Raw genomic sequence first — 72,089 nt, 5'->3', positions numbered from 1 at the left:
TCAGTTGGAGTATAGTAATCTGATTTGTGAGGAAGATACGCGAGCGATTAAACTTACAAAAAAAAAAAAAAAAAAAGAGAGAGAGAGAGATAAACAGATTGGGTTAATGTGTTTCACAGTAGTTGTTGTCTAAATGTATGGTTTTAGTTATTGTGTTTGATTTTAGTAGTTGTTTGTATGAATGGACTTAACTTGTTTGTAATGTATATCAACGACATGGTTCGAGAATTTTGTAGCTTGGTTGACATAATTTGAGCAATGGTTGGAATGTGACAATGCCTGTTAAACTATCGTGCAATTTAGGACAATTTATGGCATAGTTGAGCTAGTTCTTTTATTGTAATACTACATAGTCCTCTTTTTTCCCCCTTTTCTACATATCCGCTAGTTAAACCGACGGCTTCATAGGTTATACAAGAGAAACTAAAACTGTTGGTTCTGCCAAGGTTAAAGGGGGTAAAGTCATTCGTTCAAGTAACGACTATAATTAAAACTACGGAAAAAAAATAGAATTTGATGACGTGAACCCATTAACCCTACTAAACACAATAATAACTCTCGTGTAAGACGGTTTTACACTAAATTAGTGTAAAACCACGTTACATTTTACCTAAACACCTTCCGTGCCTTCCACAAGTCTTATCAACTACCCATGTGGGAGGTATATTTAGGGGTCGTTTGGTTCAAAAAAACAAAATGAAATGGAAATTAGTTTGATATAGTATGAGGGCATGTACTTCTAAATCCATACTTTAATGTTGTTTGGTTCATAGTAAGTTTGTAGAAGGGTGAATTGAGTTTGAATCCAAGGTATGAGGGTGGCTATGAGATTTTAAGAGGTTGGTGTGGAGTTAGAATTCATTAGGTATCTAACTCAATTCCAAGCATCAGGTAGATAAAATTAATAACTGAAACTTGAAAAAGGTATATGAAAACTGAAAAACTAACTGAAACCTAATAAGGTAGCTGATAAAGTAACTGAAAATTAGGAGTTGATAATGAGATTGATTATATATAAAAAAAAGTTTGTCAAATTAAATGTAATTGTAGCTTATTATAGATTGAAGGGTAAAAAAGGAGCATAAACTAGATTCAGGTAGCTGAAATCTCAAATGCAATGTTACTCTAGGCGACTTTTTATTTCAGACAACGTATTTGGGCAAATAAGCTACCTGTCAAACACTTCTAAAAAAATAAAATACCTAAATTTGTCAAAAAAAGCTAATTCAGTAAGATAAGGTACGTAAAAGAAATTGCCAAACGTAGGCCAAATCACCCCGGCCAGAAACCCAAATCACTTCCATTTACTCCATTTGATTTCAATTGAACTAGCTGAAACACATAGTGTAAAACGTCTTACACAAAAGTCAGAGCCAACTCAAAAATCCTAAAATCCCCTATATACTAAATGAATAGGAAAAACTCAAAGTTTTTCCACCTAAAGTATTTCCCTTATTTTGATATAATCTCTTCTTTTCTTTCCTATTTCAATATAGTTCCCTATTTAAGATTTGCTTCTAGGTTTTTTTATGATAAAAATTCATTCTCGGTAAGATAAGTCGTAGCTAAAAGATATGCTATTAAAACGGTTATAAAACAATATCATTAAATCTGTGTAAAAACTTTTTTTCGTTAAAATACACATTTCATGTTATGAGTATTACTTAAACTAGTTTGAATGCTCGTGCGTTGCAGCGGGGTAATTAACTTATTTATAAGTCTAATGTTTACATTCTATGTCTAATGATTTGTTTCCATATTATTAAAATATCTCTTTCAAAAAAAAAAAGATTAATTTATACGTGCGTTAACTCTTATTTATAATCATATAATCATCCCACCTTATACTAATCTTTCGATGTAGGACAATTCTACTATTTATAAGTAATATATTCACCAAACTTAGATTATTTTTCTGATGTGGAACAATTCTACTATTTATACGTAGTATATATTTCATCAAACCTGCATTGTTTTTCAATGTAGGACAAATAACATACTCAGAATTACACCTTCTTTTTTGCACTTAGTTCGACATCCAACTAGATCCCGAATACCGAATACGGAAAAATACTACTCATTATATCTAATAGTTATATTTAAATTAAATAATATGGTCAAGTATTCTCCATTAATATTTGTACGTTGTTTTTCTTCAATTTTTCTTTTTATCATAATTGAGATACGAAAATTTCTCGTGGTACCCCCTTAATTTTGTCAGATTTTCCATGTTACCCCTACTTTTAAGAATCTGCCTATGGTACCCTTGAGGTTCCATTTTTTACCCATGGTACCCCCTAATATAAAGGCTGTTAAATGGGCGTAAGTTTGATGGTGTGGCAATAAAATAACAATTAAAAAATAATACCCCTGTTTTGGTAATTTAATACCGAATTAGGTTATGCGAGGTTAATGTGGTCTAACTCGTTGTATGTTGGTTGAATATTTATGTTAATGCTAAGTAAAGAAATAAAGTACGTAAATATAAGTTGGCACGTAAGATTTGGTGACGCGGAAAACCCAATGTGGGAAACGACCGCGGGAAGGGACGGTACTGTGGACAATGGGGCCACGGGGGCGCTTGGGAAACAAGCGTTTGCATTTGTGGAGTCGCCACCAATTTTTATGGGAAATTGGAACCGTTCGAATACCTCGTGTCATGTCAAGACACAAAGTAGAGACATGAACACCAAGAACTCGTTACCCTTAGCATTCTATGTCTAGAATGACTCTCGTGGATGCCAATGAACACGGATGTTCACAGAGATCTTGAGTAAGGGGTGAGGGTACGTATTAGGAAGCTCTTTTGATCGAACACCTAATCCCGCCCGGCTCTATAGCGGCCTCTACTAATGATTAGGGAAGTTATTCATACTCGATATATTGTCGATTATATGCATGCAATGCAACATCCAAGTTTTAATCCTAGCATGTGAAGATTAGACTAGGTCGGTGAACAAGCAATTAGCAAACAATTTAGTCAAAGTAGGAATTTATGTTCAATTTCATGTGAAAACATACAAATGATACAAAATACAATGATAAATACAATAAAGGAAAATTACAATAATAAAAATTACATCGGGTTTAGCGATTTATGTCGAAAATACCTCTAAAACGGATAATTTGAGAAAAAGAATAAGTGAAAGAATTAACGAACAAAACAGTAGGCGATAATACGGTTAATAGTTAATTATACGTAGACTAATTAAACTAGGTCAAGGCAGAACGGAAGTTCAGAGACAGAAATCAACCTGGAACAGGCGTAGCAGGACTGCGCCCTTTGGAAGAGGCGCAACAGTTGCTGCGTCTGTTCCAAGGGTGAGTTCTGGCTGTGAAGCCGGAACTGCAAATCGTTAATATTAATTGATCAATTTAATGATGAATTACGATATTTATTCGGATAGAAGTGATTTAATTCATTAATTACATATGAATGAGTCATAAAAGCAATAAAACATGGATGAGATGGAATTAAGATGAATTATTTACATGGATGAAAGATTGATTAGTGACATGGGTGAATTAAATAGGTTAAATATGACGAATTAATGACAAATTAATGACGAATATGCGATGAATATGACAATAGACAGATGAAAATGTATCAAAGATCGAATTCCAGAAACTCAATATGAACGAATTGAATTTCTACAACCCGGATTGATTTTAATGACGAAAACCCGCAAATATGAGATTATAAGGGATTTAAGTCGGATTTAATGACGAATTATATACTAATGAATGATAAATAATATACATGTGAGATGATTATGTTATTGTACCAAAGAATTAAAGAAAACAAACGAAAACGAATAAAAAGGCAATTACGAGAGGACGAAGGAAGAAGAAAGGAAGCGAGAAGCTGGCGGCCTCACGAAAGAGGCGCAGCAGATCTGCGCTCCTTCAAAGAGCGCGCAGCGATTCTTTGCGTCCTTTCTCGACGGTTATCTTCTGGTAATCCGTAAAAAGGGTTTAAAACGTAGTTTTAGAAATCGGTTTTAAGAGGTGTTTTCGACATAAATCTTACATTAGTGATACAAAAAGTAAAGAACAACAAATAAAGAAGGATTTACACCCTCAGACTTACATGTTCAAGCACGTAGACGCCAAAAAGTAAGAACGTGGTCTAGAATGCAAAGGGAGAAGAGAAGGGCGGACACTCGCGTGAGAAATATGAGGAGCGAAGGCTCCTATTTATACTAATCACGTGAAGGAATTAGGGTTTTCGGAGAGAATTTGGAAGTGAATCTCGAAAAGATATGAAAAAGATACGAAAAATACGCAGAAAAGGGCCTGGGAAGAGGCGCAGCAGTCACTGCGTCTCTTGGAAGAGGCGCAGCATCTGCTGCGTCTGTTCCCAGATGGTTTCCTCCTGCGGAAGAAAGATTTCTGCGTTTAAATTATGGAATAACGGATTAATTCTATTTTCCTTAATATTTTGTATGAACATTCTGACACGGGATTCAACGGTTATCAGAAAATGAAGACGGTTTTAGGCCCGGACTCCAAAAGTACTCTAATTACTGTCAAAACGACCGTATCGGCGCGTAGATGACAACTAAGAGGTAGACATTAGTGTTTGAGCAATCACTTGACGATAAACTTACGAACTGTCACAAATCGTTCCGCATACCAAACATGCGGCCCAATCATCACCGGGTGGTTTGCGGGAGGTGCAGAAACGAGGTATCTACAGAGCCCCCACTTTGACTGAGGCTTGGACAAGGCGAAAGTCAAAGTATAGTCATCAGGTCAATCGAAGATTACAACCTGACGACTATGGCGACGCGAGGCGGCTCAAGGGGTCTGAGCCAAGGACCTGTCGTCGGGAACATTTTAGAGTCTGTCGACTATCGGGGAGGGTAGTTTAAAGTCCATTAGACTACTTAAGGAGGCTCGCCAGCCATAAGAAGAGATCATACCTGAGACTTCTTCTCGAGATGCTTCCGGAGGTGCATAGGAGCTAAGGTTAAGCGTAGGAGCTAAGGGGTAGGACCTAAGAGATAAGTAAGGATTGGTGCTAGGGTGTGGGGCCCTAGAGGAAAGCATCAATGGGAAGGAGGCCCGAATATAAGTTCGACCTAAGGGGTAACTAAGGCTCGAGTGTAGGAACTCTACTGGTTTGGGAACTTCTGTAGAACGACACCTTTATCGCACTCCGCGGGGAAACAAGAAATGTTGCGAGTAGCAGGACACAGGCGGGAACTGCTGGGAGAAATCTGCTTGGGTCGTCTTCAAACAAACTTTGGAGGGACTTGAGAAGGACAATTGTATGTCGTGAACTCTCATGTGGGGAACCTTATCAGGAACATATCTCCATGTCTCGAGAGGGATTGTCGATCCACTTACTATCGCTGGGGACATAATCATAAACTTATCTCCATATCTCGAGAGGGATTGTCTGTCCGCTTACTCTCGCTGGGGGAATATAATGAAGGCGTGTCGAAACACCTGTGAAGGAATACCTGCTCGTTGTGACAAGCGAGGTCTTGGAAGCGATAAATAACGTATAATAGTCTGCAGTTGGCTTAGAAATGCAGATTTGAACGAAGAATTATCGTCAAACGGACCAAAAAAGATAAAATGGCATCGAGGAAGAGGCACACCAAAGATGGGCCCACAAATAACGAACTCATAACGAATTTTTGAAAACTCGTATGGAGGGAACCTCAGGAAGAGGCGCATCAAGATCTTCGTCTCTTGGAAGAGGCGCAGCGCCTGCTGCGTCTATTCCTGAAGGTGTCTTTCCTGCGTAAAAACGTGATAAACAGAGGGACTCAATTCATCTGTTCGAAATACAAATTCCTCAATTTCTCTCTCAAATCTTAACCATTTCTGCCAAAATTTGATCCAAAAGCTTGCATTCATCATGACTAATCGAGGTATGTATATCATTCTTGCATTAATCTTCAATAATGGATGAATTTGATCGACAAAATTTAGGGTTTTCAACCCTAAAATGTCGAAAATTTGGGGCTTTTTCCCCAAATGATTTTACCTTGTACAATTGATCTTGTAAATGGTTAATTGGTAGTATAAGGATCACAACCATGTATTTGTTTCGAATTTTCGTTGAGTTTTGAGCATTTGAGTGAAATTGAGACGGTTTCACAGCTAAACCGTAAATTGCTTCGAAAATGGCCTTAGGATTGCCCATTTGCGATGAAACTTGATATTTGGAATCCTTGGATGATGGGTAAACTTCCTACAATCTCGGAATTTTGGTTTGTGACGGCTTTTTCAGGGCACTTTTCTAGGGCATAATCGCCGTTATAACGAAATGCTGTCGAAATTTCGACTCGAACCCATGACTAGGCTTCAACTTAGGCTTGACTTGACCCAAATTACCACATGAGTGATCGGGTTTGTGGGAATACGGCCAAAGATGGCGAAAAAAGAGCGATTTCAGGGCTTCCGAAGGCTCGAAAATCCCCTAATCAAGGCTTGTCGTCACGTGACGCGGCCTAAAATTACTTTACCGTTGCAGGTGACAAGGCTTCTACTTCTGGGAGAGCTCCCATGGAGATATACACTGATGTTGACCCTTCTCGTGCTATCGAGGAGGCTTTCACCGCCGCGGTGGTGGCTGCTGGGGACGAGGTCCACGAGGAGGAGGCTGTTGAGGAGGAGGAGGCCCCGAGGCGGGCCAACGTTGGGCGAGGAGGTCGTCAGCTGAAGGGAGCACCTGCGTGGGCTGAGACCTGGGACAGCAGGCACTTGCTTTGGGCTGCGGAGGGCACCTGTCCTACAGGATGGTGAAGAGTTTGGTAATCTTGAATTCATTACTCATCACTCATCTTCTTTCATTTCACTTGCTCATATCCTTTCCCAATTTTCATTCAAAACTAAAGATAGCTTTTGTTTCAAATCACAATAGGAGGCCGGGAACATCAGGTCGTTCTCGGGCTACACGACGGCGATGGAGTGCTACGAGAGGCTGTCGGCGGAAGAGCGCGCCATGATCGAGCATGGAGCGTTTGGTGCCTTGGTGCAGGCTTGGAGGGACATCGCGAAGAGGAAGCTGCGGGCTAACCTTAGCCTGGTCCGCGCTTTCTTGGACCGATTCTGGGACACGACTTCCACTTTTCACATGCCTTTTGGTGAGGTGGGAGTCACGTTGGAGGACTACGGCATGATCTCTGGTCTGTCGTGTGGGAATGAGGTGGTGGAGTGGCCGGAGACTGCCATGAGGGTGGACTCGGCCGAGGCTAGGAGGTTAATCGGCTGGAACTTGTCGCCGAAGGCTGTTACAGTGCCTGGTTTGGTTCCCAGTTTCTATGTCCGAGACTACTTTGCGGGGAAGACCCCGGCGCTGGTGGTGATTGATGGGAGAGAGATGCCTCCTCCTCCTTGTACAGCTGAGCAGAGGGCCCGTTTGTGGCTTTGGTGGTTTCTGTCTTCGATCTACCTCGGAGACAAGGGAGAGAGGCTGTCGACGAAGCTTCTTCCCTTCCTTTCTGACCTGAGCTCCCTAGGGCGTTGGGACTGGGTCACTGCTGGTTTTGCGGTCCTCATCCGCTTTATGAGGGCCATGCTTCATCCGGAGTTGATGGAGAAGGGGACTTCTCCTGGTGCTTTCGGCCCTGGACTCCTGCTGGAGGTATGAACCTTCATTTAGACTAAAATCAATTATTTTCCTTGTCAAATTACGAAAGATCGTTTATTGACTATCTTGCTTTTACAGGCGTGGGTGTACTCCTACTTTCCGAGCCTCTCGCCTAAGAGGACGGAGCCGCTGGAGAAGGCCTATCCCGTCGTGAGGGATTGGATGATGTGTCGGACGAGGAGCAAGCGTTCCTCTCACGGTGTTTACCGGCGGGACGTGAACGCTCTTCAGCTGGACAGCGTGACCATCTCACTTATATTCATTTTGCTTCTTCATTACTTCTTAACCGATCATAAGAATAATTCCTTGTTTGTCTTGTCCCCAGTGGGTGCCCAGGCCTTGGGCGGAGTACGCTGGAGCGCTTCCTTTTGTGGCTGAGGTCCTTCGACCTAGGAGCTCGAGTCGGCTGTTGTTGAGGACGTCGATGGGTCCTGTGTGGTACTTGGGCGAGCGCTTGGCTTGTCAGTGCTCTCGGGATGTTTTGACGGTTCTCATCGATCCTCATAGGACGATGTTCAGGGAGCCTTCTGAGGCTGAGAGGGAGGCTGACTTGGCTGGCGTTGGTGGTGACGCCCTCCATCTTCCTGGTGAGGACTACTCGGCGTTCCTCTACGGGAGGTTGGCGTACTGGCCGGTTGTGGTGAGCATCTTACTCTCCTTTATTCTTGATTTTGAGAATACGATGAAAGATCATCGATTAACGAGAAACATTTGACTTTGCAGGAGGTTGAGGCGGCGGGCATTGAGCCCCCAGAGTACCCCGAGACCCTTGAGTACAGTGACACGACCGGGAGGACGACGATCTCCGAGCTGCGTGACTTTGACGTGGATGTGACGGATGCTGGCCTGGATGATTGGCAGCATCTGATTCGGAGGGTGAGCCTCTAAGTTGCATGATATTTGTGTAAGAACGCATTTGATTGAACTTATTCAATTATTGAGAACTTCTTTTTGAAAATGCAGGTTGCGCCGTCTCGGTTTGTGGCGTTATGGAGGGTGGCCAACCGGCTGCGAGCTACTGCCATCGAGGCGCTTGTCGGCGGTCGAGGTCGTCAGGTATGAACCTTTCGTCTATTTCATTTTCGAACTTTGATTTTCCGACTTTTCTTGTAATTGCTTGAAATGATTGACATGAGCCAATTTTGCTGTTCGCAGGGGGATCGTGAGCTGGAGCGAGAGTTGGCCCAGTCTCGGGAGGAGACGACTCGCTTGTTGAGGGAGCTCGATGTTCGCGACGCTGAGGTTGTTGCTCTCGCGGCAAGAGTTGCGGAGCTAGAGGGTGACCGGCAGTAGTTTTGTTTTGCTGTTTTTTTGCTTTGCACATTTGTACATTTTAGGACCTACATTTTGGACATTTTGGACTTTGCTTGGGGCTCGAGCCCCCAATTTGTTGTACATTTCCCTTCTTTGGTTGTATATACGATGGCCTGAGTGCCTTTGCTGCTGGGTTGCGTTGCTTGTATCTGCAGGTTAGCTTTGAACAGGTTTGGTAGATGACGGTTTATGCCGTCACGCTGCCGAAATTTACATAGAAATCACGTAGAATATACGTTTGTATATGCATATGGCCTAAATTAGCGCAAAACGAATGACTCAAAAGTGCAAAAAAATGCAAAAGAAAGCGCCAAAAAGGCAAAAAATTTGCCGAAAATGACCGGACGGTAGGGAGGGTTACCCCTAAAACAATGAAAAAAATATAAACCTATAAGTTAGAAATAAAATGATTACAAAAGAAACAAAAATAAAAGAAATATATATAAGTTTTGAAATAAATTACATTAAAATGAAAATTATTTCCTAAAATGAAAATATACAAGTGTGTTAAAATGACGAAAATGCTGATATTGTCTCGAAATGCGTGCCCGCGAGATTAGGAAACACGAAATATGGCAATTTTCACGTATTTACCAAAATAATAACCCGTAGGAATAGGAAATTATTTGCCAAGGAATTTAGGAAAGATCCAACGCGGAAAATCACAGAAACCTTGCTGAGGAAGAGGCGCAGCAGGAGCTGCGTCCCTTTGAAGAGGCGCAAAGAGGCCGCTGCCTGTTCCTGTGCGTGTCTGTTCTGGCAGATTATAGGAAACAGAGTTTAGTATAAATAGAGACGTTGATAGAGGTTTTATTCACACAATTCTTCCGTCTCTTCTTCGTCTTATTACATAAAACTCTCAATATAATCACTCATCATGAATACTTTGGAGATTCGCCTAAAAGAGTGGACCAATGAGTTTTCCAACATGGAGAAGCACTACATGGGCGCTTATAATCTTGGATCATTGTTGAGTTTGAAGCTTATCAAGGTTGTCAAACCATTCTTAGATGCATGTCTTGATTACTGGGACCCGAACTATCATGTTTTTGCGTTCCCCGGAGGTGACATTTGCCCATTTCCTGAAGAAATTGCTGCGATCGGTGGGTGGGACCCAGAACACTTGTCTGCCATTCCTTCTACTTCGCAAGGGTATAAGAGCAAATTTAGAGACTTGCTTGGATTGACTAGGATTGAGGTGGACCGTTTAGTGACCTCGAAAGGAGTGCGAATGTTGAACTTCATTGACCGATTCATTAACAGGGCCGACCCCACCGTTTCTTATGTTGCTAGGCGAAGAGCATTCGGATTTTGTTTATTGCATGTATATGTCCTTCAAGGGCATGTTGATGAAGACTTGAGAGGTGATCCCCGTCTCCTGGGCATAGTTGAGCAAATGGAGTTGCGCAGGAGCCCAGCTTGTTTATGCTTAGGAGAGATCCTATTGGGTTTGGATAATTGGAAAGCCAAACGCGACCTACCGTACTTGGGAAGTCCCGTTATCTTGTAGGTAAAAGAACATTTTTCTCTTTTTTTTTCGTTTTTTTTTTGTTTTTTTTTTCGTTTTTTTTCGCTTTTTATTTTCTTTTTTTTTCGTTTTCTTTTTTTTTTGTTTTTTTTTTCGTTCTAATACCCGCTTTTGGTAGGTTTGGCTTATGGAGCGTCTTCGATTGATCGAACCCCCAGTTCATGTTCCTTCTTATCATGCTCGTTCGATTGCAATGAGGACCAGGCTTTACATGGTGGACTTCACTCGAGTTTGCAATTATTGGGAAAACAAATTGAAGAGTGATGATGGCCCCTTGATTAGGTGGATTGTACCATGGTGGCACCTCAAATCCGTCACTGGGGTGTCTTCCTTGGATCCTACTCGTTCTGTGCGCATTCCTGGCTTGGAATTCATGGTATGCATCTTCCCGGAAAGGCTGATGAGACAGGTTGGACTAAAGCAGACAATCCCGAAGCTTGACACTGTCCCGCAGACTGTCGTGGTGCTTACTACTGAGAGCCGAAGGGAGTGGGCCATTAAATGGGCTCAAAGAAATGTATGGTTCTTGAACTCTTCTGTTAGTGCCTTATGGATGTCGGATTCCTACCTGCGATGGAGGAAAGCTATTATTTCGGAGGAGTGCGAGAGATTGAGGAAGCGCGAGCCTGTTGACTACAAGGTGCGCGAGGTGGAAAAGGAGAAAGAGAAGCATTTGACTGAGGGAGAGGAGGAAGCCGGGTTTCGAGTTGTTCATCCTTCGAAGAAACCGAAGACCTTTCTTGTCATGGACAAAGTGATTGACAAGAATGGGAAGGCTAGGCCTCGAGAAAGACCGTTGGTGATTAGGTCTGAAGTGGCGCAAGAGCGTCCGGCTCGAGGTCGTGACAAGAAGTATGACAAAAATGACAAGGTCAAAGGGAAAATGGAGGAATAGCCCAAGTCTTTATTATTATTTATTATTATTATTATTGTAAAAAGAAGGCGGGGTTTTTAGAATCCTAGCCTATTTTTATTTTTATTATCTAACGTATTATTATTATAAAATGAATGAAATAAAAAAGGTTAATTGGTTATGAAACCGTTGTGATTTTCTATTTATTATTCTTGTCGAATTCCAAATGCAATGCAAATGTCCTTCTATTTACATTTTGAAATTAGTGGGTTGTATCCTGTGAAGGATTGCCTACGTATTCATTAAGAAAATGAAATCAAACCCTTGCACGTAGTTCGAGTAAATGTAAAAGAATAATTGTTCTAAGCAAGAGCTTATAATGAACTTTAGAAAATAAGCATGAGCTTTTTGCTTACTCTGACGGTGCAGTTTAGTTTATTCGATTGTATGAGGATGACAAATTTGTCAAAATGCAAGAGCAGAGTGACATTAGCTTATTTTAGCTTGGCCAGGGGCCGTTTATTTAGTGCCACAAGAGCGACACGTGAGGTTACGCGAGGCGCATTTTTTTCCTATTCTAGGCATAATACCGCTTTAGTTGGTCAAGGTTTGTCGGGTTGGAAAATTCATTCCCATCTAAGTCTGTGATTCTAACCGCACCCCCTGGAAGTATAGACTTGACTAGAAATGGCCCGGCCCAATTAGGTTTGAATTTTCCCCGTGGATCGACAGGTAAAAGAGCTCTAACCGACTTGAGTACTAAGTCTCCTTCCTTGATGTTTCTTGGCTTAACCCTTTTGTTGAAAGCTCGTTTGATACGTGCTTGATATGTTTGGACATTATGCAAGGCGCGTAGCCTACGTTCATCCAGGAGGATGAGTTATTCATATCTATCCCTCTTCCAATCGGCTTCCGGGATTTGACTTTCGAGTAAGATACGCAATGATGGTATTTCTAACTCGTGGGTCACTGACTTCCATACCGTATGTCAAATAGAAAGGGTTGGCCCCAGTGGGCGTCCTAGCAGATGTGCGATATCCCCACAAAGCAAAGGGTATCTTGCTTGGCCAATCTCGATAGTTGTCAATCATTTTCTTGAGAATTGTGACAACGTTCTTGTTTGCTGCCTCTACCGCGCCATTAGTCTGTGGTCTATATGGCGAAGAGTGGTGATGCCTAATTTTGTACTTGGCTAGAAGTTGCTTAGTCTCAGCTTGGAAATGCGATCCATTATCACTAATGATCTCATGTGGGCAACCGTATCGACAGATGATGTTGTTTTGTATGAACTTTGCCACGTTTTTAGCCGTGAGACTAGTGTAGGAAGCCGCTTCTACCCATTTGGTGAAATAGTCGATTGCCACTAGGATGAAACAATGACCTCCTATTCCGGTTGGGGTTATCTTCCCGATTATATCAATTCCCCAGGCAGAAAATGGCCAAGGAGATGTCATTGTATAGAGCTATGAAGGAGGGACATGTTGTACATTCCCGAAGATTTGGCAGTTGTGGCAATGTCTTACATATTTGATGCAATCGGATTCCATTGTGGTCCAATAATACCCCAAACGTGTGATCTTCTTGGCCATCATGGGCCCACTCATGTGAGGACCACATTCTCCATCATAGACTTCTTCTATCACTTTCCGTGCCTGTGAATGATCAAGGCAACGTAGGATTACACCAAGAGGTGTTCTTTTGTATAACTCTCCTTGCATGAGAACGTATTGGGAAGCTAGTAGGCGTATAGCACGTTGTCCCCTTTTGTCCATATCTGGTGGATAGGTACCGTTGAGCTTGAAATTTAGGATTGCTTGGAACCAGGGTTCCTGTGTGATTTCCTCTTCATCGGCGATTTCGTGAACATAGGCTGGCTCTGACCGTCGCTCGATACATAAAGGCATTTCCACCATGTCATCTGGCATATTAATCAAAGATACGAGTTTTGCAAGAGCATCCGCAAATTGATTTTCTTCCCGAGGTAGGTGTAGATAGGTCACGTGATCAAAGAATTGGGCAACTTGGTCTATTCTGGCTTGATAGGGTGCTAGGCTTTCGCTTCGGATTTTCCAAGATCCTGTAACTTGATTGATGATCAGGGATGAATCCCCATGTACTCGGAGGTTTTTAATCCCTAAGCTCACTGCCGCTTGTAGTCCAATGAGACAAGCTTCGTATTCTGCAGCATTGTTTGTCACCTCGAAGTCGAGTTTGACAGAGATTGGTGTATGCTCCCTTTCAGGATAAATGAGCAACACTCCTATTCCAAATCCTCTTAAGTTTGATGCTCCATCAAAGTAAAGGTCCCAGGAGTCTACATCGGTTTGGAGTATATCCTCGTCTGGAAATGACCAAGTATCTATTGTTTGTGCATCATTGATGGGATTTTCTGCGAAGAATTCGGCAACGGCGCGCCCTTTTATAACTTTCAGAGGCACGTATTTGAGGTCGAACTCTGAGAGCATCAAAGTTCATCTTGCTAGGCGTCCGTTGAGAATGGGTTTTTCGAAGAGGTATTTTACTGGATCCATTTTGGAGTATACTTTGACGGAGTAGCTAAGCATGTAATGGCGTAGCTTCATCGTTGCCCACACAAGAGCGAGGCATGTCTTTTCGAGCTGTGAGTATTTGCACTCGCCAAGAACTTCTTACTAAGGTGGTAGATAGCTCTTTCTTCCTTTCCTACGGTTTGAGCTAGCATGGCACCCATGGCTGTTTCGGATACTGTGAGATATAAACCAAGAGGTTGATCTCGTTGAGGTGGCATGAGCACTGGTGGTTTAGCCAATATCTCCTTGATTCGGTCAAATGCTTTTTGACAATCATCATCCCACATGGTGTGATCCGTTTTCTTGAGCTTCTTGAAGATAGGTTCACAAATCATGGTGAGTTTCGATATGAATCGACTTATATATTGCACTTTTCCCAGGAATCCTCTGACTTCTTTTTCCGTTTGAGGTTGTGGCATTTCGATCAGAGCCTTGATTTTGGAAGGGTCTATTTCTATACCTCGTTAGCTAACGACGTATCCCAGGAGTTTGCCAGACGTTACTCCGAATGCGCACTTCTGAGGATTGAGCCTCATGTTGTACTTTCGTAGCCTTGAGAAGAATTTGCGAAGGTTCGCAATGTGCCCTTCTCTATCCTTGGACTTGACAATCATGTCGTCTACGTATACCTCAACTTCTTTGTGCATCATGTCGTGTAAGAGTGTAGTTGCGGTGCGTTGATATGTAGCTCCGACGTTGATTAACCCAAACGGCATGACCGTATAGCAATAGGTTCCCCATTGAGTGACAAAGGCGGTCTTATGCATGTCTTCTATGGCCATCTTGATTTGGTTGTAACCCGCATACCCATCCATGAAGGATAGTAACGCGTGGTCTGCGGTATTGTCCACCAATATGTCGATATGTGGTAGAGGGAAGTCATCTTTAGGACTTGCCTTGTTTAAGTCCCTAAAATCAACACAAACACGGATTCTCCCATCCTTTTTGGGTACAGGTACTATGTTGGCTACCCAGTCAGAATACTCGAAAACTTTGATGAAACCGGCTTTGAATTGCTTATCGACTTCTTCCTTAATCTTGAGAGCCCATTCTGTTCTCAGTCGACGAAGCTTCTGTTTCACAGGCTTGAAGCCTGGCTTAATTAGGATTCTATGTTCGGTGATATCCCTGTCGATCCCTGGCATGTCTTTGTAGGACCAAGCGAAAACGTCTTTGAACTCGTGTAGGAGGTCTATGAAATCGGCCCTTTCGGTAGAGCTCAAGGTAGTCCCTATCCTAAGTTCTTGGGGTTCTAATTCGGTTCCTACATTGATGGGTTCGGTGTTCTCTATTACTGGTCCCCCTTCCCCTTCCTGTAGTATTTCTTTGGCTACGTAGGGAGGTATCTCAATTGAGTCTGGGTCTTGGTCATCCTCAGTATCATCGTAAACAGAATTGCACTCAAGATAACACAAAGAGTAAGCAGAACCTGATTTATTCATTTTAAAGTTTGAGAAAAGTTGAAACAAAGAAGCCATCTGATCTGTGGTCAGTGGCGGTAAAGGGACAGTTATTGGGACATTTCACGAACTACTGTTACTATTCGAGGCTAAGCTAGGAGAAACAAAGGGAATGGGGGTGACGACAGGAGGAGACTCCTTAGTGACTTCTCTAGACTCCGACTCTGACTCGAATTCATCGTCTTATGGTTCTCCTTTGAACATCTCTCCTTCTCCAGTGGTGAGCTTGAAGAGTCTTCCTTGACTGTTGGTCCACTTGATTGACTTTCTCCATACTTTCTGCTGATTCGCGTTTGTTTATGTGATTAACGCGGTAGGGTTGAAGTGGTCGTCTTGAAGTATCATGGTAATGATCTCATCCTGCGCGGCTCTAACAAATCGATCTTCTCCAAACAATAGACTAACGGCTTGTTCGTCTAAGCAAGGTGCTTGACGAGCTTTGACGGTAGGAACCGTTTCTGGAGGAATGAAGTAGCAATCATGAAAGATCTCGATTCCGGCTAGCTTCCTTTCGATATAGTACCAAGGTTCGGGAAATCCGTGAAAGAGTTCTAGACTTCCTTCCTTAACAAAGTATCCATTTAGGGTAGGGAGATAGGGTCGCATTAGGACTCCTACGTACTTACGGTTTTGAACTTGAGCAAGCATCTCAAGAACTTCCTCTTTAGTGGGTTTGTACCCTAGTCCAAGTGGTATCCTTTTTTAGTTGCCTTCCTTGTAGGGTGCGAAGGTGTTTCTTCGGATAGGGTTCAAAGGCATTCCAGGGAAGTATCCCTGGGATTTGAGTATGTGGTTGACCACCAAGTTGGAGTAGGGATCGTAGTATAAGGGTGCCAATTCGCTTTCTATGACACTTATGCTTTGAAAGCCTCCAAGTTCATATACTGGATCTGCAAGGACTTGATTATTCGACTTCTTTTCGATTATTTCCTTGATGGGTGACGAAGTGATCGTCACCACTTTGCCATTTAGTGGGATCTTGATCTTTTGATGAAGGATGGATGTTACCGCTTTGGAAGCGTGAATCCAAGGTCTTCCTAGAAGTATATTGAAGGAAGCTTCAATGTCCACTATTTGGATGTTAACCTTTCGTTCAATTGGCCCTGTGGCTATGGTTAGGTTAACGAGTCCTACTACCTTTCGTCGTGTACCATCATATGCGCGAACACCTTGATTGGTAGGGGTCCAATCCGACTCTTTCATGCCTAATTTGTATGCCGTTTTGAGGGGTATGACGTTGACCGCGGAGCCATCATCAACCAAGGTCATTGGCACATTCTTCTTTAGACAAATGACGGTGATGTAAAGAGCCAAGTTGTGACTAGCGCCAAAGGGTGGCAAATCTTCGTCTGAGAAAGTAATAGGATTACTTAGCTTCGGTGATTCTTGGAAGACCAAGTTGACTACATCTTCGAGTGTGGAGTTATGTGCTACATTTAGTTTGGCCAAGGCTTGCACTAAAGCTTGGCGATGTGGAAATAAGCTTGCTACTAGTTGCCAGACTGAAAGATCAGCCTTTGTCTTCTGTAATTTCTTGAGTAAATGATCAGTGGAGTCATCTTCGTTATCATTTGGTGTGACAACGTTGGTTGGACCGTTTTTAGTAGTGATTTGATATGGACGCCCGAAACGAGTTAGGTGGTCCACATCTTGGTCTTCACCATATTGGACTATTTCCTTGACTAGGGAGTGTTCAATGAGATACTCGTCTTCATCGTCATCGGCCCATACTCCATTGATTGTAGCTAGTTCCCTCATTCTCATGATTTCGTCTTCTAATTGTGTGATTTGGTCGACTAGTTTATCAACCACGGCGACTATTTCTTGCATAGTGGCATTTTGAGAGAAAGTTAGTGGTGCATGTTCTTTAGGTGTCGCATTGGGGTTATGTAAAGTTGTCACCACGTTTTCGAATTCCCAAACTTGCCTATCCACACTCCTTGCCCATGCGATGAAGTCGGCGATGGTAGGGGAAATGGTAGAGTAGAACCCTTCATTCTCGATCGCGTAGATCTCATCTTCAATTGGAGAAATGAGGTGTGAACAATCTAAGGTAGATTCTTCACTTGTGATCACTAGAATCCCAAGAGGGTTTTGAGTGTTGTTGGGTTTGCCTCCCGGCGGTATTGGTAGTCGACCATCCTCAATCATGTCTTGAAGCACATTTTTTAATTTGTAGCATTTTTCTGTGTCATGCCCCTTTCCCCTATGGTATTCACAGTACGAGTTCTCATCCCAGAATTTGGATTTCTTTTCGGGTTCGGGAGTAGGTTCTATGGGTTGGAGTTTGCCTTGCTTCATTAACCTCTTTAGAGCATTGGAGTAAGTGTCCCCAAGATTTGTGAATTTCCTTGGTGGGGTACTCTTCTTGGATGGCTCGAGAAGGTTAACTTCATCGGTCTTACTAGTGGAACCGTAAGAACGACTTGTTGAGCCTTGATATCCTCGACCTACCGTTTTGGACAAGAGCCCTTTACGGATGTCATCTTCAATCCTTGTTCCTAGTACGGTTAAGTCCTTGAAAGTTTTGATGTTTTGGTACCTCAAATGATTGGCATAGATGGATTTTAGATTATCCATGAACTTCTCCACAAGGATAGCCTCATCCGGGCATTCAACTAGTTGGGTACTAGTCTTCCTCCACCTACTTAAGAAGTCGGTAAATCCTTCTTTGTCATTTTGGGTAAGAACCTCTAAAGTGCGCATGTTAACTTGGATCTCAGCATTATCCGCATATTGCTTAGAAAACTCGATTGCGGCATCTTCCCAAGTGGCGATCTTCTTGTGTTCTAAAGAGTAGAACCATTGCTTTGGGATGGTGTCAAGAGATGAAGGAAAGATCCTTAAGAACATCTCGGGTTTGATGCCTTTGATAGACATGTAATCCTTAAAGGCACGGATGTGGTTCAAAGGGTTTTCGTGCCCCTTGAATTTAGGGATATCCGTCATGTTGAAGTTGGTTGGCAATTTGGAATTTACGGCCTCATACTTGCGGTTATTCTCCCTATAAATGTCATCCCCTTTAAGATACATCAATTGCTCCTCTATGTATTGGAGTCTTTTCTCAGCTGCAGTCATTCCCATGGGAGGATTTTCGTCCCTGAAGTCATTCACGAAGTCGTCCACTACTTCACTTTCTTGAGGAGGCAACCTCCCCTCTACGGCGTAGATCCGGCCCTCGATGGTGTCAAGGCGATCATACACTTGGTCTTGGGTAACTTGGATTTGAGCTAGTGCGCCTAGGATTCGATCATTACCATCTTGAAGTTGATTGAAGTTTACGTCACTTGTTTCAAGCATCTTGAAAACTGGATAAGAGATCGACGACGAATCAAAACACGATCGACCATCCTAACACACTTACTAAGAGAAGAAATGTTTTGACTTGTGAAGTGGGTGTATGCCACTTGTGTTGAGTGAGTTTTGAAGAAATGACAAAGTTTGAAAATGTATGTCCTAGTCAACTATAGTGTAGTTGTAGGAGTGGACTCGAAGTGAGGTTTTGAAATGGGCTTGGGCCCGAAATTTGACTCGACAAACGGACAGAGTTTTGACTTGGTTTTGCGCTATTTAATGGCCTTTTTCGAAATTTTCATTAAAAAAGGATTTTGATTTTACAAAAATCGTCATGGTTTTGTTTAGAAATGGTGATCACGTAAGGTACAAACATTTATACAAGCATTATAACGGGATGCTGAGTGCATTTAAAAGGGTTTTGGTTTAAAGGGTGGGTTGCCATACCGAACAATCAAACCCGAAGTCTGTGGAGAGGCTCGTACCAAACAGGAGTAAGGCCGATTCCTAGTCCATTTCCTCAAGTAGTGAAAGTCCTTGATACAAACAAGAGTAAGTACCATGGTATGGATGACGTCAATCGCTATCCATCCTTAGGCCCAAATAAGAATTAGGACCGTTTATACGGGACGATTGGTCGAACGGGTTGGGTTGGGCCTAGGAAGGCCGAATAAAACGGTCTAGGAAGACCGAGTTATGAAAACCGACAATTGTCTTGTACAAACTATTCCCTAACCTTGTTCAAGTTTCACCCTTTTGGCTACACGTAAGTGTATTATCCCCAGTGGAGTCGCCAAAATGTGGACAATGGGGCCACGGGGGCGCTTGGGAAACAAGCGTTTGCATTTGTGGAGTCGCCACCAATTTTTATGGGAAATTGGAACCGTTCGAATACCTTGTGTCATGTCAAGACACAAAGTAGAGACATGAACACCAAGAACTCGTTACCCTTAGCATTCTATGTCTAGAATGACTCTCGTGGATGCCAATGAACACGGATGTTCACAGAGATCTTGAGTAAGGGGTGAGGGTACGTATTAGGAAGCTCTTTTGATCGAACACCTAATCCCGCCCGCCTCGATAGCGGCCTCTACTAATGATTAGGGAAGTTATTCATACTCGATATATTGTCGATTATATGCATGCAATGCAACATCCAAGTTTTAATCCTAGTATGTGAAGATTAGACTAGGTCGGTGAACAAGCAATTAGCAAACAATTTAGTCAAAGTAGGAATTTATGTTCAATTTCACGTGAAAACATACAAATGATACAATATACAATGATAAATACAATAAAGGAAAATTACAATAATAAAAATTACATCGGGTTTAGCGATTTATGTCGAAAATACCTCTAAAACGGATAATTTGAGAAAAAGAATAAGTGAAAGAATTAACGAACAAAACAGTAGGCGATAATACGGTTAATAGTTAATTATACGTAGACTAATTAAACTAGGTCAAGGCAGAACGGAAGTTCAGAGACAGAAATCAACCTGTGATGTGACCATAATTAGCGCATATTTAGCCCCCGAATTAGCCTTGTTCCCATGCTTTTTAGTGCATATTTGGGTCATTTATTGTCTTTAGTTCTTTGTTTTGCATATTCTTTGAGATTTTGATCCCTTGGTAGGAAAGGAGTGCAAATCTTGCATTTTCATGGCAAAACGAGACTAAATTGATTGAATCCAATGACCAAGCATCAAGGAGAGACAAGATTAGAAGGCCTTTGTACATATTATAGTAGATGAGCAATGTTGAGAAAGGATCCTTGCATCCCCGAGGAAATCGCCAAGGATTTTATGAAGAAAAGGGAAGAAAAGAAGAAGAAACAATGCTGAGCTACAATCCGTGCGGTTTCTCCACAATCCGCCCTTCCTCCACAGCACAATCCGTGCGTTTTCTCCTTAAGACGCCCGGGTTAGCAGCCGCCACAATCCGCCCGGATTCACCTGAAGACGCCCGTTTTCCCCCGCCTGAATCCGCCCGTCCTGACTCCAAAACGCACGGATTCCTTCACAGCACAATTTCGTCTTCTCCAAGCTACAAAGAAAGAAGCCCTTCCTTCGAAAAATACCGGCTCCTCCTTGCTCAATCTAAAAAGTGTAATTACTAGTTTAGCCCTTAGTTAACCCTAATGCATCCACCTAATTTCCACTATAAATACCCCATTAGTCTAATTAGAAGAGGAGGTTCCTCTTATCAAATATTAGAGTAGTTAATATCAATCAAATCTCTCTTTAGTTTTGTAATTAACAATTAATCAAGTTTTAATACAAGTTTTATTTCCTTAATCTCTCTTTTGTTCATCCTTTATTTTGGGTAATTGAAGATTATTTGGGTTATTATTGGGAGATTGACAACCTCTCAATCAAGCATCAAGTACTTCTTTTATTCCTTGCATTATTATTGGAATCATTAGTAGGTATAATTCTCTTAAGCCCTTTTTAATTATTGTTAATTACTTTCATTTATTCATCATGTTTCCTTTTGTTGGTATGATTGACAACCTTTCTAGCATGATCAACATGATAATGAGTGAGTAGTGACCTAGCTAGGGTTAATGGGTAACTAGGGGAAACCAACATGGGGAATGATTCATGCTTAAATTAATATGCTTTCATGATTTATTTGCTTGCTTGTTTTGATCTCAACTCATGCACATGTTATGTTTGATGAAATGTGAGCCTATGAATCCTTGCATTTTTTACCCATCACCTATCTTTTCAATGAGAGTTGTAAGACATAAACCAACTCGAGTCTCATTAGACCAGGCATGTTGTTGAGTAGGGAAGATTAAGTCGACTTGTAGGTGTTGTACAATCAAATCGATTCGGCTCCGGGACCCAAAATTTCCTAGGATTGTAAGATATAACCCAACTCAATCCATCACAACAATAATTGCTTGCTTATAATTTGAGAACATGTTTGTATGATCAATTCCCATGATTCCCCTATGACCCCATGACACCCTAGTGCTTTTTATCAATTGTTTACAACCCTTTTAATTCATCTTGTTTGTTTACTTTCATTGCTATCTAGTTTAGTGACCTTCTACATCAACCCAAATTGTGACACCCCTAAGACACCACTAGTCTCAATAGAAATCTCATCTCAATTCCCGTCCCTTGGGATCCGACCTTTACTTGCCTCTTTACTAATTGTAGAGTTGTTTGTGAAGCTATAAATTGTGTTTTGATTCGGACGTGACCCAACGACAACACTTATTCAATTGTGAACACGAAACGGACCGATCAAAAATGGCGCCGTTGCCGGGGACGGTGTTAACTTGATTTAGATTTTCTTACATTGTTATTAGTTGTGTCTTTCTTTACCTTGGGGAAGTAAAACTCCTCAAGGTTTGTTCTAATTATTTTCAAGTTGTTTGATATTTTGCATGTCTAGAAGGTCACAAGGTGATTTGTTACCTTTTGATCGTGAAATTGAAAGAACTTTGACAACCAATAGGAGACTTGCTAGGAGGAATTTGAGAGGTATTACTGAGGTTGTAGATATTCAACCAACTATTGAGTTCATCAACCCTTTTGTAAGAGAAGGTGAGGAGAACCCATTACAAAATACCCCACAAAATCAACCTACAATGCCTAAGTTTTCATCACATTCCGTACCCACCGAGGAGAACCTACCCAATGGTACTCCCACACCACAACATCTAACCGGAAATTTTATTGCTAAATCCGCCTTTATCCAATTAGTCGAAAGGAGCCAATTTGGGGGGATGCCTAGTGAAGACCCTCATTCTCATATGCAAACCTTTTGTGACTATTGTGATGCGATTTCTCAAACTGGTGTAACTCAAGACCAAATCCGATGGGTCTTATTTCCTTTTTCTCTAATTGGCACCGCGAAACAATGGTTGAAGGGCCTTGATAAGGCCACTCTCGGAATTGATTCTTGGAAGAAGTTGGCTCTAGCTTTCTACAAAAAATTCTACCCACCGGAAAAGACTAACATGCTAAGAGCTCAAATTACGGGTTTTAAGCAAAGGGATGAAGAATCTTTGTATGAAGCTTGGGAGCGGTTCAAGGGAATTTGTCGCTCATGTCCTCACCATGGACTTAGCGAGTGGTTCTTGGTACAACAATTTTGGAACGGTCTATATGAAGATTCAAGGAACATTCTCAACATGGGATCAAATGGAATGTTCACCGAAGTTGATGACAATCAAACATGGAACAAAATTGAGGAAATGGCGGTCCATAACTCACAATATAGTAGACCTCGCAAGGCTACTAGAGGAGGAAAGCATGAAGTGGACTCCGTTACTCAATTGGGTGCTCAACTTAGTGCCCACATTGACACAATCAATTTGAAGTTTGAAAAAGCTATGGCTAGACTTGAAGAAGCCTCAAAATCACCAAAGCATCATGTTAATGCCATGACGGCATCTTCATCAATCCCAAGTGGGATATGTGAGAATTGTGGAACTTTGGGACATGACCAAAGTGAATGTAGGGGAACAAATGAACAAGTGAATGCTTTCCAAGCATACAAGAGTGGTACCCCTTATTCCAAGTATTACAATGAAAACACCAAGTTTCATCCAAATCTCTCATACAAAAGCCAAAATGTTCAAAATCCTAGAACAACATACACCCCACCTCCCATGAGAAACCAAAATCAAAGACCCTTTTACAATCAAAACCAAGGTTACCAAAATCAAAATCCATACAATCACCAAAATGACCAAAGTTTTGATGTTCAAAAAGCGGTCCTCCAAATGCAAAAGAATCAACAAGAATTTTTCACTCAAATGCAAAAAGATAGTCAAGCAAAGGAAACCACCATCAACAACATCCTAGCTCACACCAAGATGTTGGAAACCCAATTGACTCAACTAGCATCTTCAAGCTCACAAAGACAAAAGGGGCAATCACCACCTCAAGGTAATCCCCCAAGACATGAAACGGTTAGTGCCATTCACTTGAGAAGTGGTACAAGGTATGAAGCACCAAAGAGGCAAGTTGAGGATGAAGTTGTGGAAGCCAGTGATAAAGAAGAAATTGTGCAAAACTCCAAGGATGGAGAATCATCAAAAGAAGAAATTTCAAAGAAAAATGAAGACAAGGTCAAGGAGAAGGAGCCCATTGTGATTAGACTTCCTTTTCCAAGTCGTCAAGCCAAGCCCAAATTTTATGACCAACTTGGAAAGTTTATGGAAATTGTGAAGAATTTGGAAGTCTCGATTCCTTTCACGGAATTAATCAATCACGTGCCGGCCTATGCGAAATGCATGAAAGACATCCTCACAAAGAAGAAGTCGATCCGGAAACTTGAGACTATCGCCTTCACTAAGGTGAGTAGTGCAATACTTCAAGGGAGTTCACCTCCAAAACTAAAGGATCCGGGAAGCTTCTCAATACCGTGTACCATTGGCGACACCACGATCAACAAAACCTTATGTGATCTAGGGGCTAGTGTGAGTGTTATGCCGTACTCGGTGAGTAAAAGTTTGGGGATGGGAGAGCTTAAATGCACCAATATCACACTCCAAATGGCCGATAGATCGACGAAGACACCATTAGGGATATGGGAAGATGTTCCGTGCATTTAATTGGGAAGTTTTTCATCCCGGTGGACTTTGTCATTGTTGATATGGAGGAAGATTCCAACATTCCAATCATTCTAGGAAGACCCTTCTTACACACCGCGGGTGCGGTGATTGATGTAAAACATGGTGAGCTCACTCTAGAAGTGGGAGATGAGAGTATAACTTTTAATCTTGACAAAACTAAGAGAGCTCCCCGTTTACATGAACCGTGTTTTAGGATCGATCATTATAGTCGGAAGGATGAAAGGAAGAAGTCAGAACTCCAATGGAAGAAGAAAATTGAAGATGCTCCATTCAAAGAGCAAGTGAATTGTGACAAGGAGAGCTTGCAAAGCTCATCAAAATCAAGCAAAGAAGAAGAGGTTGGCCTCATTGGCCAAGAAGAAGAAATGGGAAAGTTGTCTCCACCAAATCAAGAGATTTTCAATGATCAACTTAATGAAATTTGTGGTCTTTGGGACGGCGAATTTGAAGGGATTTTTAATCCCTACATTGGTAATGCCATCGATCAAGACCGACAACAAGGGCCAAGGTCTATTGAAGACCTCTATCATGACAATGAACAAGCATTTGATTACTTTTTCAAGGTGTTGAGCAACATCAACAACACCTTGAACATGCCCCCTTGACATCTCATCAAGAATGAGAGTTTGGTGGAGTCCTCCCTAAACCACCATTTGTAAATATTTCTAACTCCCTAACTTGCATTTCAATTCTTATATTGCATCTTTGTTATTTTTAGATTTTTATACTTTGATCAAGATAATTGTCTTGTTTGAGAGAAGTGAGGGAGGGACTAATAATTTCAATTAATGTGTAGTGCTTTAGCTTAGTGTGGGGATGGCAATTGCCTAGGCTATCCATGCCTTAGTAGTGCCCCCACAATGAAAAACACGAGATATGAAAAAGAATGGAAGAATGACAAGGGATATGCATTGTACACGGATGGAACTGAATCCGGGTACAAAGGGGTCGAATCCGAGCGGATTCAGGAGAATCCGCCCGTTTTCAAGCAATCCGGCCGTGTTGGGTAGAAGACGCCCGTCCTGAAATAAGCTGAACTTTTGAAATTTTTTACTATCAGCGAATCCGGGCGTCCTACATCCTAATCCGCCCGTCTTCAAAAATCCGCCCGTCCAGAAGGGAAGACGCCCGTCTTCTTGGTTGAGGAAAACAAGAAAAATCCCTGTAAAGGAATCCGCCCGTCTTCTGCAGAAGACGCCCGTCCCGTGTTTGAATATCCGAGCGTCTTCCCTAAAAGACGCCCGTCTTTAGGCGAGTTTTTCCCAACCCAGAAAAGGCAGAATCCGCCCGTCCCGAGCAGAATCCGCACGGATTGCCCCTGCAGTTCAAATTTTTTGGCCTTTATAAAACCCCTCCCACCTTCATTTCTTCATTCCTTCATTCATAACACTACTCAAAACCCTCAAAACCCTCATCCTCTCCATCACAAAAACAAAATTCCTCAACTACATTCACCAAAATCAAATCAAAACATCCTTTTAACAACAAATCAATCACTCCTTTTTCAATAAAAATCAAAACCAAGCACCAAATCTTCAACCTTTGAGTCGATTTTTGAATTCATAAAGGCAAAGCCTTTCATCTTTAAATCGATTTGGGTACACTACAAATTGAATATTTTTCACTCTTTTCTTGGTTTAATTAATCAATGGAAAGGACTAAGGGAGCAACAAAGGCAACAAAGGCAAAGGCACCAAAGGCAAAGACACTTTCATTAAGGCAAAAGAGTCTTCAAGCAAAGAAAGCATTGGCCATGGTGGTAGCAAACCCAAAATTGGAAGTACAACAACAACAACAACCTCCCATGGGAGCAACAACATCTACTACTCCGGAAATTGATCAACTTGCAAATTATTCGGAGGTAATTTTCATTTCCAAAACCCATAGGGACACTTTTGCTAAGTTTGCTAGAAAATCATTTCAATCCACCAAGTTTATTTGTGAAGATACCTTAAATAAGTTGGGTGTCCTTGAGCAAATTAGAGCCTTCTTTAAAGCCATGGGGTTGGAGAAATTGTTTGAATCAAAAGAATTGACATACCCCTCCCTTACCTTAGAATTTTTGAGTTCTTTGAAAGTTAACAAGGTTGAGACTATGGAGAACCTCGAGTTTCGTCTAGCTAATGTTAGTAGACGCATCTCCTTTAAGGAATTGGGTGAAGCTTTGGGTCTTAGTGATGAACCGAGTTATTTTAAGAATGTTGGCAAGTATGACCCCGACCCTCTTTGGGAGGCGATTTCCGGAAGAAAATTTGAGGACTTTCATGCGAGTCGTGCTCTTTTAGTCCACCATCCGGGCATAAGAGTATGGCACAAGGTCATAGGAAACACCATCATTGCAAGGAAAGATACCAACCATTTCACCAAACTCGATTTTGTTCTTCTTGAGTCGGCTTTGAACATTGGAAGAGTACACACCAAGCCTTTCAACTCTCTAAGGCTTTTGGTGGATAGATGGCTCAACATTGATTGTGGGAAGAAAGGCACTACCGTTATTGTGAATGGCGGCCTAGTCACTATCCTAGCTAAATACTTTGATCCTAACTTCAACAAAGATAACAAGTATGAGGCGAAAGAGGGTGGTCATCTCGTTGATATGCATACTATGATACACAAGTACAAGTGGGTTGCCCATAACCCTTTTGACACCAAGTATGGATGGCTCACTAGTGAGGCTAGATCTTTCACTTTGCCTTCAAAGATTTGTCGATTGAGTGTCCACCGGACCAATTATCTACTTCCCCTTTCAAAAGAGGCCGAGTACATTATCCGACAACAAAAGGGTGAACTTGAAATGCCCACCTCTTCTATTGTCACACCACCCTACCCTTTCGAGTACCAAGAGTTCAAGCCGGAAGGTGTTGAAGCAAGAAATGATTATTTGACTCTTCTCATGCAAGCAATGCACAAGCAAGCCTTTGAGGATCGGAAAAATGCTTACTTAGCTCAATATCCACCCCTCCTACACTTAGCTAGGCAAGGACTACTTTACCCATCATGTCCTTTTCCTACTTGGGCGGATAGAGAAGTCCTATTTCCGAGTGCATCTAGGGTTGTTCCGGGTGATAATGAGGTTTCGGTAATGAAGAGGTTGATGATAACATTGATGAGGAAGCAAGTGAAGAAGGAGAAGAGGATGATGAGCAAGGTGAAGAAGAAGGTGAAGAAGCAAGTGAAGAGGGAAGTGGCAATGAGACCACTTCTAATGAGGAAGATGATGATAGTGATGATATGATGGAAGATTAGCAAGCTTTGGAGGCTCCTACCCTCTCAAGGTTTGTCTATTTCTCTCTTTGTTTTAATTATTTTTCTTGATCATTGTTGGAGTAGTCCTAGCACCATAGAGGACTCACACCTCGGTACTTTTAAGGTGTTCTCATTTTATTGTTCCCACCTTTCAAAATCCAAAATGACAAATTAGTTTCATGCATTGCATAGTGTGTGCATGAACTACACCCATCCTTAGGACATTAGCAATAGTGTCTAGATCGGTTTGGGGAAGTTAATGCATACACAACAGGAGGTAATCTAAATTATCCTCTCTGTCATAAACAAAAACCATGCATCATGTAGTGTAGACTAGTGTAGCTTGCATTTAGTATAGAAATCATGCATCATATTTGCATAATTTCCCATCATTTTGGCCATTGAGGACAATGCCCATATTAGTGTGGGGATGGGGAATTCTAACTTAACTCTTATTCAAAACCCAAAAAAAATTGAAAAATTTCGAAAATCCATAAAAATTTGAAAATTGAAAAACCCAAAAACATGTATATTTCCTTTTGTAGTGTAGTCTTGTATATATTATTGTATATATTGTATTTGTTCTATCCTTGTTCACATTGATTGACTACGCCACATCCGAGACATGAGGATCATGAAGACCGCATGGTATGATCTTTCCAATCTCCTTTTTCCTCTTTATGTTAATGACTATGTGGCTTTGTTTTGTTTGATGCGGTATAACAATGTGAATTTAGGACTTGCATTTAGTTTACATGTCATATTAGTTGATAGAATCACTTGCATTAGGATGTATATAATAGTTGCATCATAGCATATAGTTGCATTTAGATAAAAGTTTTGAAAAGTGCCTAATTGAGAACTTTGACAAGAGCAACTAAGCCATTACAAATACTTTTTCAACTTAAGACTTTGCCTACTAGAATGGTTGTAAATCACCCTAGATAGTGTCATACTAGTGTCTTTTGACCCATGACCCAAAGCCTAGTCAAGGGTTTGCATGTGAGTCACCTATCCAACCCCGTGATGCGATGTAGACTTGGTTAACTTGTCTAGGTGACCTTGATTGACCTTGTGGTAAGGCAACCCAAAAATACTTTCTATCAATAAGTTTGAAGTGCTCATTTCAAAGAATTTTGTCACGTGGAAGTAATTTAATGCCAAGGAAACCTCAAATGTTATGAAATGTTGAAATGATGAGAAATTTAATTGTTTTGATGGAGGCGTACCACTTCGATGTGCTTTGGAGAGGGATCCATTGAATTGGGCCCCCACACGGTTGTGAATTCGACCGCCCAGAGACAGAGTGACTATCACCCCGAAAAGCTATTGTCTAGAGGTTAACCGGTTGCCTAATAAGCGATTGGCGAAAGCAAAGGACACTAGCCCGGAAGGGACAAACCCCATCTTAAATTTTTGAAATGTGAAAGTTAAATGAGGTCAATTTTGAATACTAGTCATATCCACCTTTGTTTATAACGATTTGAGCATTTCATTCCCAAAAAGCCTTTTTGTCAAGCCACTTTGTCGAGCTTGGGACGATCCATGACCTTTACTTTTGTAGAGAATTCGAGACTTATCATGTCATATGCTACTAGCATCATAGGGATCATCATTCCACCACCATCCGATCGCTCTTGACGAAAGCATTTGGAAATTGAGGACGAAAGTAGTCTAGTTTAACACCATTTGGAGGTGATTTAGTGCCATCCTCTTAGCCTTAGGAATTTGTTGAACTAGTATTTGTGAAGGATTATATGCTCTTAAATTTGTTCTCTTTTAGTTGCCTCCGCCATTTGATGAGGAAGTGGCTATTCCTTTTGTAGATGCATCCATTATTTGATGTTTGTGTGCTTTAATGTTTGGATGTGTCGCCATTTTGGCAAGACCCACCTTGCCTTGCAAGAAGGCATCCTACCTCCTGGTTGTCTTGTTGTGAGTTGAAGGGGTGGAGTGAGACCCGCTAATTGTCTCATATCGGCTATGTTATTAGGTTAGTTTAAATAATGGTCCTAGTCTTTGTCACCTATTTACTCGGGACGAGCAAAGGTTCGGTTTGGGGATATTTGATGTGACCATAATTAGCGCATATTTAGCCCCCGAATTAGCCTTGTTCCCATGCTTTTTAGTGCATATTTGGGTCATTTATTGTCTTTAGTTCTTTGTTTTGCATATTCTTTGAGATTTTGATCCCTTGGTAGGAAAGGAGTGCAAATCTTGCATTTTCATGGCAAAACGAGACTAAATTGATTGAATCCAATGACCAAGCATCAAGGAGAGACAAGATTAGAAGGCCTTTGTACATATTATAGTAGATGAGCAATGTTGAGAAAGGATCCTTGCATCCCCGAGGAAATCCCTAAGGATTTTATGAAGAAAAGGGAAGAAAAGAAGAAGAAACAATGCTGAGCTACAATCCGTGCGGTTTCTCCACAATCCGCCCGTCCTCCACAACACAATCCGTGCGTTTTCTCCTTAAGACGCCCGGGTTAGCAGCCGCCACAATCCGCCCGGATTCACCTGAAGACGCCCGTTTTCCCCCGCCTGAATCCGCCTGTCCCGACCCCAAAACGCACGGATTCCTTCACAGCACAATTTCGTCTTCTCCAAGCTACAAAGAAAGAAGCCCTTCCTTCGAAAAATACCGGCTCCTCCTTGCTCAATCTAAAAAGTGTAATTACTAGTTTAGCCCTTAGTTAACCCTAATGCATCCACCTAATTTCCACTATAAATACCCCATTAGTCTAATTAGAAGAGGAGGTTCCTCTTATCAAATATTAGAGTAGTTAATATCAATCAAATCTCTCTTTAGTTTTATAATCAACAATTAATCAAGTTTTAATACAGGTTTTATTTCCTTAATCTCTCTTTTGTTCATCCTTTATTTTGGGTAATTGAAGATTATTTGGGTTATTATCGGGAGATTGACAACCTCTCAATCAAGCATCAAGTACTTCTTTTATTCCTTGCATTATTATTGGAATCATTAGTAGGTATAATTCTCTTAATCCCTTTTTAATTATTGTTAATTACTTTCATTTATTCATCATGTTTCCTTTTGTTGGTATGATTGACAACCTTGCTAGCATGATCAACATGATAATGAGTGAGTAGTGACCTAGCTAGGGTTAATGGGTAATTAGGGGAAACCAACATGGGGAATGATTCATGCTTAAATTAATATGCTTTCATGATTTATTTGCTTGCTTGTTTTGATCTCAACTCATGCACATGTTATGTTTGATGAAATGTGAGCCTATGAATCCTTGCATTTTTTACCCATCACCTATCTTTTCAATGAGACTTGTAAGACATAAACCAACTCGAGTCGCATTAGACCATGCATGTTGTTGAGTAGGGAAGATTAAGTCGACTTGTAGGTGTTGTACAATCTAATCGATTCGGCTCCGGGACCCAAACTTTCCTAGGATTGTAAGATATAACCCAACTCAATCCATCAAAACAATAATTGCTTGCTTATAATTTGAGAACATGTTTGTATGATCAATTCCCATGATTCCCCTATGACCCCATGACACCCTAGTGCTTTTTATCAATTGTTTACAACCCTTTTAATTCATCTTGTTTGTTTACTTTCATTGCTATATAGTTTAGTGACCTTCTACTTCAACCCAAATTGTGACACCCCTAAGACACCACTAGTCTCAATAGAAATCTCATCTCAATTCCCGTCCCTTGGGATCCGACCTTTACTTGCCTCTTTACTAATTGTAGAGTTGTTTGTGAAGCTATAAATTGTGTTTTGATTCGGACGTGACCCAACGATAACACTTATTCAATTGTGAACACGAAACGGACCGATCAACCTGGAACAGGCGCAGCAAGACTGCGTCCTTTGGAAGAGACGCAGCAATTGCTGCGTCTGTTCCAAGGGTGAGTTCTGGCTGTGAAGCCGGAACTGCAAATCGTTAATATTAATTGATGAATTTAATGATGAATTACGATATTTATTCGGATAGAAGTGATTTAATTCATTAATTACATATGAATGAGTCATAAAAGCAATAAAACATGGATGAGATGGAATTAAGATGAATTATTTACATGGATGAAAGATTTATTAGTGACATGGGTGAATTAAATAGGTTAAATATGACGAATTAATGACAAATTAATGACGAATATGCGATGAATATGACAATAGACAGATGAAAATATATCAAAGATCGAATTCCAGAAACTCAATATGAACGAATTGAATTTATACAACCCGGATTGATTGTAATGACGAAAACCCGCAAATATGAGATTATAAGGGATTTAAGTCGGATTTAATGACGAATTATATACTAATGAATGATAAATAATATACATGTGAGATGATTATGTTATTGTACCAAAGAATTAAAGAAAACAAACGAAAACGAATAAAGAAGACGAATTACAGAGGACGAAGGAAGAAGAAAGGAAGCGAGGAAGCTGCTGGCGGCCCTCACGAAGAGGCGCGGCAGTGCTGCGCTCCTTCAAGAGGCGCGGCGATTCTTTGCGTCCTTTCTCGACGGTTATCTTCTGGTAATCCGTAAAAAGGGTTTAAAACGTAGTTTTAGAAATCGGTTTTCAGAGGTGTTTTCGACATAAATCTTACATTAGTGATACAAAAAGTAAAGAACAACAAATAAAGAAGGATTTATACTCTCAGACTTACATGTTTGACGAAACGAGATAAACTAAGTTTACGATTAGTGATGCTCGACTCGAATGTAACGAAAGTGCCCTCGTAAGAGGAAAACGATTAGATTAATTAAGTTGATTAGTTGTGGAGTTGGTCAAATTGGTCGGTCATGCAAACGAGGCTGGTACTCAGAAGGATCCGAGCTTACGTGGTCGAATGTTCAAGCACGTAGACGCCAAAAAGTAAGAACGTGGTCTAGAATGCAAAGGGAGAAGAGAAGGGCGGACACTCGCGTGAGAAATATGAGGAACGAAGGCTCCTATTTATACTAATCACGTGAAGGAAATAGGGTTTTCGGAGAGACTTTGGAAGTGAATCTCGAAAAGATATGAAAAAGATACGAAAAATACGCAGAAAAGGGCCTGGGAAGAGGCGCAGCAGTCACTGCGTCTCTTGGAAAAGGCGTAGCACCTGCTGCGTCTGTTCCCAGATGGTTTCCTCCTGCGGAAGAAAGATTTTCGTGTTTAAATTATGGAATAACGGATTAATTCTATTTTCCTTAATATTTTGTATGAATATTACGGGAAATTGTTTACCAAAGATTAAAAGATTATGAAATATTTATAAAATATGGAATAGAAATATCCGGAACATTCCAGAACATTCTGACTCGAGATTCAACGGTTATCAGAAAATGAAGACGGTTTTAGGCCCGGGCTCCAAATGTACTCTAATTACTGTCAAAACGACCGTATCGGCGCGTACATGAAACTAAGAGGTAGACATTAGTGTTTGAGCAATCACGTGACGATAAACTTACGAACTGTCATAAATCGTTCCGCGTACCAAACATGCGGCCCAATCATCAACGGGTGGTTTGCGGGAGGTGCAGAAACGAGGTATCTACAGGTACTCTTCCAAGGATTGCACTAGCTTTTAATATGAGAATGAGTACAATGGAGACGTTATGTAAATCTAGCTAGTACAATATGTTGCGTATGATGTTGAATGCCTTTATTGCTTGCTTTCTGGGCTATTTATACGGTAAGAACCCTAGATATGTCCTACCTTGTTTATGGTAAGGAATATTACTCTTATCGCAACTCTTTCCATAAACGAATCTTCCTCTTCCATTCTCCCTAATCTCCCTGAATTCTCCCTAAGATCTTCCTGATGACTTTCCAATACACGGATTACCCTTGCCAGCGGGCCTTCCTATCATTACACACTTCTTAGCCCAACCCCTTAAGCGGATTCCACTTGCTCTTGGGCTCCTTTCTATTGATCTTCTTCCACGGCCCAGCTCTTGAGACGGAATCAAGTGGGCTTGCTTCCCATTAGGCTAAGATGCGAATTTTAGCTCAAACAGTTTGCCCCTGATTCCTTGTGAGATACGTCTCGAGGCGTCGAATAAGGAATTACGTACACTTGAAAATCCTGCGCCATCTTCCACACAACTTCCCAAACACTCATCATTACCCTTCCCTCTTCTCCTCATTTCTCGCACTCACATCCCTCTCTCCTCCTTTATAATCTCAACTTCCCTCCCCACTTCATTAACTTTAAAACATTAAACCCTCTTACCTACTCCAAAACCCTTCTTCTTCCTTCCAACCCTTTGCCGGATTTCGATCCTCTCGCCGCCGTTCTTTCCCAAGTACTTCTTCCTTACCATCTTTCTTTGATCCTTTATTTTTTCTTTTTTTATTTGATCATGGGTGTTTGGGCTAAAAATAGCACAATAAAAGTAAGGCCCACTTGATAAAATAAAGGACTGTGGGAGGAGTGATAAGGAGGAAGGTAGCCCGTAATTAGAGAGGAGGGGAACGGGGTGGCGTATGCGGGGAGAAGACCAAGGGCCCATCAGAGGAGACGTCCAGATTAAGGAAAGAAGAGCTAGGGAGAATTCAGGGAGAAGTCAGGGAGATCAGGGAGAATTGAGGAAGACGACCAAACATGGAAAGAGTTGTTATGGAAGTTATATTCCCTTTCCATAACCAAAGTAGGACATATCTAGGGTTCTTACCCTATAAATAGCCAAGGAAGCAATCAAGAAAGGGAATTCAACAAACACATCCACACACACATTGACATCGAGACATTAGCACATTCTCATACTCACATATACATCCGTCCAAGATCTTGCAGGTCCGATACCTCGTGTCAGCGAGATTAGCATTACGTCTCAATTGTAACCATCCTCATATTCAAGTATAGTACAATATTTGGAAGGGTACCGTCCCTCCCGCGGTTGTTCCCACATTGGGTTTTCCCCGTCACCAAATCTTACGTGTCAATTTACATTACAAGCATTATTTCCTTATTTACATATCGACATATGAACAATCATTCAACTAACCGACGAGTAAGACCGTATTGACCCGAATCAATCAACTTGGTAAAAAATACCTAAACAGTTTGGCGCCCACCGTGGGGCATTGTGGTCGTCAATCGTTGATACTCTAAATACACGATGGATAAACAAGCATCGGACGCCGTGTCAAGGAGCAGACAACCGTCGTCACCACACACCTCTACTCAAAATCCAACAGTGGCAACGCAGGCTCCCGGACATACCTCGAAAACAACACCAACAACAAAAACCTCTCTACCTCCTAAGACTCCTGCTGTCACAGCTCAAGCCAGGTCAGATAAAGGAACAGCGAGCTCAGGCCTCACCCCACCACCTAGTCCTACGCAAATCTTGCTCACTGGCGTAGAGAATCTTCAGAAAGCCATGGAAAACATGAGAGAAGACCAAAGGAAAGCGAAAGCTGAAGCAAGAAGGAGAGACAGAGAGCTCTAGGCACAGATTGATGTCCTAAAATAGCAGTCTGTCATCCCAGCAAGCAGGACAGGTGAAGGAAGATCTCCACTGGTAGATCTGACACAGCGGGCATCAGGCAGCAGGCAGATACCAGTTGAACTGGTAACAAGGTTAGATCTGGCTACAGTACCATCAGATGGAAGAATAACCGCACGAGGGTTGGGATACCTCACGCCGGATAACTGGCCGCCAGCCAGCTGTGTGGGGACACGAACAGGTGGCATCCCTGTCAGCAGCCCCGCAACAATTGATCAGACACCTGGAGCAGGATCCGAGTGGAACCAACAAGTGAAGTGGCAGCAGGGGACGATCGTTACTTCAACCCCTCTGGCTGCCGGAACCCATCAGAACCTTCAAGAGCTCGGATTAGGAGGAAGTATATTAAATCAGCAGACAGCTTACAGACGGACCCCAGATTCAGCCAGCATAACAAATCAGCAGTATTTGGAGCTAAAGGAGATACTGAGCAGGGTCCCAAGGATGCCAACCCTACTCGAGAAAGCAGCACTAGACAGCTATGCCGACTCACCATTCGTGGACACCATATCCATCACAGCCATGCCAAAGGGATTCAAAAATCCAAACATGCCTCTCTTTGACGGCACAGCAGATCCCTTTGATCATATAAGCCAATACAAGCAGAACATGATGACAGTAACAGCCGTAGGGCAAGTCAAGGAGGCTTGCATGTGCAAAGGATTTGGATCCACCTTAACAGGGCCGGCACTTCGATGGTTTGTGAGCCTGCCCAACAGGTCGATATCCACATTTGCTGAATTAGTGAACGCATTCACTCAACAGTTTGCAATTAGTATAAAATCACAGAAGCATGCAGGAGATTTATACAGAATCGTCCAGGGGGCAGGAGAGACCACTGGGGAATATAATACTAGATTTAACAACGAGAAGGTGGCAGTACGAGAGTGTGACGTTTCAACAGCAGTAGAAGCCTTCAGGAGAGGCCTCCACCATGACTCCGACCTATACAAGCTGGCGGTGACTATGCACCCCCGCCCACGATTTCGAGGCGGTCAGAGAGAGAAAGCATTTGCCGCAATCAGATTGGAGGAAGACATTCTAGCCAGAGCCAGCCTACCCAGTACACCAAGTATTTCTAGTACCTCAGTCGTGAAGAAATCAGGAAGAAAGCAAACCACCAACAAGAAGGACGAAAGATACAGGCCATATGGAAGGGGAGTCAACAGAATCGAAGAAAATCAGCAACTCCCTACTCTGGCAGAATACGGATTCACTACAGGTATTGGAGGAATCCTGAAGGCACTCAGGGAGATGGGAGATGGAGTCAGGTGGCCCAACCCACCAGTAGGAGAACAAGCATGGAGAAAAGATAGCAAAAAGAAGTGTGAGTTCCACCGAGATATTGGGCACAACACTGAAGATTGCTACACATTACGGAGAGAGATCAAGCGCCTATACGAACAAGGAAAGCTGAGCCACCTATTACCACGTGGGGGAAAGCAACAGGATAAGGTAGGATCCACCAAGCGTGCAAACCCACCTACATGCACCAAGATAATTAACATGATAACAGGCGGCTCAAACCTGAGTGGGCTGACATATTCAGCAGCCAAAAGACATGCTACCGTGACCAAAGGAGTTAAGCTAGCAAATTCTTGCAGAATTTCTCACAACGACTTACCAGCTGTCAGCTTTTATGAAGGAGATACATACGACGAACGAGAGCATCATGATGCACTTATTATCACCCTATCAATGGCTTACTGTACGGTTAGAAAGGTCCTGGTAGATACAGGCAGCTCGGTCAACCTGATCATGCTGAAGACCATAGAAAACATGGGATTCAGCGAGAAGGATTTGCAGAAGAAGACTATTCCACTAGTAGGCTTCAGTGGGGAGACAGCCAACTCACTAGGCGAGATAGTTATCCCAACCTATGTGGGAGGAGTCAACAAGCAAGTCATGTATCTGGTTATAGACGGACCTTCCACCTACAATGTCATCTTGGGAAGGCCGTGTCTATATCAGATGAAAGCAGTCCCCTCAACGTATCATCAGTGCATAAAGTTCCCCACACCATGGGGAGTAGAGACAATAAGAGGAGATCAGGAGGAGGCTAGAGGCTGCTATAAGAAGGCACTTAAGTGTCGCGACCCTCCCGCATAGCAATTCTGAAGTATGCGACTGTCCAGGACGAATACATCGAGCCCCCAGCAGAAGAGCTGGATCAAATCAACCTGGACAAGCTGCACCCAGAAAGAACTGTGCTAATTGGAGCTGGATGCACAGGAAGCTTGAGGCAGTAGTTAATTAAATTTCTGCAAGATAACATTGATTGTTTTGCATGGTCACACGATGACATGATAGGAATAGATCCGTCCATCATAACGCACAAGCTTAGTGTGGACCCAAAGTGTAAACCCGTCCAGCAGAGAAGAAGAAAGTTTGCAGCAGAAAGGAATAAGGTGATCAACCAAGCGGTAGACAGCCTCCTGGCAGCAAAGAAAATAAGAGAAGTAAAGTATCCGGAATGGTTGTCCAACGTAGTAGTGGTGCCAAAGAAGAATGGAAAGTGGAGAGTATGCGTGAACTTCACCGACCTCAACAAAGCATACCCTAAAGATCCCTTCGCGCTGCCTCATATCGATGCAATGGTGGGACGCAATTTGGACATGAGATGTTGACATTCTTGGACGCATGGAGTGGATACAACCAGATCAAGATGGATCCTGCAGATCAAGAGAAGACGGCATTCATGTCTGAAAGAGGAATATATTGCTACAACGTCATGCCATTCGGCTTAAAGAACGCAGGCTCCACGTATCAAAGGCTGGTTAACCGCATGTTCAAAGAACAGATAGGAAGAACTATGGAAGTATATATTGATGACATGGTGGTAAAAACAAAGAAAGTTGAAGATCACATGCGGCACCTGGCAGAAACATTCAGCACCCTGAGGGAATACAAAATGAAGTTAAATCCATCTAAATGCACCTTCAGGGTATCTTATGGCAAATTCTTAGGCTACATTGTAACTCGAAGAGGGATAGAGGCCAGCATCGAGCAGATCAAAGCCGTCTTGCAACTAGAATCACCTGAAAAGCCTAAAGACGTTCAAAGACTAGCTGGAAAGGTAGCAGCCTTGAGCAGGTTCATCTCAAGATCTTCAGATAAGTGCAGGCTGTTTTACGACATATTAAGAAAGAGTCAGAAGTTTGAGTGGACTGTGGATCACGAGCAAGCATTCAGAGAATTGAAACACTACCTCAGCAGTCCACCACTGCTGTCGAAGCTGGAACCAGGAGAACCACTATTCCTATACCTGGCCGTCATAGAGGTAGCAGTAAGCGCTGCTCTAGTTAGAGAGCAGGAAAAGGAGCAGAAGCCAGTGTACTACGTAAGCAAGTCTCTGTTGCTGGCAGAGACCAGGTACACATCTCTTGAAAAATTAGTACTAGCACTGGTAGTAGCATCTCACAAGCTGCGACCCTATTTTGAGTCCCACACCATACATGTTGTGACCAACTACCCGCTGAAATCTATTATGAGGAAGCCTGAACTGTCAGGCAGAATGTCAAAGTGGTCCGTACACCTCAGTGGGTATGATATCCAGTATGACCCCAGAACAGCAATCAAATCGCAAGCACTGGCCGACTTTGTGTCAGACTTCATTGACCATCCAAAAATGGGCGAGAAGAGGAAATCCTCACCCTAGAGGGGAACAAGGAGACAGAGGTCTGGCAGATGCATATTGACGGGGCCTCCAACTAAAGGGGGGCAGGTGTAGGCTTAATTCTGCGGTCACCACAGGGAGACCTGATAGCACAAGCGGTGAGATGTGAATTCAAGGCGACTAACAATGAAACGGAGTACGAAGCCTTGATACTGGGAATGAAGCTAGCTCTGGAGATAGGAGTCAGGCACCTGCGCATATCCAGTGACTCTCTACTAATAGTCAACCACGTGAATGATGAGTTTATAGCCAGAGATTCGAAGATGATTGCATACTTGAAAGTAGCAAAGGAATTAAAACAGAAATTCGAAACCTAAAAGCTTAAACAGATCCCCAGAGATCAGAACGTGGAAGCAGATGCCTTAGCAACTCTGGGGGCAACATTCAAACCAACAGAACTATCCAGCATTCCAATAGCACACATGCTAGAGCCTTCTATCCAGAAGGCAGATGAAATAGATAGAGGAGAACTGGAGGATCCCCAGAACGGGGAAGGAGTCCAGGCAGTTACAGAGGAAGGTGAGAACTCTCAACCAACCGATCAGCCACCTGACCAAACAGCCGAACAGGCAGACGACTGGGATTGGCGCACATCTTACCTAGACTGGCTGCGTCATAGCAAGTTACCAGATGACAAGAAGGAAGTAAGGGCTTTCAGAGTGAAGGCCTCCAGGTTCATACTCATTGATGATATACTATTCATAAAATCACTGGCAGTCTCCTACTTACGGTGCCTGGACAAGGAAGAAGCGCAGACTGTGTTACATGCCCTCCACAGTGGCGAATGTGGAAACCATGCAGGGGGCAGGAGTCTGGCAAATAAAGCCCTCAGGCAGGGATACTACTGGCCTACAATGAAGGCATATGCAACAGAATACGCACGCAAATGTGACGCCTGCCAGCGCTCAGCACTAATGATCCACCAGCCAGCAGAACCCTTGCATCCTATCATTTCTCCCTGGCCATTCATGGCATGGGGCATGGACATAGTAGGACCTCTGCCAAGAGCCACAGGAAACAGGACGTGGATGCTAGCGATGACAGATTACTTCTCCAAATGGATAGAGGCAAAAGCATTCACAGAAGTAAAGGACAAACAAGTCGTTTCGTTTATAAAACGAAACATCATTTGCAGGTTTGGTATCCATCAGAAATCATATGTGACAATGGCTCACAATTCATTTCCAACGACACCGAGGGATACTGTGACAGGTGGAACATCACCCTAAAAATGTCAGCACCCAGGATTCTAAAGTCCAACGGGCAAGCTGAGTCCAGCAACAAAATCATCATGGATAATCTAAGAAGGAGGTTACAGGAGTTAGGAGGAAAGTGGGCAGATGAATTGCCACTAGTATTATGGTCAGACAGAACGACACCAAAAGTAGCAACAGGTCAAACACCCTTCAGCCTGGTATTTAGCGCAGAAGTAGTCATTCCATCAGAGGTTCTAGTTCCCACTCACAGGTATGAAAATATGACAGGGGAACTGAACAATGCAGAGATGATCAGAAGTCTGGACACAGTAGACGAGCTGCGAGCAAGTGCAAAAATACGTCTGGCTGCCTACAAGCAGTCAGTGGCCAGGAGTTATAACAAGAATGTGAAAATCAGGCTCCTGGAGGTAGGAGACCTGGTTCTCCGAGAGGTGTTTCAAAACACTAAGAATTGAAAAGCAGGCAAATTCGCCTACAAATGGGAAGGACCATACCAGGTAGAAGGAGTTGTTGGTCATGGTGCATACAGACTGATGACCATGGACGGTCAAATCATACAACGCTCATGGAACATACTTCACCTGAAGAGATATTACTTTTAATAATAAGTAGACTTTAGCCTTCAGAATGATGTACTATGAAAAGCCAAAACATTTCGAAATTAAAATAAAAATCCGGTAGTAGGCATACTGCCAATTTCACTCCTATTTCTAGTACCTCTAACTATTTTAAATTTTAAATTGCTATTAGATGGTGTGGTCTGGCAACGTCCTGGGGCCACAATTGCTCTGGTACCCCATGAGATGGCGACAGGTACTTCACATCATTTTAATAGATTTTTCTATTTTCAGACTTCTCTAGGTATATCACTCTGAATCCTAGTGTCTATGGTACTTTGAAAGGATATCTAGCAGGACTGTCAACTGCTAACGCGGGGTGACAAGGCACATGGCACTCCAACATGCCTAACCTATTTTCTCCACAAGGAGCACCCTCACCAGGTGGACTATGGAACATACGAAAGGGAGCCTGGTTGACAGCTAAACACGCTTACCCAGCTACCCCTGATACCACCCATTGGACGTAGCTCGCACTAATCGCAATTAATCAGGGCCCCAGCATGCATGCATACGAACATGGCACGTAGGGATCTCTGCGCTACCAGAATCCTGCAGCGTCCCATCGGTCCTAGAATGACGATAAACTTGCCTCAATGACGCCCCTGTTGGCTTTAAACGTGATGAACACACCTTGCATCATGAACAAGGTTAAGTAATCCAAAACTGCGGCATACACCTAAATCAGCCATCGGTGACACAAAGCCTAGCTTAGTCCGGATCGGCCTCTTGCCGACAAGATCGGTCTAAATCAGCCTCTCAGGTTGACACGGCCACTCCTCCTTACATTGCGGCATATGCGTAAATTAGCCATCAGGCTGAAACGGCAGCTAGCTGAGTCAGAAAGTCAGCCTCTTCAAGATGACAGGACTCGCCTAAATCAGCCAGCAGGCTGACATGGCAACTTCCTAAACTAAGGAAACTAAAAAACAAGCACAAGATATAAATCAAACCTTGCCAAAACTACGGCAAGGATATTCCAAAGTGTGGCCAAAATACGGCCCCTGAGTTTAACCGCCACCTAGGCGGAGCAACCAAAAAAGAGTTTAAAAAAAACTTACAGGTCTGCCACATCTGGGCCAGACTGCCAAAAACGTTCATTAAAAAATAAAAATACTTAATTATCGGTCACATTAATGACCTCCACCTCTGGCACCTCCTCTGCCTGTTGACCTCCTGTTTCAGGTACCGCACCAGCTTGCACATCCTCAGCTGCCATAGCTTCCTGAGCTCCGTCAGCAGCATCCTGGGACATTCCAAAGATCACCCCGGCTTGCTCGGCCCGGTGCAAAGGGAGAATTCACGTCCCCAACTTCAGGCATCAGCGCACTTAGATCAGGTTGGGTGGGGTAGAGCATCTCCAGCTGTTTCTCCTCCTCCTCTATAGCTTGCTGGGTGGGAGCCTCCTCAAGAGCAGCACGCATCCCGCTGATTTTTCCCCGCCAGGTAGCATAGGCGACAACATTGGTGGCCAGGGAGATCAGCTCACTGATCTTCTCGTCATAACGCTTCAAAGAGTCAGAAAACGTGGTGCAAACCTCTTGAGTGCGGCCCAGCTGATCAGCCCCTTCCTTCAGCTTATTCTTGGTGACAGCAAGCTCAGCCTTTAACTCCACCACGCGTTCCTTCAGATCAGACCGCTGTTGCGCCAAGTCGTCAATTGTCCCCTTCAGCTCCTGGTTTTTGGCGTTGGTGGCACGACTGGTGGTCTGCACTATGTTGATCATCTTCCTGTTATAGAGTGCAGACTGGAGGGTCTGGGGCAAGAAAGTCAGAAGTCAGCAAGGGAAGTCAAAGGGTAGAATCTAAATAAAAAGAAAAACAAACAAACAGGTAGAAGGTGAAGAGCATTCACCATAAAGGCGTTGTGCACATCATTCTCAGCCATCTCCTCTGGGGAGAACTCTGAAAACGTCTCCTTTAGAGTAGGGAAAAGCAGTTGGTCGATCTACGGCCAATATGGTACCTTATCAACATTCCCAAAATCTTCTGGGAAATGAGCAATAGTGCCTCCACTGGCTGAGGCACGAGGACTGGAAGGAGGAGTAGGAGGATGGCGAGACAACGGGTCAACTTCCAAGGGTTCAGGCCTAGCAGAACTGGAGTACGTAGGAGGGGTCTGGAAAGAAGCAGTAGGAGCACTCCTCTTGGAGGCAGATGCCACGTCAGGGCTGGCAGTGGATCTCTTTCTTTTTGCACTTTGGAGGATGACTTCCAGAGGGTCGACTTTGGAACCTGCAAATAGACATCGTCTTAGACGTCAGAGTATGTAAAGCATTAGCAGGAAGTTAAATGCAAGCTGAAGCAACTGTAAGAAGCCTACCAGAAGACATGCTGTGAGCTGGCTGGAGAGGGTGGGAAGAGGACGCAGGTGAGAAACCTGGGAGCAGGTCAGGAAACTTTCTCTCGGATTCAAAGATGCTGAATGATGTGACCATAATTAGAGCATATTTTATCCCCGAATTAGCCTTGTTCCCATGCTTTTTAGTGCATATTTGGGTCATTTATTGTATTTAGTTCTTTGTTTTGCATATTCTTTGAGGTTTTGATCCCTTGATAGGAAAGGAGTGCAAACTTTGCATTTTCATGGCAAAATGAGACTAAATTGATTGAATTCAATGACCAAGCATCAAGGAGAGGCAAGATTAGAAGGCCTTTGTACATACTATAGTAGATGGGCAATGATGAGAAAGGATCCTTGCATCCCCGAGGAAATCCTCAAGGATTCTATGAAGAAAAAGGAAGAAAAGAAGAAGGAACGAGACTGCCTGACAATCCGTGCGGATTGCCTTGAATCCGCCTGTCCCTCACCCACAATCCGAGCGGCTTCTCCAGAAGACGTTCGGGGAAAAGCTCCAGAAGACGCCCGTCTTCACCCCTTGGACGCCCGGGCAGAAGCTGCCAAATCTGCCCGTCCCGTGCTAAAGATGCCCGGATTCCTAGACAGTCCCATTTCGTCTTCTTCAAGCTTCAAGGAAGGATGCACATCTTTTTCTAGAGACCGGAGTCTCCCTAGAGACCGGAGTCTCCTAAAAAAGACCGGCGATTCCTCAACAAGGGACTTAATCGTCATTTAAGCCCTTAGTTAACCCTAATTCATGCACCTAATCCCCACTATAAATACCCCATTAGTCTAATTAGAAGAGCATGTTCTTCTTAGCAATCTTTAATGTAGTTAATATCAATCAAATCTCTCTTTAGTCTTGTAATCAACATTTAATCAAGTTTTAATACAAGTTTTATTTCCTTAATCTCTCTCTTGTTCATCCTTTATTTTGGGTAGTTGAAGATTATTTGGGTTATTATTGGGAGATTGACAACCTTCTAATCAAGCATCAAGTACTTCTTTTATTCTTTGCTTTATTATTGGAATCATTAGTAGGTATAATTCTCTTAATCCCTTTTTAATTATTGTTAATCACTTTCATTCATTCATCATGTTTCGCCTTGTTGGTATGATTGACAACCTTGCTAGCATGTTCAACATGATAATGAGTGAGTAGTTTCTTTAGCTAGGGTTAATGGGTAATTAGGTGAAATAAACATGGGGGATGATTCATGCTTAAATTAATATGCTTTCATAGTTTATTTGCTTGCTTGTTGTGATCTCAACTTATGCACATGTTATGTTTGATGAAATGTGAGCCTATGAATCCTTGCATTTTTTACCCATCACCTATCTTTTCAATGAGACTTGTAAGACATAAACCAACTCGAGTCTCATTAGACCATGCATATTGTTGAGTAGGGAAGATTAAGTCGACTTGTAGGTGTTGTACAATCAAATTGATTCGGCTCCGGGACCCAAACTTTCCTAGGATTGTAAGATATAAACCAAATCGATCCATCACAACAATAATTGCTTGTTTATAACTTGAGAATATGTTTGTATGATCAATTCCCATGAATCCCCTATGACCTCATGACACCCTAGCGCCTTTTATCAATTGTTTACATCTCTTTTAATTCATCTTGCTTGTTTATTTTCATTGCTATTTAGTTTAGTGACCTTCTACTTCAAACCCCAATTGTGACACCCTTAAGACACCACTAGTTGCAATAAAAATCTCATCTCAATTCCCGTCCCTTGGGATCCGACCTTTACTTGCCTCTTTACTAATTGTAGATTTGTTGGTGAAGTTATAAATTGTGTTTTGGTCTAGGTGCTCTTGACGACAAGTACTGAAAAACTAAACCCCTCACTAGGGAACACGGCCAAAAATGGCGCCGTTGCCGGGGACGGTGTTAACTTGATTTAGATTTTCTTACATTGTTATTAGTTGTGTCTTTCTTTGCCTTGGAGAAGTAAAACTCCTCAAGGCTTGTTCTAATTATTTTCGAGTTGTTTGATATTTTGCATGTCTAGAAGGTCACAAGGTGACTTGTTACCCTTTGATCACGAAATTGAAAGAACTTTGACAACCAATAGAAGACTTGCTAGGAGAACTTTGAGAGGTATTGGTGAGGTTGTAGATATTCAACCAAATACTATTGAGTTCACCAACCCTTTTGCAAGAGAAGGTAAGGAGAACCCAACACAAAATCCAACATAAAATCAACCCACAATGTCTAAGTTTTCATCACATTCCGTACCCACTGAGGAGAACCTACCCAGCGGTACTCCCACACCACAACACTTAACCGGAAATTTTATTGCCAAATCCGCATTTATCCAATTAGTCGAAAGAAGCCAATTTGGGGGGATGCCTAGTGAAGACCCTCACTCTCATATGGAGACCTTTTGTGACTATTGTGATGCGATTTCTCAAACCGGTGTAACTCAAGACCAAATCCGATGGGTCTTATTTCCTTTCTCTCTAATGGGCACCGCGAAACAATGGTTGAAAGGCCTTGATAAGGCTACTCTCGGAATTGATTCTTGGAAGAAGTTGGCTCTAGCTTTCTACCAAAAGTTCTATCCACCGGAAAAGACTAACATGCTAGGAGCTCAAATTACGGGCTTTAAGCAAAGAGATGAAGAATCTTTGTATGAAGCTTGGGAGCGATTCAAGGGAATTTGTCTCTCATGTCCTCACCATGGAATTAGCGAGTGGTTCTTGGTACAACAATTTTGGAACGGTCTTTATGAAGATTCAAGGAACATTCTCAACATGGGATCAAATGGAATGTTCACCAAAGTTGATGACAATCAAACTTGGAATAAAATTGAGGAAATGGCGGTCCATAACTCACAATATAGTAGACCTCGCAAGGCTACTAGAGGAGGAAAGCATGAAGTGGACTCCATTACTCAATTGGGTGCTCAACTTAGTGCTCACATTGATACCATCAATTTGAAGTTTGAAAAAGCTATGGCTAGACTTGAAGAAGCCTCAAAATCACCAAAGCATCATGTTAATGCCATGACGGCATCCTCATCAATCCCAAGTGGGATATGTGAGAATTGTGGAACTTTGGGACATGACCAAAGTGAATGTAGGGGAACAAATGAACAAGTGAATGCTTTCCAAGCATACAAGAGTGGTACCCCTTATTCAAACTATTACAATGAAAACACCAAATTCCATCCAAATCTCTCATACAAAAGCCAAAATGTTCAACAAAACCCTTAACCAACATACACCCCACCTCCCATGAGAAACCAAAATCAAAGACCCTTTTACAACCAAAACCAAGGTTACCAAAATCAAACTCCATACAATCAACAAAATGACCAAGGTTTTGATGTTCAAAAAGCGGTCCTCCAAATGCAAAAGAATCAACAAGAGTTTTTCACTCAAATGCAAAAAGATAGTCAAGCAAAGGAAATCACCATCAACAACATCCTAGCTCACACCAAAATGTTGGAAACCCAATTGACTCAACTAGCATCTTCAAGCTCACAAAGACAAAAGGGGCAATTACCACCTCAAAGTAATCCCCAAAAACATGAAACGGTTAGTGCCATTCACTTGAGAAGTGGTACAAGGTATGAAGCACCGAAGAAGCAAGTTGAGGATGAAGTTGTGGAAGCTAGTGGCAAAGAAGAAATTGTGCAAAACTCCAAGGATGGGGAACCATCAAAAGAAGAAATTTCAAAGAAAAATGAAGACAAGGTCAAGGAGAAGGAGCCCATTGTGATTAGACTTCCTTTTCCAAGTCGTCAAGCCAAGCCCAAATTTGATGACCAACTTGGAAAATTTATGGAAATTGTGAAGAATTTGGAAGTCTCAATTCCTTTCACGGAATTAATCAATCACGTGCCGGCCTATGCAACTTACATGAAAGACATCCTCACAAAGAAGAAGTTGATCCTGAAGCTTGAGACTATCGCCTTCACTAAGGTGAGTAGTGCAATACTTCAAGGGAGTTCACCTCCAAAACTCAAATATCCGGGAAGCTTCTCAATACCGTGTACCATTGGCGACACCACGATCAACAAAGCCTTATGTGATCTAGGGGCTAGTGTGAGTGTTATGCCGTACTCGGTGAGTAAAAGGTTGGGGATGGGAGAACTTAAATGCACCAATATCATACTCCAAATGGCCGATAGATCGACGAAGACACTATTAGGGATATGGGAAGATGTTCCCGTAAGAGTTGGGAAATTTTTCATCCTGGTGGACTTTGTCATTGTTGACATGGAAGAAGACTCCAACATTCCAATCATTCTAGGAAGACCTTTCTTACACACCGCGGGTGCGGTGATTGATGTGAAGCATGGAGAGCTCACTCTAGAAGTGGGAGATGAGAGCATAACTTTCAATCTTGACAAGACCATGAGAGCTCCCCGTTTGCATGAACCATGTTTTATGGTTGATCATTATAGCCGGAAGGATGATAGGAAGAATTCGGAATTCCAATGGAAAAAGAAAATTGAAGATGCTCCATTCAAAGAGCAAGTGAATTGCAACAAAGAGAGCTTGAAAAGCTCACCAAAGTCAAGCAATGAAGAGGATGGCCTCATTGGCCAAGATAAGAAAGTGGGAGAGTTGTCTCTATCAACTCAAGAGATCCTTAGTGATCAAGTAGATGAAGTTTGTGGTCTTTGGGACGATGAGTTTGAAGGGATTTTCAATCCCTATATTGGTAATGCTATCGATCAAGACTGACATGAAGCACAACAAGGGCAAAGGTCTATTGAAGATCTTTATCATGACAATGAAGAAGCTTTTGAATACTGTTTGGGCTAAAAATAGCGTAATAAAGAAAGCCCACTTGGTGAAATAAAGATTATAGAGAAGAGGTGAGGAGGATGGGAGCCCGCAGTCAGGAGAAGGGGGAACGGGCTTAAGAAGGATCAAGAGCCCATCACAGTAGGCGCCCGTGTTAAGGATAGGAGTGTCAGGGAGAAGTTAGGGAGAAGTTAGGGAGATCAGGGAGAATTGGCAAGGGAATCCGGATTAGGAAAGAAGTCTTTATGGAAATAATATTCTCTTTCCATATTCGAGATAGAGTATATCTAGGGTTCTTACCCTATAAATAGCAGAAGAAGGAAATCAAGAAGGACATTCATAAAACACCCGCATTCGTACATCAACACTTAAGATCACATCTCGGCAAATAATACACGTTCATTCTCGATCTTGCAGGCCTGACACCTAGGGCCAGCAGGATTAGCTTCATACCATAATTGTAATCATCCTCCAATTCATATAGTGCAATACTTGGCAGGGTACCGTCCCTCCCGCGGTTGTTCCCACATTGGGTTTTCCGCATCACCAAATCTTACGTGTCAATTTACATTACGCACTTTATTTCCCGTTTACTTATTAACATACAAATCATCATACAATCGACCAACGAATATAGACTACATTGACCCTAAATCGACTTAGGTAAAAAAGACCTAAATAGTTTGGCGCCCACCGTGGGGCATTGTGGTCGTCAATCGTTGATATTCTAAATATACAATGGAAAAACAAGCATCTGAAGCCGTGTCAGGGAGCAGGCATCCATCGCCACCACCACCATCTACTCAAAATCCAACATCAACAGTGGTCACGCAAGCTCCCGGACATACCTCAAGAGTCATACCAACAACAAAAGCTACTTTACCTCCTAAGACCCCTGCTGTCTCAACGCAGTCCACATCAGACAAAGGAACATCAAGCTCAGGCGTCACTCCACCGCCCTGATCCCCACACAGTTACGCTCGCACGGCGTGGAAAATCTTGAAAGCTATGGAAAACATGAGAGAAGACCAAAGGAGAGCATATCGAGGTAAGGAGGAGAGACAGAGAGCTCGGGCACAAATTGATCTCCTAAAGCGGCGAGTCCAATACTCCAAAGAACAAGACAGTGAAGGAAGATTTCCTTTGGTAGATCCGACGCAAGGAGCATCAGCAAAGCGAGAGATACCGGTGAAATAATCACAAGATTGGATTTGGCAACGACACCATCAGATGGAAGGATAACCCCACGAGGGTTAGGATACCTCACTCAGAGATATTTGGCGACCCCCACCGGGCCGCATGGGGGTACAAGGCGCAGTGGCCTCTCCCGTCAGCGATCCTGCAAAGAATCGATCGACACACCGCAGCAGATCCGGTCAAGCCGCCAAGTGAACGCGGCAAAGCAGGGGACAATCGTTACCACAACCCCCCTGGCTGCTGGAACTTACCGGAACCTTCCAGAACCAGGATCAGGAGGAGATATGCAGACAACCGACGGCGCGCACTTTATTCACCAATATAACTAACCAAAGAAGATTGAGCTAAAGGAGATGTTGAGCAGGGTTCCAGGGCTACCACCCCCACTCGAGAAAGCGGCTCTAGACAGCTATGCCGACTCACCATTCGTGGACACCATATCCATCACAGCCATGCCAAAGGGATTCACAAATCCAAACATGCCTCTCTTTGACGACACAGCAGATCCCTTTGATCATGTCAGCCAATACAAGCAGAAAATGATGAGAGATACAGACCATATGGGAGGGGAGTCAACAGAATCGAGGAAAATCAGCTACTCCCCACCCTGGCAGAATATGGATTCACTACAGGTGTTGGAGGAATCTTGAAGGCACTAAGAGAGATGGGAGATGGAGTCAGGTGGCCCAATCCACCAGTAGGAGAGCAAGCCTGGAGAAAGGATAGCAAGAAGAAGTGTGAATTTCACCGTGATATTGGGCACAACACTGAGGATTGCTACACATTAAGAAGAGAGATCAAGCGTCTGTACGAACAAGGAAAGCTGAGCCACCTATTACCATGTGGGGGTAAGCAGCAGGATAAGGTAGGTTCCGCCAAGCCGGCAGACCCACCCACATGCACCAAAATTATAAACGTGATAACAGGCGGCTCAGACTTAAGCGGATTGGCATATTCAGCAGCCAAGAGACACGCTACAGAGACCAAAGAAGATAGGCCAGCCAATTCGTGCAGAATTTCTCACAGTGACCTTCCAGCGGTCAGCTTTGATGAAGGAGATGCATACGACGAGCGAGAGCATCATGACGCACTAATTATCACCTTATCAATGGCCAATTGCACAGTCAGAAAGGTCTTGGTAGATACAGGAAGCTCGGTCAACTTAATCATGCTGAAAACCATAGAGAACATGGGATTCAGCGAGAAGGATTTGCAGAAGAAGTCTATTCCACTAGTAGGCTTCAGTGGAGAAACAGCCAACTCACTAGGCGAGATAATCATCCCAACCTATGTGGGGGGAGTCAACAAGCAAGTCAGGTACCTGGTTATAGATGGCCCTTCTACTTATAATGTCATCTTAGGAAGACCATGGTTGGACCAAATGAAGGCAGTCCCCTCAACGTACCACCAGTGCATAAAATTCCCCACCCCGTGGGGAGTAGAAACGATAAGAGGAGATCAGGAGGAAGCTAGAGGCTGCTATAAGAAGGCACTCAAGTGCACTACCAGCCCCCCGCATAGCAATTCTGTAACGATCTATCCAGACGAATACGTAGAACCCCTGCAGAAGAATCGGATCGATCAACCGGGACAGCCGCACCGGAAAGAACCGTGCTCATTGGAGCAGGGTGTACAGGAAGCTTACGACAGCAGCTAGTCAAGTTCTTGCAAGATAACATGGATTGCTTTGCATGGTCACACGATGATATGATAGGAATAGATCCATCCATCATAACACACAAGCTTAGCGTGGACCCAAAGTGTAAACCCATCCAGCAGAGAAGGAGAAAGTTTGCAGCAGAAAGAAATAAGGTAATCAACCAGGAAGTAGTAAGTCTGTTGGCAACAAAGAAGATAAGAGAAGTAAAATACCCAGAATGGTTGTCTAATGTAGTGGTGGTGCCTAAAAAGAATGGGAAGTGGAGAGTATGTGTGGACTTCACTGATCTCAACAAAGCGTGTCCCAAAGATCCATTCCCGCTGCCTCATATTGATGCAATGGTAGATGCAACAGCTGGACACGAGATGCTAACATTTCTGGACGCATGGAGTGGATACAATCAAATCAAGATGGATCCTGCAGATCAAGAGAAGACAGCATTTATGTCCGAGAGAGGAATATATTGCTACAACGTCATGCCATTCGGCCTAAAGAACGCAGGCTCCACGTATCAAAGGCTGGTTAACCGCATGTTCAAAGAACAAATAGGAAGAACCATGGAGGTGTACATTGATGACATGGTGGTGAAGTCAGAAAAAGCTAAAGATCATATGCGGCATCTAGCAGAAACATTCAGCACCCTCAGGGAATACAAGATGAAACTAAACCCATCTAAATGCAACTTCGGGGTATCTTCTGGCAAGTTCTTGGGCTATATCGTGACTCAAAGAGGGATAGAAGCTAGCACCGAGCAGATCAAAGCTGTCTTACAGCTGGAATCACCCGAGAAGCCCAAAGATGTTCAAAGGCTAGCTGGGAAGGTAGCAGCCCTGAACAGGTTCATCTCAAGATCTTCAGACAAGTGCAGGCTATTTTACGACGTACTAAGGAAGAGTCAGAAGTTTGAATGGACCCCAGAACACGAGCAAGCCTTCAGAGAGCTGAAGCATTATCTCAGCAAACCGCCATTACTATCAAAGCCGAAACCAGGAGAACCATTATTCATATACCTAGCCGTCACAGAGGTGGCAGGAAGCGCTGTCCTGGTCAGAGAGCAAGAAAAAGAGAGAAGCTTGGTGTACTACGTCGCAAGTCTCGTTTGCGTGCAGAGACCAGTACACATCCCTTGAAAAATTAGTACTAGCATTGGTAGTAGCATCTCGCAAACTGCGTCCCTATTTTGAGTCACACATCATACATGTTGTGACAAACTACCCGCTAAAAGCTATCATGAGGAAGCCTGAACTATCAGGAAGAATGTCTAAATGGTCTGTACACCTCAGTGGATACGACATCCAGTACGACCCTAGGACAAAGAATCAAATCACAAGCATCGGCCGATTTTGAGTCGACTTGATCCGGCCATCCGAACCGCGGATACGTAAATCCTCACTCTAGAAAGAAGCAAGCAGACAGACGTCTGGCAGATGCATATCGACGGAGCCTCCAACCAAAGGGGGGCAGGTGTAGGATTAATCCTGCGATCACCACAGGGAGACCTAATAGCACAAGCTGTAAGATGCGAATTCAAGGCAACCAACAATGAAATAGAATACGAGGCCTTGATACTGGGAATGAAGCTAGCTCTAGAATCAGGAGTCAGACACCTGCTCATATCCAGTGACTCTCTGTTGATAGTTAACCACGTGAATGATGAGTTTATAGCCAGAGATTCGAAGATGATTGCATACCTGAAAGTAGCAAAGGAATTAAAACAAAAATTCGAGACTTGCAAGCTTAAACAGTCCCCAGAGATCGAACGTGGAGGCGACGCCCTAGCAACCCTGGGGGCAACATTCAAGCCAACAGAGCTATCCAGCATACCAATAGCACATATGCTGGAGCCTTCTATCCAGAAGGCAGACGAAATAGACAGGGGCGAACTAGAAGATCCGCAAAGCGAAAAGGACATCCAAGCAGTTACAGAGGAAGGTGAGAGCTCTCGGTCACACAGGCAGGCGCCTGACCAGGAAGCCGATCCAGCAGACGACTGGCGCACACCATACCTAGACTGACTGCGCCACAATAAGCTACCAGACGATAAGAAGGAAGTGAGAGCTTTTAGAATAAAGGCTTCCAGATTCATACTCATTGATGATATATTATTCAGAAAATCGCTAGCAGGTCCCTACCTACGGTGCCTGGACAAGGAAGAAGCACAGACTGTGTTGCACGCCCTCCACAGTGGCGAATGTGGAAACCATGCGGGCGGAGTCCGGCAAACAAAGCCCTCGGGGGATATTATTGGCCTTCAATGAAAGCGGATGCGAGAGAGTATGCACGAAAATGTGATGCCGGCGCTCGGCGCCTATGATCCACCGGCCCAGCAGAGCCTCTGCACCCTATTATCTCTCCTTGGCCATTCATGGCATGGGGCATGGACATAGTAGGCCCCCTACCACGGGCCACAGGAAACAAGACCTGGATGCTAGCAATGATAGATTACTTCTCTAAGTGGATAGAGGCAGAAGCATTCACGGAAGTAAAGGACAAACAGGTCATCTCATTCATAAAACGAAACATCGTCTGCAGATTTGGTATCCCATCAGAAATCATATGTGACAATGGTTCACAATTCATTTCAAACGATACCGAAGGATACTGTGCCAGGTGGAATATCACCTTAAAAAAGTCAGCACCCAGGACTCCAAAGTCCAATGGACAAGCTGAATCCAGCAATAAAATCATTATAGACAATCTAAGAAGGAGGCTACAGGAGTTAGGAGGAAAGTGGGCAGATAAATTGCCACTAGTGTTATGGTCAGACAGGACGACGCCAAAGATAGCAACAGGTCAATCACCCTTCAGTCTGGTGTTTGGCGCAGAAGCAGTCATTCCATCAGAAGTTCTAGTTCCCACTCACAGGTATGAAAATATGACGAGGGAACTGAACAATGCAGAGATGACCAGAAGCCTGGACACAATTGACGAGCTGCGAGCAAGCGCAAAAATCCGTCTGGCTGCCTACAAACAGTCTGTGGCCAGGAGTTACAAAAAAATGTAAAGGTCAGGCTCCTGGAGGTAGGAGACCTGGTTCTCCGAGAGGTGTTCCATAACACCAAGAATCGAAAAGCAGGCAAATTCGCCTACAAATGGGAAGGACCATACCAGGTAGAAGGAGTTGTTGGCCATGGTGCATACAGACTGATGACTATGGATGGTCAAATCATACAACGCCCATGGAACATACTTCACCTGAAGAGATATTACTTTTGATAATAAGTAGACTCTAGCTTTCAGGATAATGTACTATGAGAAGCCAAATTATTTTTAAAGATAAAATAAAAATCCGGTAGTAGGCATACTGCCAGTTTCACTCTTATTTCCGGTGTCTTTAGTTGTTTTAAAACTTTAAACTACTATTGGATGGTGTGGTCTGGCAGCGTCCTGGGACCACAATTGCTCTGGTACCCCATGAGATGGCGGCATGTACTTCACATCATTCTGATAGATTTTCTTATTTTCAGGCTTCTCTAAATACATCATTTTGAATTCTGGTATATATGGTACTTTGAAAGGATGTCTAGCAGATCATCAATCGCCAACGCGGGGTGACAAGGCACATGGCACTCCAACATGCCTAACCTATTTTCTCCACAAGGAGCACCCTCACCAGGCGGACTGTGGAACATACGAAAGGGAGCCGGGTTGACAGCTGAATACGCTTATCTAGCTACCCCTGATACCACCCCCTGAACGTAGCTCGCACTAATCGCACTTAATCAGGGCCCCAGTGATACGGTCGTTTCTGTACCAAAAATAAACCTAAAAACAACTAACAGAAGCTAGCAGCAAGTAGGGTCGATCTCCACAGGGAGGCTATTTTACTAATTATCTATTTAACTCAGTCTGTCAGGATGTCACAGAGATGGGGGTTTAAATGTGATTTTCTAAACTAATAAGAATAAGGAAGAGAGAACAAGAGAAGGAAATAAACAGATAGAGAGAAACAGCTAAGACAAGGGTTCACCATAATCATCCGGTCAAGTAATCTAGGTCTCAGGTCAATGCAAATGCGGTCTAAGGGGCAGCGAACGTCACCTTTCAGTCCTTAATTCACCCTAAAGTGTAAACAGCTTAACTTTCGCCCTCACTGCAATACTCTATTGTTCGCTACTAGTCTAGCCTTTTCCAACCTTTCGGTCCAGGTCAAGGATCACTAAGAATTAAAGGTCTAATTGCGTCGACTCAATTAGGCGATTACAATTAAATGTAGCATTTAACCAACAAAGACAAGATACCAAAGCATTAACCTAATAAATCGATTACTCTCCCTTCATATTATGGATCCCCTATAGTCTTAGCATAAGAAAATTAGCTACTCATGATCATTGAATTATCAATAACAACAAATAGATAATTAAAACTAGACATGATGATGAAACTAATAAGGATAAATAAGCAATTAATTGAAAGAGGCATTATAAGAGAGAGAATTAATCTAAGATGCATAAATTAAATAAGAGTGTAAGAAAGATTAAGAACAAACTAATTATGAATGAGAAATAAGGGAGGAGAAATTACAATTAATCCGAAAAATAGAGGGAAAAGAAGAAGCGTCGTTCCTCTGCCTCCACCAAGTCCAGGGAATGAATGATATATTATTAGGTCTAAATCACTCTTATTTATACTAAGTAGTATTATTATTAATCTAATTATTCTCGACTAAAATCTTCTCGCTGTAGCTAGTACTCGATCGACCATATATCTACTCGATCGAGTACTTTTCCTGCTTTGCGCACTGAACTTCAAACGGCTGCCATTTCTTCGTTACTTGGGCAAATAGGGCGATTCCGGTGGCGTTGGAAAGCTAAGAGGACAAACTTTCATCTCCAATTGGAATCACCTGAATATATATTGTAGAACTCGAGATATGGCTCTCCAAAGTAGGCACTAGCAATTTGAAGTTCTTCCTTTGCTCGCCTAGCTATCTTTCTTCTTTGCACATCCCAAAATAGCTACATTCCCGCTCCAAATTCACTCTCCCTCCAAATGCATGCTAAACGGACGGTAAAAGGCTCGATTAGCTCCTCTTCGGTTAATTCCTGCAAATTACATAAAAAGAACCAAAGTAGGATATTCGGGGGTATTTGTAGCTAGATGCTACATAAATAGTACAGAAATGCGTGTAAAAATGAGGTAAAAACCTTGCATAAAAGACACGCATCAAATCTCCCCAAACCAAACCTTTGCTTGTCCCCAAGCAAATATGAATGCAACTAAGAAACAACAGTGGAACGGGACCAACGCATCAGCTACAAATCACCCACGAAAACCAATTTAATGCAACAAAATGACAAAATGGCAAATGAGAAGTACAAACGAGTTAAATCAATGTTTCAAACTTACTGAACCGTCGACCTTGCAAGATTCAAAAGATATCGGACTCTCACGGGTCGCTCGTCACTCAAAATTAGGCACAAGGTGAGTATATATGTGAAAGATAGGAAGAAGTAAAGACACTCACCTAGCTCGACCTATAAGAACATGCATGCAGTTAACATGAATAAAGTCTCTACAACCGTACATATGCATTTCAACCATACTAATGACCAAGACACATGCCGAGGACTTACATTTGGGTAAGTGAGGTAATAGGTAAGAAGGGGCTAAAATGAATTTGGATATGTGGGGTTAATAGCCAGGCTAGCAACAACGAATCCAAATATAAACTGTATCCCAACTTCGTACTCAATATAGCAAGATGAAACGGTGCAAAACTATGCACTAAACTCACAAAACACCAGGAATCGTCAACTCCCCATAAGATATAAATAAGACTTGGGAGTGAAAATCTTTGTACAATTCTCATTTCTTTTTCACATGATTTTTTTCTTTCTTTTTCTTCTTTTCTTGTTTCGTTTTTTTTTTTCATTTTCTTTTTTCATTTTTTTCAACAATTCTTTTATTTCATTCCCTTTGATTCTTCCACCATCCTCTGAAATCAGATAAAATAACCATATTGCAATAGCACATTCCAACAACTACTCGTCACTAGCTCGGCTAGGGTAGGAAGTATTATAGAAAGTAGTTAATAGGACAAAAAGGCAATTTGGCTATGTGGGGTTCATGGGTGGAATGAAATAAGGGAACTGCCTCTCCTAACATGTGTCACCATCCACAGACCGAATGCATACAGGTATTAAGAAGACTAGACTCATGCTTATGCAAATTGATGTTACATGCCTTAAAGAGAGCACTACTCACATCCTAAATGAAACCGGTCATGAATGTCACCAGTTTATAAAGCTCTAACCTCATAATGTAATGTAGCTTGCCGACATATTGAATCAAGTCTATTCGTTCAGATAAGAGAGAAACAAAAACTCGTAGATTATACACATAATCATGCCAACTAAATGTCAAGAATATGCAGGGCTCAAGTAAAGGTTCAAAGTAGCGTCAATGTTCAAGCGTTCCGACTCAAATTAAACATGAAATTTTTTTTTTTGAAATTTTATGATTTTTATGAATTTTTTGAATTAATTAAAACAACAATGCATGCAAGAATAAATAAACGTGCAAGCAAAAATACAAGAAACATGCAGACACAGATATGGATGCATACCTCCCCAAACCAAACCGTACAATGCCCTCATTGTACCAAAAATAGGGAAAGAAATGCAAACTGAAGAGAAGAGGATAAATGGAGCCGGAAAACTTACAAAACGTCATATAGAGGGATCTCCCCAAACCGACCATGAATATGGGAGGTCAAAGAAAGTCAACAGTAGGTCCATAGACGGAAAACATCAGCTGGGAGTCAAAACTACTCGATCGAGCACTTGGAACAGCTCGATCGAGTAAACTGGCGCATTGGAAGGATTCGATCGAGCAGAAAACCGGTCGATCGAGTAAACGTGGATTTGCTTTTGGTCAATCGAGGACAATTATCACTCGATCGAGTGAAAACTGCCCCAAAAAGTGCTCGATCGAGGACAAAACCACTCGATCGAGTACTTGGTCCTCCCGGAGAGCGCTGGTTTATGAGGTCCCGCACGACCTTTTTCTAGATCATCCAAAAGCACAAATCATCGGCCTACTACTAGGCCTCTGACTGGACGCGGTAGCTTCAGCAATCGTCAAGCGGACATCCGGCCTCCACTGACTTGGCAATGTAAGAACAGCTGACTTCCCCACAAAGATCCAAGGTCCCAATCTATCACCTCATCAATGACTTTTTCCTAGACGGTGTAGCTTTATCAACACCTCCTCCTGGGTCGTCTATCCAGGCAGTTCCAGACTTCATGCTAAGAGCACCCATCTCACCTCCCGGGTCTTTGAACTTGTCAAGACCTGTAGAAAGAGAAACAAAGACACGTTCCTCCAATTCGCTCCCAGAATGGGGCGGAGGCGTCATAAAAGCAAAGCAATAAAATGTGACTCGGAAGGACTATCAGACGGTATATCAAAGGACTCTTCATGAGGGACATCATCACATGGCGTGATGTGCATGGGTTCCCTAGGGTCATCAGACTTAGTAAAAACCAAGTCCTCCCCTCCGACTTGAAAGGTAAGTGTCCCAACCCCGACATCGATAATTGCGCCAGCAGTGCACAAAAATGGTCATCCCAAAATAACGGGAACATTGCGGTCCTCGAGTATATTTAAGAAAATAAAATCTACGGGAATAAAGAAATTCCCGATCCTAACAGGTACATCATGTAAAGCTCCTTTGACCCGAACATAAGAATGGTCAGCTAGCTGAACAGTCGTTCTAGCGCGTGTAAACTTAGTCAAACCCAAATTCAAGGCAAGAGATAAAGGTAAAACGCTAATACTAGCTCCTAGGTCACATAAAGCATTATCAATCGAATGGGTCCCTATTGAACATGGTATAGAAAAACGACCTGGGTCAGACAATTTGGGCGGGGTCCCATTTCGAAGAAGTGCGCTGCACTCTTCAGTCATAGAAACATTCATTACCGTCTTAACATCACTAATGTCCCTCTTAGACCAATTAATTTGACCGATAAATTCAGAATAAGAGGGTACCTGGGCAATCATCGCTTTGTAGTGCTCAGCGACATTGAGATCTCGGATACGGTCCAGGAATGCACGGTGTGGCAGCAATCGTTGTGGATAAGGAATTGACCGAACCGTAATACTACTCGATCGAGTAGTTTCCTCATCATCTATAGACGCTTCTTCCTCAAGAGTCTTTGATCGAGTGTTTACATCCTCTCGATCGAGGGTTACAGCATCAGTCTCGTTCGATCGACCGGTTTTACCACTCGATCGAGTGATTTCTTCAGCAATTTCAGTCGATCGAGTAAAAATTCCACTCGATCGACCATCCTCAATTTCTGTAATGCTTGATCGACCATAATTATCACTCGATCGAGTGATGGGATGAATAATTTCACTCGATCGAGTTGATTTTTCACTCGATTGAGTGTCTGCATTGCACGCAGCAAGTATTAATTCCAAAAACTCATCCAAATCATCCTCCGGGGTATCTTCATGAAACGGAATGGTGTCGGTGTTGATAGCATACACCGTCTCACATTGCTCTTGCTCGGTAATTAATTGATCACACCGGGCCTCTAGCTTCTTCATACGGCTATCAAATTCCACACTAGAATTATGACACTGTAGTGCAAGTGCCAATATCAGTGACTTAACTTCTTCAGCCTCATCATTCCTAGCAAGTGGGGGAATTGGTTGCGGTGAGAAAGAATAACAAGGTGGTGGGTAGTCTTGTTGCAGCAACGGTTGTGGTCTAGGCCTCGGTGGAGGAGCAGCATCGTAGTGATTACCACAACCCCAAGATTCTTTCCTCTCCCAATTAGTAGATCTTTCAGTTTGAAGCTCAAACTGAGCAATAAGTCGAGAGACGGACGTCATCTTGGCAAAACAGTCGAAGGTACTCATGCCTTCCCTTCGACAATCTTTCTCTAAAAACTGACTAATAGACCTGTAGACTTATCAAAACAGCGCTGAAGAAAAAGATTAGAACGGCCTCAAGGTACTCAGTCTTCCCTTGAGGCGAAAAAAACAGACAAAATTAAAACAGATAAAGAGCGTCGCCTCCCCGGCAACGGCGCCAAAATTTGATACGGTCGTTTCTGTACCAAAAATAAACCTAAAAACAACTAACAGAAGCTAGCAGCAAGTAGGGTCGATCTCCACAGGGAGGCTATTTTACTAATTATCTATTTAACTCAGTCTGTCAGGATGTCATAGAGATGGGGGTTTAAATGTGATTTTCTAAACTAATAAGAATAAGGAAGAGAGAACAAGAGAAGGAAATAAACAGATAGAGAGAAACAGCTAAGACAACGGTTCACCATAATCATCCGGTCAAGTAATCTAGGTCTCAGGTCAATGCAAATGCGGTCTAAGGGGTAGCGAACGTCACCTTTCAGTCCTTAATTCACCCTAAAGTGTAAACAGCTTAACTTTCGGCCTCACTGCAATACTCTATTGTTCGCTACTAGTCTAGACTTTTCCAACCTTTCGGTCCAGGTCAAGGATCACTAAGAATTAAAGGTCTAATTGCGTCGACTCAATTAGGCAATTACAATTAATTGTAGCATTTAACCAACAAAGACAGTACCAGCATTAACCTAATAAATCGATTACTCTCCCTTCATATTATGGATCCCCTATAGTCTTAGCATAAGAAAATTAGCTACTCATGATCATTGAATTATCAATAACAATAAATAGATAATTAAAACTAGACATGATGATGAAACTAATAAGGATAAATAAGCAATTAATTGAAAGAGGCATTATAAGAGAGAGAATTAATCTAAGATGCATAAATTAAATAAGAGTGTAAGAAAGATTAAGAACAAACTAATTATGAATGAGAAATAAGGGAGGAGAAATTACAATTAATCCGAAAAATAGAGGGAAAAGAAGAAGCGTCGTTCCTCTGCCTCCACCAAGTCCAGGGAATGAATGATATATTATTAGGTCTAAACCACTCTTATTTATACTAAGTAGTATTATTATTAATCTAATTATTCTCGACTAAAATCTTCTCGCTGTAGCTAGTACTCGATCGACCATATATCTACTCGATCGAGTACTTTTCCTGCTTTGCGCACTGAACTTCAAACGGCTGCCATTTCTTCGTTACTTGGGAAAATAGGGCGATTCCGGTGGCGTTGGAAAGCTAAGAGGACAAAATTTCATCTCCAATTGGAATCACCTGAATATCTATTGTAGAACTCGAGATATGGCTCTCCAAAGTAGGCACTAGCAATTTGAAGTTCTTCCTTTGCTCGCCTAGCTATCTTTCTTCTTTGCGCATCCCAAAATAGCTACATTCCCGCTCCAAATTCACTCTCCCTCCAAATGCATGCTAAACGGACGGTAAAAGGCTCGATTTAGCTCCTCTTCGGTTAATTCCTGCAAATTACATAAAAAGAACCAAAGTAGGATATTCGGGGGTATTTGTAGCTAGATGCTACATAAATAGTACAGAAATGCGTGTAAAAATGAGGTAAAAACCTTATATAAAAGACACGCATCACCCAGCATGCATGCAAAAACGAACATGGAACGTAGGGATATCTGCACTACCAGAATCCTGCAGCGTCTCCATCTGGACCTAGAATGACGATAAACTTGCCTCAATGACGCCACCTGCTGGAATAAAACGAGACGAACACACCTTGCATCATGAACAAGGTTAAGTAATCCACAAAATGCGGCATACGCTTAAATCAGCCAGCCGGCTGATACGGCAGCTAGCTTGGTCTGGATCAGTCTTTTCAGGCTGACCAGGCTGGTCTAAATCAGCCCCCTGGGTTGACACGGCCACTCCTCCTTACATTGCGGCATACGCCTAAATCAGCCATCAGGCTGACACGGCAACTAGCTGAGTCAGAACGTTAGCCTTTTCAGGGTGACAGGACTCGCCTAAATCGATCCAAGGATCGACACGGCATAAACTTCCTAAAACAGGGAGAATAAACAAACAAGTACACGATATGTAAAAACCTTGCCAAACTATGACAAGCGGCATTCAAAATATGGCCAAAATACGGCCCCAAGTTCAAACCGCCACCCTGGCGAAGCAAACACAAAACAAGTTTAAAAAAAACTTACAAGGTCTGCCACCTCTGGGCCAGACTGCCAAAAAAGTTAATCAAAACATAAAAACTTAATTATCGGTCACATTAATGACCTCCACCTCAGTACCTCCTCCGCCTCGCCTGACCACTCATTTAGTCTCTTTTGCACCGGCTTGCATATCCTCGGCCGCCATAGCTCCCCGAGCTCCGTCAAAGACATCCTAGGACATTCCAAAGATCACCCCCAGCACTGCTCGCTCACCAACGCAGAGAATTCACCTCACCAACCTCGGGCATCGGCATGCTCGGATCGGGTTGAGCGGGGTAGAGCATCTCCATTGCTTCTCCTCTTCCTCTATGGCTGCTTTGGGTGGGAGCCTCCTCGAGTGCAAAGACGCATCCCACTTATCTTTCCCCGCCGTGTGGCATAAGCAACGACATTGGTGGCTAGGGAGATCGGCTCGGTGATCTTCTCCTCGATCGCTTCAGAGAGTCGGAAAAAGTCTGCGCACACCGCCCGGGTTCGAGCCGGTGATCGGCTCCCTCCTTCAACTTCTTCTTGGTGACAAAGCAAGCTCGGTCTTGACTCCACCACACGCTCCTTCGATCAACCCGCTTTGTGCGGATCTGCAGCGATTTCCTTGACTCCGGTTCTTGGGCGGTAGCACGACCGGTGGTCCGCACTATGTTGATCATCTTCTGTTGTAGAGTGCGGATCAAGAGTCTGGGGGCATAAATAATCGAAGTCGGCAAAAGAGTTGGGAGGCGAGAATTTAAGCAAGAAAAGATGCATGACGGTAGAAAATGAAGAATATTTACCATGAAAGCGTTGTGCACGTCATTATCGCCATCTCCTCCGGAGAGAACTCGAAAATGTTTCCTCAACGGGAGGAAAGAGCGGTGATCAATCTCCGCCGAGCAGGGCACCTTGTCCACATTCCCAAACCCTTCTGGGAAATGAGCAATGATGCCTCCGCTAGTAGAAGCACGGGGACTGGCAGGAGGAGTAGGCGGATGACGAGACAGCGGATCGACCTCCAGGGGCACGCGAGCAGCGGAACTAGAAACTGCAGGAGGAGTCTGAAAAGAGGCAGCAGGAGCACTCCTCTTGGAGGCAGAGGCCACATCAGGGCTGGCAGAAGGTCTCTTTCTTTTAGCACTTTGGAGGATGAGTTCCAGTGGATCAACTTTTGAACCTGCAAGCATACACAGTCTCAGACGACAGAATGCTTAAAACATCAGCAACAACAGCACGCAAACGAAAGTGGTTACAGAAACCTTACCAGAAGACATACTGTGGGCTGATTGAGGAGGATTGGAGGAGGAAGCAGGCGAAAAACCAGGAAGCAGGTCTGGAAACTTTCTCTCAGATTCAGAGATGCAGAACAGCTTGCTGCAGGCAGGGATCTTGGCACCAATACGGGTAAGGTCACAGGGGCCTGCACGAAGACGATGAAGTAAGCTAGTAAGCAGCGAGATAAAATAATTCAGGCGACAGGGAGGCTACTTACTCGAAGTCAGAGCCCACTTCTCGAAAATATAATCAGCAGGAGGCTGGATGGAGTCCTTCCTCATGTAGAAGAAGTCCTCAAACTATTTCTCATCACGGGACTTTGACGCATGTTTGAAGGGAGCCTCTCCATGGCCCCGGAATGAGAACTGACCCCTGCGCAGGGATCTGATGCTATACATATGGGCCAGATCGCCCAGAGTGATAGATTTGCCAGTACTCTGACCAGCGGCCAAAGAATAGAGAAGAACTCTCCATATGGCAGCAAAAATTTGTGCCATGGCGAAATTATTGGTGAAGATAAAATCTTGGACGAGTTTAGGGAAAGGGAAACGGAGGCCATATTTAAATGGGTACAAATAGAAACAAACCCACCCCGGACGGAGGGCGTCAGCTTTATGTCCCAGTTCAGGGATGGCAATATCCACCCCGTCGCCAAGACCAAGCAGACTCTTGATCCTAGGAATGTCGGCCGGAGTTAGGGCGGAATCACAATCATGTGGATGTCTAAAAAGTCCCCGAGAAGGGAAAATGGGGTCAGGATTACGGTCGGAGGGTGTTGGGGTTGCCGAGGATTGTCGGGTTTTGCCCATGGTGGAAAGAGAAAATGAAGATTAAAAGAAAGAAAGAAAGAAGATGGATTACCTGATGATGAAGACGGGAGAGGGAACAGTGAAGCTGATGAAGACTAAAGGGAAGAAGATTGACGGTTTAAGAGAAGAGAGTTTTTTGAAATGATTTGGAGTGATTAATGAGAGTGGAAGAGAGACGTTGGGGTTATAAAGAGGAGAGGGGGGGTTGGGTGCGGAGAAAGAGGAGAAAGGCGGCTTGCATGGGAAGGAGTGAAAGGGCGGCGTAGGGTTTTAAATACTTGGTTACGTAAATTCCTTGCTCGATGCTTGAAAGCGTACTTCGCAAGAAATTTGGGGCAAACTGTTTGGGCTAAAAATAGCGTAATAAAGAAAGCCCACTTGGTGAAATAAAGATTATAGAGAAGAGGTGAGGAGGATGGGAGCCCGCAGTCAGGAGAAGGGGGAACGGGCTTAAGAAGGATCAAGAGCCCATCACAGTAGGCGCCCGTGTTAAGGATAGGAGTGTCAGGGAGAAGTTAGGGAGATCGGGGAGAATTGGCAAGGGAATCCGGATTAGGAAAGAAGTCTTTATGGAAATAATATTCTCTTTCCATATTCGAGATAGAGTATATCTAGGGTTCTTACCCTATAAATAGCAGAAGAAGGAAATCAAGAAGGACATTCATAAAACACCCGCATTCGTACATCAACACTTAAGATCACATCTCGGCAAATAATACACGTTCATTCTCGATCTTGTAGGCCTGACACCTAGGGCCAGCAGGATTAGCTTCGTACCATAATTGTAATCATCCTCCAATTCATATAGTGCAATACTTGGCAGGGTACCGTCCCTCCCGCGGTTGTTCCCACATTGGGTTTTCCGCATCACCAAAATCTTACGTGTCAATTTACATTACGCACTTTATTTCCCGTTTACTTATTAACATACAAATCATCATACAATCGACCAACGAATATAGACTACATTGACCCTAAATCGACTTAGGTAAAAAAGCCCTAAACAATTACTTTTTCAAGGTGTTGAGCAACATCAACAACACCTTGGATATGCCCCCATGACATCTCACTAAGGATGAGAGTTTGGTGGAGTCCTCCCTAAACCACCATTTGTAAATATTTCTAACTCCCTAACTCGCATTTTAATTCTTACATTGCATTTTTGTCATTTTTGGATTTTTATGCTTTGATCAAGGTAATTATCATTTTTGAGAGAAGTGAGGGAGGGACTAATGATTTTAATTGATGTGTAGTGCTTTAGCTTAGTGTGGGGATAGCAATTGCCTAGGCTATTCATGCCTTAGTAGTGCCCCTACAATGAAGAACACTGGATTTGAAGAATGAAAAATTGACAAGGGATATGCAAGTGCACGGATGGAACTGAATCCGGATAAAACAGGGAGAATCTGAGTGTCTTCAAGGGAATCCGCTCGTCCTCAGTAAATCCGAGCGTCTTTTCCAGAATCCGCCCGTCCATTTTAGCTGAGAATTCGAAATTTTGGGACTGGTGAAGAATCCGAGTGTCCTGGTAGGGAAGACGCTCGTCTTCAGAAATCCGCCCGTCTTGGATGGAAAGACGCCCGTCTTTTTGGCTGTGAAAAACAAGAAATATCACTGTCTGAGAATCCGCCCGTCTTCAGCAGAAGACGCTCGTCCTGCAATTGATAAATCCGAGCGTCTTTGCTGAAAGACGCCCGTCTTTAGGCGAGAATTCTGAACCAAAAACAAGAAGAATCCGAGCGTCCCGAAGGAAAGACGCTCGTCTTCCCCTGCTGTTTCAAATTTTTCGGGTATTTTAAATACCCCATCCCACATTCATTTCTTCATTCATTCATTCAAAACACTACCCATAAACCCCAAAAATCAAAACCCTCATCCTCTCCATCACCAAAACAAGATTTTCTCAACCAAATTCAACAAAATCAAATCCAAACTTCCTTTTAACAACAATTAATCACTCCTCTTCCAACAAAAATCAAACCAAACACCAAAATCTTCAACCTTTGAGTCGATTTTTGAAATTATAAAGGCAAATCCTTTCATCTTAAAATCGATTTGGGTATACTTGGAAATTGAAGATTTTCACTCTTTTCTTGGTATTTTCATCAATGGCAAGAACAAAAGGATCAACAAAGGCACCTAAGGCAAAGGCACTCTCAACAAGACAAAAATGTCTTCAATCAAAGAAAGCCTCATTGGCTATGGTGGTAGCTAGTTCAAACTTGGAAGTTCAACAACAACAACCTCCCTTGGAAGCAACAACATCAACGACTCCGGAAATTGTTCAATTATCAAACTATCCGGAGGTAATTTTCATTTCTAACTCCCATAGGGATACATTTGCCAAGTATGCTAGAAAATCCTTTCTATCCACCAAATTCATATGTGAAGATGCGTTGAACAAATTGGGTGTCCTTGAACAAGCAAAAGCCTTCTTTGAAGCCATGGGGTTTGAAAAATTGTTTGCTACAAAAGAATTGACATACCCCTCCCTTACCTTAGAATTCTTGAGTTCTTTTAAAGTTACTAAGGTAGAAACTAGGGAAAACATCGAGTTCCGCCTTGCTAATGTGAATAGGCGCATCACCTTTGATGAATTGGGTAAAGTATTGGGTCTTAGTGATTCACCTAGTTATTACAAGAATCCCGACAAGTATGACCCCGCTCCTCTTTGGGAGGCGATTTCCGGGAGGAAATTTGAGAACTATCATGCTAGTCGCGCTCTATTAGTCCACCATCCGGGCATTAGAGTGTGGCACAAGGTCATCGGGAATACTATCATTGCAAGAAAAGACACTAACCACTTTACCAAGCTCGATTGTGTTCTACTTGAGTCGGCCTTAAATATTGGAAGGGAATTCATCAAGCCTTACAATTCTCTAAGGCTTTTGGTGGAAAGATGGCTAAATGTTGATTGTGGAAAGTAAGGCACCACTGTTATTGTAAATGGAGGTCTAGTCACTCTTTTGGCCAAGTACTTTGATCCGAATTTCAACAAGGATATCAAGTATGTGGCGAAAAAGGGGGGTCATCTCATTGACATGGATGCCATGATTAACAAGTACAAGTGGGTCACTCATAACCCTCTTGACACAAAATATGGGTGGCTCACCAATGAGGCTAGATCTTTTACTTTGCCTTCCAAGATTTGCCGTTTGAGTGTCCATTGGACCAACTACCTTCTTCCCCTCTCAAAAGAAGCCGAATACATCATCCGTCAACAAAGGGGTGAAATTGAAATGCCCTCCTCCTCCATTGTCACACCACCCTATCCATTCAAGTATCAAGAGTTCAAACCCGAAGGTGTTGAAGCAAGCAAAGACTACATGACTCTACTTATGCAAGAGATGCACAAACAAGCTTTTAAGGATAGGGAAGATGCATACTTAGCCCAATATCCACCCCTCCTTCATTTAGCTAGGTAAGGACTACATGATCCTTCATGTCCTTTGCCTAGTTGGGCGGATAGGGAAGTCTTCTTTCCAAGTGCATCTAGGGGTGAGATACCGGGTGACGATGAGGTTGTCGGTGATGAGGTTGTTGATGAAGAGGAAAATGAAGAGGAAGAGGCTAATGAAGAAGAAGAAGAGGATGATGAATGAAGTGAGCAAGGAAGTGAAGAGGGAAGTGGTGATGAGTCCACTTCTATTGAGGAAGATGATGACAATGATGATATGGTGGAAGACTAGCAAGCTTTGGAGGCTCCTACCCTCTTGAGGTTTGTCTACTTCTTTCTTTGTTTTATTTATTTATCTTGATCATGGTTGGAGAGTCCTAGCAACATAGAGGACTAACACCTCGGCCCCATTTAGGTGTTCTTATTTCATTGTTCCCACTTTTGAAAATCCAAAATGACAAATTTAGTTTCATGCATTGCATCTTGTGTGCATGAACTACCCCCAACTTTAGGACATTAGAAATAATGTCTATCTCGGTTTGGGGAAGTACATGCATACGCAACGGGAGGTAATCTAAATTACGCTCTCCGTCATAAACAAAAACCCATGCATCATGTAGTGTAGATTAGTGTAGCTTGCATTTAGTGTAGAAATCATGCATCATTTTTGCATAATTTCCCATCATTTTGGCCATTGAGGACAATGCCCATATTAGTGTGGGGATGGGGAATTCTAACTTAACTTTTATTCAAAAATCCAAAAAAATCAAAAAAATTCGAAAAACTATAAAAATTTGAAAATTTCAAAAAACCAAAAACAAGTTCATTTCCTTTGTAGTGTAGTCATGTATATATTGTTGTATATATTATGTTTGTTCATCCTTGTTCACATTAATTGACTACGCCACATCCGAGACATGAGGATATTGAAGACCGCATGGTATGATCTTTCCAATCTCCTTTTTCCTCTTTATGTTAATGACTATGTGGCTTTATTTTGATTGATGCGGTATAAACAATGTGAATTTAGGACTTGCATTTAGTTTATATGTCATATTAGTTGGTAGAATCATTTGCATTAGGATGTATATATGTTAGTTGCATCATGGCATGTAGTTTGCATGTTAGAAAAATTTTGCGAAACCGTCTACTTGGGAAACTTGACAAGTGTATATAGGCCTTAGTAGATGCTTTTTCTTTTTAAGACTTTGCTTGTTAGAATACTTGTAAAACACCCTAGGATGTGTCATGCTAGTATCCTTTGACCCATGGATTAAGTGTAACACCCCAGTTATTGAGAGTAAGGTTATCCCACATCGGGGAATTGAAGAGGTTGTGATATGTTTATAAGGGATTCCAACCCACCACTTAGTAACAAGGCCTTGTGCTTTTGGGCTTAAGTGAGGACAAGTAATGGGCCCAAAGGTACGTATCCCATCTTATTGGGTTGTGTTACGACCGTGGTGGGTCGGGTTGTTATATTAAGGCCTAGTCAAGAGTACCTTGTGGTGTGATAACTCCTTGGCTACCGTTTATTCCAAGGTGACCCTTGAAACCATGCATCCATCATCCATGTTCTACCATATATTCTGTCATCAAAGGGAATGGGCACAAAAAGAAATTGATTTGAGTTCAATGAAATGAAAAGTGAAAGAAAGTTTGCAAAATGCATCAAATGAAAAGAGGAGCAAAAATAGACTCCTAAAGTTTCAAATATAAGGCACCCTCACTACATATGGGGTGACTTTTAAAATGTTCAAAAGAAAATGCAAAAAGTTGAAAAGTTGTCAAGTGTTGAATGCCAAAAATCAAAAGAAATGGCAAAAGAAAGTGTTATCAAATGTTATATGCCACAAGAAATTGGGGGGGAAAACAACAACAAAGCAAACTCCCAAAGTGAAACTCAATTATCTATTGATCCCTTTATCCACCGTATCCATTTTTGTGCATGGTAGAGAGGGGACGACCCTTCTTCTTGTCTAGGCAAGAGGGGGAATTCCGCGATCCTCCAGTGTTTCTAACACCATAGGGAGTTTATTCTTGACAAAAGCATTTAACGATTGAGGACAAAGGTACCCTAGCTTGACACAACTTGGAGGTGATTTATTGGTATCCTTCTAGGCTTAGTAGTTTGAAGAAATTGCATCTATGAAGGAGTGTGTACCCTTGAATTGTTTCCCTTGTAGATATTTCCGCCACTTAGATGAGGAAAGTGGCTATTCTTTTGTAGATGCATCCATTATTTGATTTTGTGTGCTTAATGTTTGGATGTGTCGCCATTTTGGCAAGACCCACCTTGCCTTGCAAGAAGGCATCCTACCTCATGGTTGTCTTGTTGTGAGTTGAAGGGGCGGAGTGAGACCCGCTAATTGTCTCATATCGGCTATGTTATTAGGTTAGTTTAAATAATGGTCCTAGTCTTTGTCACCTCTTTACTCGGGACGAGCAAAGGTTCGGTTTGGGGATATTTGATGTGACCATAATTAGAGCATATTTAGTCCCCGAATTAGCCTTGTTCCCATGCTTTTTAGTACATATTTGGGTCATTTATTGTCTTTATTTCTTTGTTTTGCATATTCTTTGAGGTTTTGATCCCTTGGTAGGAAAGGAGTGCAAACCTTGCATTTTCATGGCAAAATGAGACTAAATTGATTGAATTCAATGACCAAGCATCAAGTAGAGGCAAGATTAGAAGGCCTTTGTACATACTATAGTAGATGGGCAATGATGAGAAAGGATCCTTGCATCCCCGATGAAATCCTCAAGGATTCTATGAAGAAAAGGAAAGAAAAGAAGAAGGAACGAGACTGCCTGACAATCCGTGCGGATTGCCTTGAATCCGCCCGTCCCTCACCCACAATCCGAGCGGCTTCTCCAGAAGACGTACGGGCAAAAGCTCCAGAAGACGCCTGTCTTCACCCCTTGGACGCCCGGGCAGAAGCTGCCAAATCCGCCCGTCCCGTGCTAAAGACGCCCGGATTCCCAGACAGTCCCATTTCGTCTTCTTCAAGCTTCAAGGAAGGATGCACATCTTTTTCTAGAGACCGGAGTCTCCCTAGAGACCGGAGTCTCCCAAAAAAGACCGGCGATTCCTCAACAAGGGACTTAATCGTCATTTAAGCCCTTAGTTAACCCTAATTCATGCACCTAATCCCCACTATAAATACCCCATTAGTCTAATTAGAAGAGCATGTTCTTCTTAGCAATCTTTAGTGTAGTTAATATCAATCAAATCTCTCTTTAATCTTGTAATCAACATTTAATCAAGTTTTAATACAAGTTTTATTTCCTTAGTCTCTCTCTTGTTCATCCTTTATTTTGAGTAATTGAAGATTATTTGGGTTATTATTGGGAGATTGACAACCTTCTAATCAAGCATCAAGTACTTCTTTTATTCTTTGCTTTATTATTGGAATCATTAGTAGGTATAATTCTCTTAATCCCTTTTTAATTATTGTTAATCACTTTCATTCATTCATCGTGTTTCGCCTTGTTGGTATGATTGACAACCTTGCTAGCATGTTCAACATGATAATGAGTGAGTAGTTTCCTTAGCTAGAGTTAATGGGTAATTAGGGGAAATAAACATGGGGGATGATTCATGCTTAAATTAATATGCTTTCATAGTTTATTTGCTTGCTTGTTGTGATCTCAACTTATGCACATGTTATGTTTGATGAAATGTGAGCCTATGAATCCTTGCATTTTTTACCCATCACCTATCTTTTCAATGAGACTTGTAAGACATAAACCAACTCGAGTCTCATTAGACCATGCATATTGTTGAGTAGGGAAGATTAAGTCGACTTCTAGGTGTTGTACAATCAAATCGATTCGGCTCCGGGACCCAAACTTTCCTAGGATTGTAAGATATAAACCAACTCGATCCATCACAACAATAATTGCTTGTTTATAACTTGAGAATATGTTTGTATGATCAATTCCCATGAATCCCCTATGACCCCATGACACCCTAGCGCCTTTTATCAATTGTTTACATCTCTTTTAATTCATCTTGCTTGTTTATTTTCATTGCTATTTAGTTTAGTGACCTTCTACTTCAAACCCCAATTGTGACACCCTTAAGACACCACTAGTTGCAATAGAAATCTCATCTCAATTCCCGTCCCTTGGGATCCGACCTTTACTTGCCTCTTTACTAATTGTAGAGTTGTTGGTGAAGTTATAAATTGTGTTTTGGTCTAGGTGCTCTTGACGACAAGTACTGAAAAACTAAACCCCTCACTAGGGAACACGACCACTAAACAATTTGCTGCAGGCAGGGATCTTGGCACCAATACGAGTCAGGTCACAGGGGCCTGCACGAGGACGATGAAGTAAGCTAGTAAGCAGCGAGATAAATAAGTCAGGTGACAGGAAGGCTACTTACTCGAAGTTATGACCCATTTCTCGAAGATATAATCAGCAGGCGGCTGGATGGAGTCCTTCCTCACAAAGAAGAAGTCCTCAAACCATTTTTCATCTCGGGATTTGGACACATGCTTGAAGGGAGCCTCTCCACGGCCCCGGAATGAAAAGCGACCCCTACCCAGGGACCTAATGTTATACATATGGGCCAGATCACCCAGAGAGAGAGGATTGCTGGAGTTTTGACCAGCGGCCAGGGAGTAGAGTAGAACCCTCCAAATGGTGGCAAAAATTTGTGTCATGGCGAAGTTATTGGTAAAGATGAAGTCTTGGACAAGTTTAGGAAAAGGAAAACGGAGGCCATATCTAAACGGGTATAGATAAAAACCAACTCATCATGGACGAAGGGCGTCAGCTTTCAGCCCCGGTTCAGGGATGGCGATATCCACCCCGTCACCAAGACCGAGCAGACCCTTGATCATAGGAATGTCGGCCGGAGTCAAAGCAGAGTCACAATCATGGGGATAAGTAAAGAGTCCCCGAGAAGGGAAGATTGGGTCAGGATTACAGTCAGTGGGAGCAAGGATTGATGAAGATTGTTGGGTTTTACCCATGGTGAAGAAAAAGAAAATCGAAATTAAAGGAGAAAGGGGGAAGAATACCTGGTGAAAAGGACGATGGAAGGTGGGATAGCAGAACCGGCGAGATGAGAGAAGAAGAAGATTAGGGGTTTAGAGAGAGGGAGAGTTTTTGAAATGATTT

The 72,089-nt window shown here is 42.7% G+C and overlaps 2 non-coding genes across 2 annotated transcripts; both read right to left on the bottom strand.

Moving 5' to 3' along the window:
- Nucleotides 1-22,582: 22,582 nt before the first annotated feature.
- LOC141609951 (small nucleolar RNA R71) lies at nucleotides 22,583-22,689 on the bottom strand. The gene has a single exon (XR_012527852.1). It is a non-coding gene; the product is annotated as a small nucleolar RNA R71 (small nucleolar RNA).
- A 22,705-nt stretch (nucleotides 22,690-45,394) lies between these two features.
- Nucleotides 45,395-45,501, bottom strand: LOC141610262 (small nucleolar RNA R71). Its single transcript, XR_012528166.1, has one exon. It is a non-coding gene; the product is annotated as a small nucleolar RNA R71 (small nucleolar RNA).
- Nucleotides 45,502-72,089: the final 26,588 nt, after the last annotated feature.

Source organism: Silene latifolia, chromosome 10 (assembly GCF_048544455.1).
Source record: "Silene latifolia isolate original U9 population chromosome 10, ASM4854445v1, whole genome shotgun sequence".
Taxonomy (NCBI): domain Eukaryota; kingdom Viridiplantae; phylum Streptophyta; class Magnoliopsida; order Caryophyllales; family Caryophyllaceae; genus Silene; species Silene latifolia.
The sequence above is the reverse complement of the archived record's forward strand: the minus strand, read 5'-3'. Positions and strand labels throughout refer to the sequence as shown.